The sequence below is a fragment of the Mustela lutreola genome, chromosome 14 (genome assembly GCF_030435805.1).
Source record: "Mustela lutreola isolate mMusLut2 chromosome 14, mMusLut2.pri, whole genome shotgun sequence".
NCBI lineage: Eukaryota > Metazoa > Chordata > Mammalia > Carnivora > Mustelidae > Mustela > Mustela lutreola.
In genome coordinates, this window is record NC_081303.1 from 14,465,446 (window position 1) to 14,537,534 (window position 72,089).

A 72,089-nucleotide genomic window follows, 5' to 3' on the forward strand; every position below is an offset into this window, starting at 1 on the left:
CATCCTGGCGTCACAGGAATGGCCAACATGCCAAAGGAGGCACAGGCTTGGAATGTTGAGGGGGACCTAAAGGAAAGCCAGAGTGGCCGAGGCATCACGAATGATGAGGAAAAGTCCAGGACAGGCGGTCAGAGAAGTAGGCAGGAGACGCATCATGGGAAGCCTCGATGGAAACATGTGGATGTTTGCAATGGCAATAAAAGCCAGCAGATGTCCTAGGGAGGAAAGTGACAAGATCTTGATTTATGGTTTTAAAGACCACCCCCAATGCCTACGTGGGGAACGGCAGACGGGTAAGAAGGGAAACTGAGGGGCTCCTCAGTGGGTTATTGCCGCAGTCCCCCCAAGAGACAGCTCCACCTGAGGGTGCGGACCATGCTCAGGCAGTGCAAGGAAAGGCTTTCTGCACAGCGGAACAGCATGAGCAGAAGCAGGAATGCACAGAAGACGTCTGCAAGTTCAGTGAGCTAGAGAGGTCCATCCATTTGAAAAAAGAAAAGAAAATGGTATCAAGACAGAAAAAATACAGACATGTGCCAAATACATTGGAGTCAACAAGAAATAAAAAATGAAAAGCATTTGTAAGAAAAAATAATAATAATAACATAAACAGAACGAACGGATATAGGAAAAGACTAGAAGGTCAGACATGCCCTGTACACCTGGGTTGGCAGATTCAACGGAGTCAAGACGTCAATTTCCCCCCAAATGGTTATAAATGTAATGTAATCCCAGTCAAATTCCAAACGGGGATCTTGGATGGGTAACTTGGCAAAAAGTTTCTCCAGTTCGTGTGGAAGAATGTTTGTATGAGAATCCTGAAGAAGCACACACCCACAGCTAACTGTGTTACCAGCCCTGGCTTGTGTTCGCGGGGATGTGAGGAGCCCGGACACTCCATTGCCTTCGTCCCTTCCAGCTAACGCCGTCAGCCAACGGGCAACTGTCTTCATAGACTTCGCCCTGCCGCAGTATTTTTCAAACTTCTTTGACGGTGACCCATGTAAAGAAATATGATTTAGATGAGGACGCACCTTTATTATTGGAACAAAAATTTCATAGATAATACATACCCTTACATATGGCTCCCATTTTTACTTTTTATTCAATGTTGTTTTATTCTGTACAACTATATTGGGCTCAAAAATAATACCTAGTCAGAACCCTCTTAACTGATTTCACGGTTCCCTAATGTATCAGAACCCACAGTTTTAAAAACACTGCCTTTGGGACATTGGCTCTGCTGCCCGGTCCCATAAGATGATCTCATTCCCAAGCCCATCTCCTTGGCCAAGCAGCCACGGCCCCTCTCACTGCAGACCTTGCTGGCTTTGCTTAAACACGAGATTCCGAAAGTGCTTCCTTTAGATTTCCTTCGAGCCTGAGAATTTCGAGAACAAGGGAATCTCCACCGACTGTGAAGCCAGGAAAGGGAAGTGAAATTTATGGTTTGTTCATTTGTTTGTTTGCTATCATCATGATTACGATGAAATAAAGCTTTCAGCCGTTTCTTGCAGGGGACCCCAGTTCCCATCTCTGCATGTTAGCTTTCCTCGTCCATTGGGTGGGCCAGTCCGCCCTTCCATTCCATCAGGCCAGTTTTTAAAAAATAAAAGGATTTAAGAACATATTCAAAGTCATGGCATGGAAGACAGGAACCTAATGCAAGATGTTTGTTTTCAAATGCGCAGAGCTAAAGTACCTTCTTTTAAAAAAAAAAAAAAAAAATCTAAGCTTCAGCTCTGTTCTCGCTCTATTAAAATTTAAAATCACATTGATTACCCATCTGGCATATCTCCTAATGATGCATCTCTTAGTGGACTAATACTCCCTTCAGAAGCAAAACAGTAAATATACAAAGGGAAACATGATTAATAATTTCTTTTTGTTCTGTTTTTCGGGACAAGTCCCTGCTCATTCATGCTCTCCACTGAAAATGTTTCATAACTCTACCCCGAAACAGATATGATAAACGGCCCCTGATCATCTGTTTAGCAGGAAGGGAGAGACACGGGAGCAAAATTCACTTTTCGGCAGAAAGGCACTGATAAAGCAGGCACCCTAGATCGGTTTTTATCTTTATTGCCGGGTGAGTGTGCGCGCGCACATTCTGAAAACTGTTTTACTGACGTTTACCTCTATTCTATCATATACAAATAAGTTCGATTGTACTTCCACAAAGCATTTTCTGGATAATTCGGTGAATATATTGGGTTGAATAAGCCAACCCTGCCTCCGCTTGAAACAACAATACTCTGCTTTTGAAGAAGCTACAGCATCTTACAAGGCTCATTCTTCCAGAATATGTGACAGCCTACTAGACAAATTATGGACATTCAGTCAAAATTGCCTCAAGTACCTTACATGTCGCCAGGCATTTATCTTCAGTGCTTCTCTCTCATTTTCTGTATCCCTCTGTCCCTTTTTAGCACCCTTGCTCCATCAACAACCTATAGGAACCTCAGCTTACTTGCTCCCAATAAAAGGGAAGTCGAGGGCACCTGGGTGGCTCAGTGGGTTAAAGCCTCTGCCTTCGGCTCAGGTCCTGATCTCAGCGTCCTGGGTCTGAGTCCCGCATCGGGCTCTCTGCTCAGCAGGAGCCTGCTTCCTCCTCTCTCTCTGCCTGCTTGTGATCTCTCTCTCTGTGTCAAATAAATAAATAAACCTTTTTCTTAAAAAAAAAAAAAAAAGAGAGAGAGAGAGAGAGAAGTCAATTGTTTCCCACTGTAAGTTCTTTAGTTAGGCAATTTCCATAACAAAAACTTTCAGCTGTAGGGTTTTCCCTGAGAAGTCCATAAAGAGAAAGAGTGAGCTACAGCTCGCACAGCCACACCTGGGCTCTTCCTGGACGCCGGAACCGCAGTATTCTTGGGAGGGGCAGGAGGACTAACGAAATATTTCTTTCCCCCAGAATCTCTTGCATCTTACAGAGACCACGTGACCTATTTCAGGCCAAAAATACCTAAGCAGAGGTGTACTGAGAAGTTTTCAGGAAAGCCTTTAGTTTCTTGAGTTTAAGAAACAGATACGTCTGGCACTGCCCTGCCCTCTTCTTCCTGCCCTGAGCAAAAATGTGATGGTTGGGGCCGAAGTCGCCTCCATGTCTTTAGAATGAGGCAAAACCAAACCAAACCAAAAACAACAGCAAAACAAAACAAAAAACACGAACAAAAAACCCACAAGAAAATCACAAAGACATTTGCTCTTGAGGTCCCTGAACCACTGAACCAACACGGGGAGCTCACTCCCTTCAGACTTATTTTTATGAGAAAAAAATGAAACCTGATTTGGTTCAGGCGCTGGTTAGTCGGACGTTTGGCGCAGGAAGTCCGCGCCTCCCTCTCGCTGTGCGCGGCCCTCCTTGTGCGCATGCTCTCCCTGTCAAATAAATAAATAAAATCTTTAAAAAAAAAAAAAAAAAAAAGAATTCATTTAAGAAAAATAAGTTGTTCTGTTTAAGAAGCTGTTTCAAACTAGTGGGTTAGCAATTTTTTCCATCCATTTTCCATTCCATATTTTGTGGCTTTATTACGGAAAGAGGCCCCAAGAAATGAATCATTGTTAAGGGAATTTTAGCAATATGGTGTCTATGAAAGGAAGGGCATTTGGATAAGGAAAAACTGGCCTGGATCCCCTCTGATTACATCACTTTCTCTCTCACCCCATTTAGCCTGTTGGCTGGTTCTGAGTACCAACCCCACATCATCGATTTTCTTTTTCCTGAATTAGATTGGTTGGTTGCTTTTTCTATCATGAGATTCAAATTAGGCCTACATGATCCCAAGGGTTCGCTGAATTCCAGGGATCAAAGTCCGTGTAGAAGGTTAAATATAGGGACCTCTGGAATGTTTTAAAATGAATAACGGGTGAAGTGGGGGGCCACGGATTTTCTCTCCCGTCTGTCTTCTCCAGCAGGCCTGGCCCTGAAGGCTGAACGGGTGGAGAACCTTGAGACCAACGTTTTGGTAAGCTTTCTCCTTTACTGGAAGGGCTTGAGGCATACATTGGCTAACTCTGGTGCCTTGAAATGGTTTGCAAAGCTTAAATCTTGGTGTTCAGATTCACCTTTAAGTTCACTCTGGGCTCCTAAAAGTTCACACAAAGAATTGTTCAAGAATGAAGCAATGCCTGTCCACCTCTTCTTTCTCTCTCCTATGCAACCTTCCCTCACCCTGGCAAGGTCAATATGACATTGCTCACCACACTTCTGTTCTCCTCATTCATTTAGCATCTTAGACTGTGGGCTTTGAACTGGAGAAACGTGGGTTTCACTCCAGCTTAGCCACTTAGGGCCTGTGTGACCTTGGGTCAGTCTCTTAATTTCTCTGTTTCAGTTTCTTCATGCCTAAAGAGGGTGTAACAATAGTATTCACCCAGGACCCTCTGGCTAGCCAGCTAGCCCAGCGAGAGCTGGGAGCCTGTGGGAGAGGTCTCTGCGATCGCACCTCTGGCCATCCCTCTACAAAGCCATGGCCACCAGTGCTAGCCACTTGGACCCATACTGGCCTGACCACCTGAGAGCAGACAACTTCAGGTTTGTGAGGAGCCATACATAATTTAAAAAACACAAAGGGGCTAGAACAGTTCTGGAACATAGTAGGTGCTAAATGAGTGTTAGCTCTTGTTGTAACCGGTTACCAAGTTTCATCCAACCCTTGGTAAATGGGGTTGACACTGGCCCACCCATTAGCTCTTGGCCAAGGGACAATCGATTGACTTGATCTTTGTGTTCGCCAGCTCCTGCGATTTCCTCCACTGGAAATGCTCCTCTCCTGGGCTCCACCTTCAGAACTTCTCAACCCCGTAGATCCTGCATAATTCAAGCTTCCCTTTTAAAGACTTCTCCAGCTTTGGGGGCTCCCCCTGCCTTCTCCTAATGCAAATAACTACAGCTACTAATATCAATCCCTCACGATTTAGTACCAAATCATGGGTCGTATTTTAATGTTCTTTATCACCTCAATTCCCTCTTCAAACTTTAGGTTGCCTCCATGCAAAGACTCACCCCTCCACTCTTTTAATACATTTTAGTGTCTTGCCCAGTGCTAGGCACACAGGAAGTGCTTCGTAGATATTTTCAGATTGCTCTGTTCATCTTCACTTTAAATCCATATTTTTATATGCGTGCATGGGATTTCTTTCAAAGCAGGTTACATCTGTAGTCCCGCGAAGTACCAGAAAAAGCATCCACATGATCTCATCTAAACTGAAATTGGACATAAATCTAGTATCAGGGGAAACTTGGATAGGGTTTCCTCCCTCTGTGATGCTAGAGGGACCCAGGGTTTATACTCCCCCAAAACAGTGGGGGGGGAAATGAGGCAACATCTTCTTGATCTTATTTCATCAATTGAAATTCCGCCTTCCCTTAGGCCTTACCCTGGCCAAATTCAAGAAACAGATGTTTGCGTAAAAAAAATTCTCCCTGGAGTCAGCGTGGCTGTTTATCCAATTTTCACCCTGCCATGCAGACTTAGGTTGTGTCCAGCAGAGTCCAAACAACCAGTTGGAATGTTCGAACTTCAGCCTGCGCGAGGGTTCAAGGGGAGGTGAGACGGCCCCACGTCAGGGATGCTGGAGACAAGGCTCACTGCGGAGAGAAGTGGGACAAGAGAGCTTCATTTCCCGCCATGACAAAAACTTCTGTTCCTCAATTTGGGATCCATAATCCTTTGAGCCCTGCCATTTCCTAAGAGAAGACACTCTTCGGGACATCCCTCTCTGCTTCTACTTCCCCCTCACTGCCCTCCCCACCACACACACACACGGAGTACTGGTGAAATTTTCCTGAACCTTCTGGGTCTGCAAAACTGTTCTATATTGATGAACCGAGTGTGTGCATCTTTCTTGTTTCTTCCCTGTTGAGTTTATATATTTTGATTGTCACATGAGCTGTGAGTAATTACATCAGTGCAGATGACGGCTCTGTCTTAGCAATCCACAAATCTGTTAAGTTTGTCTCTTTCAACTTCTTTCCCCAACATGACCTTAATAAGTTGTATGTAAAACATGAAGACGAGGAGAGATGCTTCTTAATGCAATTGACAACATCTCAGAGGTGAGAATTGAAAGCCCTGCTCTGATTGCAACATCTGCTCTGAACAAGGGCATCAAGGGACCTGCCATCAGATTTTTTTTGTCTTAAAGATGATCACCATGTATGTTCACAAATAAAAATGTGAAGCGTTCTGACAGCCAAGCAAACCGTGAAGAATTAAACTTCCCAAACAGGAAAACACACTGCAACATCCTTTCTGCTATTCATTTGAGAAAACTTCCTTCGGAGCCTCGCCGCTTCCTTTCCCTGACGGTCTGCCCAGCCCCTGTCAGGTTACCCCCACAGACATGTTTCTGTGAGAGGGCAAGATTCCATCTGGAGGGGGAACAGCCCGGTTTTGGACAAATCAATTTCTTAATGGTAAAATCAGACTTTTCCGGTAAAGATGTTTGAGGCAGTGTGTTCAGTAGCAGTAAAGGGAAGTTTATAAAATAACCAGTATGTCCCTAGGCAAAAGTTTTTGGTGACTCACCAATACCTTCCCAACAAGTCCCTTGGAATGTCAGTCCTTTGTTCTCTGACCTCAGTCTACCTTCTTACCACAGTCCCTGCTACACTGGAGTGAACGCCAGACAATCCGGACCAGCCTGTCTTCTCTGACCATTTCCATCCTGCGTTCTTCTCCCGCTGCTTGTTCTTTGCCCATCTTTACCCAGCAGATTATCTCATCTTGTCACTGGCCAAAGTCCTTCCCCCTTTCAGTGTCTAATGCAAGGACTCCTTTTTCGGGAGCGTCTCCTGATCACCCAGCTGTGTGCAGCTACTCCAACCCTTACGGTCCTGTAGACCCTGACTTTTAGCATTTATCACAATCTGCTTCATGGTATAGACATTGGTACACTTGCCTGGTACCCCCCACACCATTGCAGTCTCCAGGAGAGTTCTCAAATAAAAACATATCTCGAGTATAAAACAGAGTACCGCATTGTTCTGGACTGAATTGTGTCCCTGCCCCCACGAATTCATGTGTTAAAGCCCTAACTGCAATAGGGATTGCATTTGGAGACAGGGCTTTTCGGAGGTAATTAAGGTTAAATGAGATCATAAGGATAGAGTCTTCTCTCTCCACAGTCACGCACTGAAGAAAGGCTCTGTGAGGACACAGCAAAATAGGTGGTTCTCTCTAAACCGGGAAGAACGCCATCAAAAGAAACTGAACTCTACTGGACCTTGACCTTGGACTTCCAAAAAATAAGAAACTGTTGTTTAAGCCTTAAATGGCAGGGGCAGAGCTGAGTAAGGCACCTGCACATGATCAACCATCAGTAAACCCTGACTTTGGTACACTGACTTCATGAAGGGGGTATCAGGAAGATGCGCAAGGTGATATCTGAGGGGTTTAGTCCCCCCTCCCACCATATTTGTGCCCCTTTCACTAGGTAACTAGTGGTGTGAGACCCTCGGGGCAAGTGGGTACAAATGAAAGGACCTCTTAGATGTTTTTTATTTCATGTTGTCTCTCAGAACACTTACACGGTTCAAAACTTAAAATAAGGAGGTGTACATTACAAAGTCAGTGTGAGAACTGCTGTTTGATATTTCCAAGAGCCAAGCCTTGCTGGGGTGATTCAGGCAATTCCAATAATAGCCACTAGACACTTCCCCAGTCTTCAGACAGCAAAAAATGCACTTAATTGACAAATTTTCAAGGACTTATTTTAACCAGATTGATCAGTACAAATAATATATGTATTTGTCAATACATATTATTTGTCAATAATATATGTATTTGTCTCTGGTATCGTGTAGGCAAAATCACAAAGTGATCGACTCTTTTGTTCCTTTGTTGTCTCAAACAAACCAGCCCCAAACCCAGTTCCCTTCTGAGTGGTCAAGAACATGTTTTGTGCTATAAATTTACTGCCAGTTTCACTTACATGGTTTATTGGATTAGTCAGGGTTCTCCAGAGAAAGAGAACCAATAGGATAGAGATGATGATGATAGGTAGATAGATGATAGATAAATAGATAGATAAAGAGATTAAAAGATTATTTTAAGGAATTAGCTCACAGGATGTGGGGCCTGGTAAGTCTATAGAGCAGGCTAACAGGTGGGAAATTCAGGATAGACTTGGCATTGTAGTCTTGAGTCCAAAATCTGCAGTCCAAAATCTGTGCTCAAACACAGGCAGGGTTTCCACCCTGCAGTTCCAAGGCAGAATTTCTTTTTCTTTGGGAAATCTGTCTTTGCGCTGCAGGCTTTCAACTGATTAGATGAGGCCCACCCACATTGTTGAGGGTAATCTTCTTGACTCAGAGTCTGCTGATTTAAATGCTAATCATATCTAAAAAACATCTTCACAGCAACATTTATGCTGGCCCAGTCTGTTTAGTTTAACTGAACAATTGGACACTGTAACTCAGCCAATTTGACACACAAAATTAACTATGACAAATGGAGGCAAAATTCTGACTGATGGTCTTTAGCTAAGAGAGATTTTTAGCACAGAGTTATTGTTTCCCAATGGTCCTGAGAAATCCTTCATCTTGGCTAAGTTCCTTGAAACATCTAAGCCAAAAAATAAAAACCTACGCATCCCAAACAGAAATGGTAGAAGGTTCTAGAAGTTCCTTCAGTGCAAAGTAGTAGAACCTGGTCCCAAAGTGTTTTTACTTCCACGGAAAAATTTTCAAGGACCTTCCCAGTGACTCTGAGGAAAGTGCTGGCCAACCCAGTTTTCAAACAAAAACTCCTGATCAATCCCTTTTGAAGTAAAGTCTAACAATTTAGCCAACAATTCTTCGATACTATAACAAGAAGTTCATGGGAGAATACAGCTGGTGACAGAATAAAACTTAATGAATGGATGTACTGCTCAAGAAGAGAAAGGTCTCTCTACTCCTCTCCCCTGTTCTCCCCCTCTTTTTTTCCCCTCCCCCTTACTTTTAAATATTATTTTTATGGCTTCTTCGCAGGAGAAAAAGACTCTTTAAAACTCTAACCCAATGCCAGGCAGAAAACAGACTAGTCTCTTAAACTAATGGCTGTTGTTGAGGGCTCCTTTAGCAATATTCAGCTAGGAAAAAAAAAAAAAAGAAAGAAAGAAAAGAAAGAAATAGAACTTTGCAATAAACGACCTTCACAGAAGAAGACTATTCATGTTAATTAGTAGCTCTTTTCAAATATGATTCATGTATGCATTAGACCATGCCATGCTGAACAATGCATGCATTGTAGTAAACATCAAGATAAGTCTCAAGTATGGTTATCAAAATTTTAGAAAACTCTAGCTGGGGATTTTTTTTTTCATACGATTGTGACTTACTGCTCCTAGTGTACCGCACAATGGTATACTTCCTAATGGCTTTTAGCTTTTGCCACTGCCAACTTTTATATTTAAAATCCATACAATTATGGACAATTTATGAACATTATGAGGGCTTTTCTTTTTTGCACTGATTCTTACTGATTCGAGCCAGCTTTTATCCTTAGCAAATCAAATGCATTTGCTTACAACACTAGATTCATTCTCACATATTCCACTTTATTCTTATTATTAGTATTCCTTATTATGCATATTTAATTTAAGAATGCATTTTCTCCATTAAAAAATTAGAATATGCTGAAAGAAGTATTAGAAGGTGATTATTTGCTTTAGTTTGCTTTTATTAACTGTGTAAGCCCTGATACAGTCCTCTCAAAGTTATAAGCAAGAGGCAAAAATCGCTAAAAAGCAGAACAAAATTTAAACAAAAATCTGCTTAAATATCACAGACTTCATGTATGTAATGATGGTACAGAAGCTACCAAATTCATTAAGAGAATGACCAAAAATCTTTCATTATTATGTTAAGGGAGGCTGTAAATCTGCTAGAGTTTTTAGCAAATACACCACTAAAGATGGTTCTTTAGAAGAGAGTTCAGTGAGATGAACCTTGAAAAAAGCAAGAAGTACCAAGTCAGTCGTTCACCTTACCCACTCCACCACCCCACTCTCCCCAGTAACACAGGAAAATTCATGGGCCAAGCTTTAGTGTTTGTCCTTCAACAAAATAGCTGGGAGTTTAGGGTCTGAAAGAAAACAAGTAGCCAGTTCAAGTTGCTTTCTTAATTTTGTGAGCATCGGTCGAGGCAATCAGCCTAGAGATTTGGTTGCTTTTTCTCTGTGTTGCCTGACACCCACTTCTTCTCCAATGTGATTGGTTTCACTGGCTGTTTTAAAATTGCCAGGACAAACCAAAGAACCGAGATGGGAATCTCTAGGTGACCGACGGGAGCAGTCTAACCTCCTCTCTACCTCACCACCACACACACCAGTGCAACTCTGGTGACAGAGTACGGGTCCTCTGTCAACCACACTGACATCAGCATGGAAGGACAAAGGGCATGTTTCTCAGTTTCCTCCCTGTACCGGATTTAAGGGTTATCATTTCCTATTGGCTTGAGACCTTGAAATCTGTAAACATCAGTTGATTTTGTCTTACTATGAAACCCGAATAAATTAATACTACCAAATGTATTTTGGCACCTATTAAGCATTTATTGTCAGAAAGACGTCATACTAGCTAATTTTGCTAGACTAATTATAATACACCCATAAGAATTTCAGCCTACCTAATAGGGATAAAAATCCTTTTTCACCTGCTTACTAGCTCTGTGAATATGCGCATTTATTACTTAATCTTACTATGCCTCAGTTTTCTAATCTGAAAAATAGGGACAATAAGAAAACCTACCGCAAGGCGCTGTGAAGATTAAGTGTAATGCTTATAAAACCGCTCAGAACAGAGCTTTTCAGGTCCAGTTCTTTGTGGTGTATCCCAGATCCTATGCCTCTAGAGGCCCTTGGGATATTTTCTTAGTATTTTGGAATTTTCAACCTCATTCTTAACTTTAAAAAAAGGGTGGATGGATAGAGCACAGCCAGCTCGGCAGGACTCCCAGCTACACACTCAACTTAATATCCCCACTGCCCCTTTAGGAGCTCTAATGACTGGAGTGAAAATAAAATATTTTAATCAAGACCAACAAATGCCTTGAAAATTAAAAATATAAACAGACCTCAATTAATTAATTGGCTAATTATTCTCTCCTGAAACCAATATTTTTTAGTTCTTCCACAACCATGATCAAACACAAAACATCAAAAAATCATTAAGAGTGTTCTTTTTTGCTATCTTGGCAATTAAGGTTAATCAAGTGCACAATTAATCACAGAGAGATCAGATACTAATATTTGGAAAGTATCATTCAGCAATACTATGTATACATTCTCTACCTAGTTTTAGAAGAACAGAAGTAAGGGCAAGGTGGAAGGGGAAACTTGCTATACTCCCAGTAATGATGCAATGATGATTCAGCTACCTAAGGTCAAATTCTGAGGACCCAGATTAAAACATCAGAAGCTGATGCCATTTATAATCTGTTCATTGCCTTCTTCATAGGGTCCCAAAGATCCAAATGTTCTTTTCATTGGGTGTTATTTTTAACAATGTATTTTGTTAAATACATTGTTTAACAATGTATTTTGGGATTGATGGCTCACCTCCAAATGCTCTGTTGATGTGTCATTCTACAGTAGTGATAGGAGCCTGGGACCCTCGACGTCTTTACCCCTGGTGAGGGCTACATCAGACTGATCGTGGCATTATTATGTCATGTATTCTAACAGCCTGCCCCCGGAAGAAAGTCACACCTGCTACAGTACAATTATCTAAGACTGATGATACACACCGAAGTCATTAGAATAAAATTTATTTGGCACGGCTCTTCCCAGCCGCTGTTCCAACTTCACAATCTACTTGGTAGGCACAAAGGAGTCTCTTAGTAGAGAAGTACAGAGACCATGCCAGCAAAAAAACAAAGGCTCTTTAGTGGACATATGATATGCAAAATAACATAATCCTTTAATAAGGGATGTTGCTTGCTGGAAATGGATCTCCATGACGAGTATCATGGTCCCATCAGTGATGCTTGAGAAAGTCAGACAAAGATCTATCAGTAATCAGGACAGAAGCAGCTCCATTTTCTCCACAGTGAAAGTCTAGACATTTGCCAAATGTTTATGAGATTTGGGTGAGCAACTGAGAAGTGGGGATGGTAATCAGTGGTCAGCAACACGCTGTCCTTCAAGCATATCTTAGAAGAACACCTACTGAGAGGATGGAGAGGGTTCCTCGAGGTCTGGAATTTTCTGCTCATCCCTTGACCCTCTCCTGTTTCAACTGCATTCTTTAGTTATCTCTCCATGACTTGTATTATACACTCTACTCTCCTCAACTACCTGCCCATCCAGGATCCTCATGTGACTCCATGATGTAGAACATTTGAGGTCATCAGACATGGCTACTTCAGACTCTCATGTGTCCACCTCAAATTCCCCAGTGTTCCAGCTTACTCCAAGTCCCATGCCTCCATCTGGATTCGGGATTCCACGTCTCTGGAATTTCCTCACTACCAAAAATACTCTAGCATTTTGGAATCTACAGTCTCTTTCTCCTCAGTTCTACCCCCATCTATCTATCTATCTCTCTCTCTCTCTCTCTCTCTCTCACACACACACACACACACACAGAAACTGTTATAATTGTGTCTCTAAATCTATAATAATAATAAAATATCAAATGGAAGAAAAAACAAAAAGCAAAGGAGTAATCAAGATTGGATAGATTTCATCCAGCAAGGAACCCAGAAGGAAATTTTTAAAAATCAACTCTCTTTATACACAATTTATATATTAACTATATCAATTTAAAGTGTGCAATTCACTGAGTTTGACAACTGGATGTATCCATTGAACTGCCACCACAGTCAACATATAGAACATTTTCATAATCCCCCACAATTACCTTGTGTCCCTTAACCCTCCATCCTTCCCTCTTCTCCTGGCCATAGGCAGCTCCTGATGTTTCCTGCCACTTTAGATCAGTTTCATCCCCCAGCATATTATATAAATATAATCACACAGTAGGTGGTCCTTCACACTTGGCTTTTTTCACTCAGTAAAACTACTTTGATTCATCCATAGTGGTGTATATATCAGCAATTCACCTGTTTTTTTTTTTTAATTGCTGAGTAATAATCAATGGTAGAAATGTACCACTCTTTGTTTATTTATTCACCTGTTGATGGACAAGGATTATTTCCTGTTTGAGGTTATTTCAATACATGGTCATGAACATTGTGCACCATGTTTCATCTGGGCATATGTTTTTATTTCTTTGGGGTAAATACCTAGGTATAGAACAGTTGGTGGTATGGTGGGAACAAATTTAACTTTTAAAGAAATTGTTTTCCAAAGTAGTGGCACCATTTTCTATCTCCACAGCAATATGTGAGACTTTTGTTTCACATCCTTGTCAGCATTCAGTATGATTAACATTTATTTATTTTTTTAAAGATTTTATTTATTTATTATTTGAGAGAGAGAGAATGAGAGAGAAAGCATGTGGGGAGAGGGTCAGAGGGAGAAGCAGACTCCCCACAGAGCAGGAAGCCCCATGAGGGACTCAGTCCTGGGATTCCAGAATCATGACCTGAGCCCAAGGCAGTTGCTTAACCAACTGAGCCATTTAAATTGTAGCTATGTAGTGATGTCTCTTTGTGGTTTTAATTTGTACTTCCTTAATAACTAAATTATTTTGACCATCTTTTCATGTGCTTCTTAGCCATTTGCAGATCTTGTTTTGTAAAGCGTGTATTCAAATCTTTTGTCAAAGATTTTCAAAATCAGGTTTTCTTCTTCTTGAGTTATAAGAGTTCTTCATAGAATCTAGACACAATTTCTTTGTATCTTTGTTAAATTTCTCTTTATCTTTGTTAAATACATGTGTTGAAAATGTTTTTCTTTCAACTGGCCTGCCTTTTCATTTCTTAATAGTATCTTTCGAAAACAAAACTTTAAGTTTTGATAAAATCCAATTGTCACCTTTTTTTCTTGATGGTTTGAGCTTTTTATGTTCTAAAGAATCTTTGCCTGCTTCAACGTCCCAAAGATTTGAATTTATGTTTTATTCTAGAATTTTTATAGTTTCATCTTTCACATTTAGGCCTAGGGTCCAAAATCATTTAAAAAATAACATCTTATGATTATGAGAGCAAAAATTACTCTTTAAAAAAGCCACTGAGTGACTCACCATTAATTTTTTAATGTTTGTGCTTCTAATTCTCGTCGAGTTTAGTTTAGTTTAGTCTTGGAGAAGATGTGAAAGGAGAAAAAAGAGTTGCACATATTGCATAAGCCCTGTTTTTTCTTTTTTAATTAGAAGTTTATTTTGCATTATATTATTATATGCATTTTTTATTATTCGAGCCTATATTGAGAACACTTTTCAGAGCCTCCCATATTTTCAAAACCATAATTTGAAGTGGGTGCAGAGAATCCCATCTTATTAATATATAAAAATGTATTTAGACAGTTCCTTTCTTTGATATCTATATTGTTTCCAATTGTTTATTATAAATGTGGCTGTGGATGTACTCCCATGTAAGTCTTTGACCTCTGGTTATTTCCTTAGCATAAATTTTTATACCTGGATTTATTGGTCTAATGGATAAGAACATTTTTAAACCTTTTGATACATATTGCCAGAAAAAAGTAACAATTTACAGACCTTCCAGTAGTTTGAAAAAGTACAGATGCACCTTCTCAGATCTGTGACACTGCCTTTGGTTTAAATCTTAGCAAATATTCTCAGAGAAAACAATAAATCATGGTTGTTTTCATTTGTATTTCCTTGGTTTCAGTAAGCCCAAATATTTTTTTCATGTTTTTGGATCATTTGTGTTTCTTTTTTGTGGATTACTTGTTCAAGCTTTGGTCTATTTTTCTAATGAGACATGTTTTTATTTATTTGTGAAAACTCTTTACATATAAACCTACACCAGTACTTAATATATTAATCTGTTTTGGCCAAAGGCATTCCAAATATTTTTTGTTTGTTGTTATTTAGCTTTGTTTGTATTTCTAATCTGCAGAAGTTTAAAATTTGGAAAGCTATACCTATCAAATTCTTGCATTAAAAAGATTTTTAACACCTCAATAACATACACATTTATAGACAAACTAAAATTTTCTTTTTCATCTTTTATGTAGTTTTTACATTGTAATGTTCTCATAGATCTGTGATGTACTTTAGTACATAGTGCAAAGAAAGACTGGGTCTTAGCCCCAGTTCCTTGCAAAGCAGGAAAAGCTTATATGTTAAAAGTTTTGCAGGAGAGGAATGTCAGCAAGTCAAGAGTGGGAAGAAAGGAAAAATGAGGAAGGGTGGGCAGAAAGAAAATCAAACGTGGTGCAAAGCCTTGGTCATGGCTTCCCAGGGAAACACACAGAGCTGATGCCTGAGTCCAATGGAGCAGGGAGGATGAGGAGAGAGAGAGAGATTTACTATCTCCTTTCTTTAACGGTCAAGGTTTGCACTTCTGGGATGCTTTACGCCATAGACTCAGTTCCGACTTGGGTCCTGGAACTGCTGTATGTCCTGTGTGGCAGACAGGAGTGACAGAAGCTGGTGGAGCCTGGCAAATCCAGACAGGTGCTTACATGGGTGGAGTGGCGGATGTGAGTTCAATAGCTAACCATTTACTCTAGCTCCACATAATGGGCAATCAATCCATCAATCCTTTTTTCACCAATTTTAATGTCAACATTAACATAGTCTAAGTTCTTCATTACCCTAGGGTTCATTTTGGGCTCTATATTGGTCTATATGATGTACAAATGTACAGTTAAAATAATTTTTGGCTCCCTGGTGGTACAAATTTCCTTTCATTATTTTTTCCAGTTTTTTTCTTAGCTTTTATGAGAATAAGCTCACATGTGTAGGTAAAGTCATAATAATTGTTTAAGTAGTTTCACAAAACAGTTGGGGATTTGTATGTAAATCACATTAAATTAACACATCTGTTTGGGGACTAACAGTATTTTTATACTGCCATATTCTACCATTAATGAATACAACAGCAGTGTCACCTTATTTCAGGGTTGTTGTTTTTTTTAATGTCCCTCAGCAAAATTTTCCAATTGTTTTCCATGTAGCTTCTGCAGAACTTTTATTAAATTTAATCCTGGATATTTAAGATTGTGTACTCCAGTGAGCAGGAATTATTTATTATGTTTTTTAATTGGTAAAATTCTGGCATGTAGTAAACTTTTTATATATTAATTTTATAACTGACCATATTTCTAAACTCCTAACTAGTTCAAATAATTTTTCAATTCAGCCTCATGGGTTGTCTAGATAGATAATCAGATTGTCTGTAAATACTAATTTTTCTTTCTTCTCCAATAATTATATTTCTGTTTTCTGCTCTTTTTCACTGGCTGTAACTTCAGAATAGTGTAAAGTGAATAACTATGATGTCATCTTTTATCTTGCTGTTACCTTTAATAAGACTGCTCGAAAAAAAGAAAAAAAAAATGTTCCGCTATTTTGCTTTTATCATATTGGCTGTTTGTCTCAGAGACACATTTTAAATTATATCAAGATAGTACATTTCTATTACTAGATTATGAACAGCTTTTTAAATTGATGATTAATGTTTAATGTATATCTTTTTGCCGTGGTTAGGCTAACCAGAACACTGTCTGTTTCACTGCGACAAGGAAGCTAAAGCTTTTGATCCAATGCTCTTTTTAATTGGGCACTGGCCTTCCACTTAGGACTCAGCTGCTTCTCCAGGGAAGGACCCTCTGCTCTGTCCTTCTGCTACATAGCATACAAAAACTCTCAGCATTGGGTCAAACTGGCCATCTACCATCTGACTCTGCTCTTATGGCTGAGTTGCTAAGCACTCAAAACTGTTTAAATTTGTGTCACCCCAAAGTTATAGCCTGCAAACCTAACTAGCTACCAGCATAGCAGTGTAATCGATCTACTCTTAGGCTTGGAGTGTTTTTATTTGTTTGTCTGTTAGTTAGGATGGAAGGCATCATAACAATGATTTTTATCCACAGTCAAGGCTAGTTGTTTCCCTCGTCTTTGATCTTTGGGCATTTGTGACCCCAGTCTCAGCATAGCCCATGTTACTTGGCTTGGCTTGTATTTTTCATTTTGATAGAAAAACTTTGTGGATTTTCACACTTCATTAAGGTATAGTTTCTGTTTCACATGTTATTTGGACAATTTCATGTGCTTTGGAAATTTCTATCCTTTGCCTGACAGTCAGAAACGAGTCTTACTTCAGGGGAGTGAGGAGATGCGGGGACTCCATGGGACCCCCCAATTCATGATTACGTTTATACCCGAGCAGATCCTCTCCAGATTCCCAAAATTTCTATTCTTCCTCTTTTCCAATTTTCTTTATTTCTTTCCAACCATCACCCCTCCTTCTTTCAACAAGAGAACTTAACTCTTACTTTACTGAGAAAGTATGGGTTAACAGGTAGGAGTCCCCATCCTTTAATCTATAACAAATTCTGGTGCCCTCCCTACCCTCTCTCCGATTTATTCCCTTTCCTCACATTTCATGGGTCCCTCGATCTGCCCTTCAGCATGAGATCTACCCCTTTACCCTTCTTCATCCAGTTCCATCATCTCTTCCCAGACAGTGTTTACCTCTGCTGCACTTGCCACCTGTCCCCTTTGTTGATTTGTACACTTTAAACTCCTTCAGGTCTTCATTTTGGTTTTGAATCTCTGGTTTCTTATTATTCTCTCTCTCTCCTTCTTAGTCAGAAATGTAGAAATCCACCAGTTTCTTCTCTGGCTCCTGCCCCTTTCTTAAATGTTGATATCCTCTCTCTACCCAGGATTTTATTTTTAGTGCTCTTTGTATTTTGTAATACATTGAATGAGATTTCCCCTAGATAACTTTTTCACTCCCTGAACTTCTCCTGGTCTAGACACTACTGACACCAATGTTGTCATTTCTGTTTCAAACCCCCCTCCTAAATTACATACTGCCTGCTGAACCATCTCAACTTGGTATCCCATAAGCACCTCCAAACAATCTGTACACAATTCCACTGATCAAATCCCCCTCCTCAGGTCTGCTCTCTTATTGTTGTAAGTAGCAAAATTGTCCACCCAAGTCAACCAAGCCAAACGGGGAGTCACCTGAACCCCATCCGTTGTCTGCATATCCAGCCAGTGTCCCACACTGTCCTTCTCCAGTGTCACTCTTCTTTCTTCTGTGCCCCCTGCTGCAGTGTGATCCTTATCATTTCCTCTTTGGTACCCCTACTATGGGCTCTCTGCTCTAAATGTTGGTTTGTTCTGTTTTGTTTTGTTTTGGTGAACCAAGCTTTTTCTGATCTCTAGCTTTCCCACATGCTCCCCACCATTCCCTCTTCCTAAAACACCTGTCACTCTGATCTTAACCTTGTAAAACCCTCCTGAACACAATCAGCAACTGAGATCTTCCTTAACAACAAAAACAAAAAGTAGTTCTACTTATATCACTTGTGATTTAAAACCTCTAACAGACCTCCATTATCCTTGAGATAAAGTTCAAATTCCTTAGCATGACATACAGATACTCTTCTCTAGAATTTTCTCTTACCATACTTCGGTCTACCTCTTCTGTTCTCATCACAGCAAATTCCTCCCATCTCTCATCTCTGCCATTCATAATGCTGCTTCAGGCCACCATGATCCATGTCTCTGCTCAACTTTTTTTTTCTACCTGCAATGCATCTAACCGCTCCTCCCCTATCCCTATCAAGCAAACCGACATCTATTTATGTTTTTAAAATTATCTTCAAAACCACCTACTCTTTGAATCTTTTCCGTGCCACCACCCATCATTTAGAACTGATCACCTTTCTTTTTTGCATTCTTGCATAGCCCTCTTACACTGCCTTCAATGAACATATTTGGTTTCAAATCTATTTGTCTCTCTGTAGTAATAAACTTGTTACAGTTTTCCCCTTATTTTTAAATCCAAAAACCAATATGACCATCCAGAACTCATTTTTAAGCATCGTGCAACCATTGGCAACATAAAAATTAAAAATCATACTCTCTGCTCCAAGGAGCACACATAGAGAAATGCATACATACAGCGCAAACACATAAAATATAGCAAGTGTCCTATAAGTGATATTTGCCATCTGTTTATCTCATGGGCACAGAGAAAGAATGTTTAATTCAGTGAGATTAAACAACACACTCTTCAGCAACCAATGAGTCAATGAAAAATATCAAAAGAGAAATCAAAATATATTTTGAGTCGAACAAAGATGGAAAAGCAATATACTAAAACTTAAAGGATGCACAAAAAACAGTTCTAAGAGGATAATGTATAGCTATAAATGCATACATTAAGAAAAAAGATCTCAAAAAAGACCTTAACATTACAGGGAACTAGAAAAAGAAGAAAAAACTAAGACCAAAGTAAGCAGAAGGAAGAAAATTATAAAGATAGAGTAGAAACAAATGAAATAGAGAATAGGAAATAGAATGGATTTTAAAAAAAAAACTAATAGTTCTTTGAAAAGATAAAGTTGACAAATTTTTAGTTAACCAAGAAAAAGAGGGTGAATTCAAATAAAATTGTAACCGACAGAGGAGACATGATAACTGATACCACAGAAATACAAAAGATCATAGGACACTATTATGAACAATTTAAGCCACAAACTGGATGACCTATAAGAAATAGATAAATTATTAGAAATACACAACCTGGTAGGACTGAATCATAAAGAAACAGAAAATCTTTACACCCAATAATAAGTGAAAAGACTGAATCAGTTATTGAAAACCTTCAAGGAAAGACTAGGACCAGATTATTTCTCTAGTGAATCCTCCCAAACATTTAAAGAAGAATTAACACCAATCCTTCTCAAACTATCCCAAAAAACTGGAGACGAAGGAACTCTCCCAAATTCATGCCATAATTCTACAATATTACCTTGATACCACAGCCAGATAAGGACAATACAGGGGAAAAAACTACAGGCCAATACCCCGGTGACTATAGATGCAAGGATTCTCAACAAAATACTAGGAAACAGATTTCAACAGCATACTGAAAGGATCACACACCACGATCAAATGGGATTCATCCCTGGAATGCAAGTATGGTTCAACGAATGCAAATCAATAAATGTGATATATATTACATTAATAGAATAAGAGATAACATTAACATAATCATCTCAAGAGATGGGGTGGAGAGTTTTTAAAAATTCCACATTCTTTCATGATAAAAACTCTTAAATTGGGTATGGAAGTAACATACCTCAACATAATCAAGGTCATATACAACAAGCTCACCGCTAACCACCTATGCAATGGTGAAAGGTTGAGAGTTGATCCTTTAAGATCAGGCAGAGAACAAGGGTGCCCACTCCTACTCAACACAGCACTGGAAGTCCCAGCCAGAGGACTTACCTGGCTTTGGTATCAAGGTAACGTCAGAGCAATCAGGCAAGAAAAAGAAATAAAAAGCACCCAACAAAAGGGAAGAAGTAAAATTGTCTCCCTTTAAATGACATGATCTTACATATAAAAAACTCTAAAAACTTGTTTTCTGTGTTAAGGCAGAAATTTATTAAAATCTATTTATATAGTGTTTTCCAAACAACAAAAAAAGTACAGTCCTCATCAGAAGTGCTTTGAGAGAAGACAGATTTTCTGCCCTTCCTTAAAAAAAAATACTTCTTTTTATACTCCTGAAAATGATGAATTTATTAAACCACCTCTTAGAAGTACAATCTCATTTAGATCTCCAAACCTCTGCAGAGAGTGAAGAGATTTTAACAAAGAGCCTCCTCCAGAATGTAATGCCGCATCACAGAGGTGTAATGTACCTCCTGTCAGAGGAGTGCGGGTGATCTGATGGCCGAGCCAGAAGAACCTGATGGCTCAGGCAGGTAGCCCCACACTGTGGAGCATGGCCAGCTAGGATTGCATGGCCTCCAAAGCTTCTTCCTACTCCTTATCTTCTAAGGCAGCTACTCCTCCTGGAGATTTGGTCTCTAGAAGTATACGAGGCTCATTGTGAGGTGCTTTGCCAAAGGCTCCTGCTGTAATTTCAAAGAAAACTTTATCAATTCCACTTCTGCTCCTTCTTCCATTTCTTCCAGAACATTTATGATTTCAAAAGTATCCTCTACCACCTCTTCCATGATCTCAGTCTTTGAAATCTCTTTGGACAATTCCTATATGGTGCCCTGGGTTGATGGGGTCTTTCCAAGACTCTGAGTGGCCTTCATCACTTCTGTGTTCTTTTGCAGGGAAGGAACCAGCCATTTTCAGACCACCAGCTGGTTCTTTGTCCCCATGAGCACAGAGTTCATGTGAGCTTTGGATGCATAAAGAGTGCTCATGACCTTCCTTGACCTATCATCTCATTAGCTGGAACCATGTAGACATCCTTCTGGCCCTTCTTGGCAGCATCTTTCACAGACTGTTTCTCTCTTTCTTTTTTTCTCTGGATATCTCTCATTTGCTTATCTGCAGCTCTCATTTCCTTTTCTAAACAACAAGATCAACACACAAGAATCAACCGCATTTATATACACTAACTAGGAACTATTTGAAAATGAAATAAAGACACCTCCCCACCCCAGCATTTAGAATAGCCTCCCCCCTCACAAAAAAAAAAAAACCTAAGGGACTAAATTTAACCAAGGAAGTATACTTTCAAACTATAAAAACTGATGAAAGAAACTAAAGAAAACACATATAAATGAAAAGATATTCTGTGTTCATGGATTAGAAGAACTAACATTGTTAAAAATATCCATATTAGTTAAAGTGATCTACAGATTCAGTACAACCCCTATTAAGATTCGAATGGTATTCTTTATGGAAATAGAAAAAAAAAATCCTAAAATTCATGTGGAAACATGAAAGACCCTAAATAACTAAGGCAATCTTGAGAAAGAAGAGCTAAACTGAATGTATCACACTTTCTGATTTCAAATTACATCAAAAAGCTAGAGAATCAAAAAAAAATAGGCATGGGAATAGATACACAGGTTACTAGAACAGAATTGAGAACCCAGAAATAAAACCTTGCATATATGATCAACTAGTATTTGACAAAGGAGCTAATATTACTCAATGGAGAAAAGACAATCTCTTCAATAAATGGTGCTGGGAAACCTAGATATTTGCATGCAAAAAAATTGAACTAGATCCTTAACTTACACTGCTCACAAAAGTAACTCAAAATGGATTAAGACCTAAATGTAAGACCTGAAACTATAAAAGTTCTAGAAGAAAATGAGGTGGCAGGGAGAGATAAGCTCCTTGACACGGGCTATAGCAATGGTTTTCTTGGATTTCACGCCAAAAGCACATGAAACAAAAGCAAAAATAAGCAAGTGGTACTTTATTAATCCAAAAAGCTTTGGTACAGGGAAAGAAATAAAATATGAAAAGGCAATCTGTTGAATGGAAGAAAATATTTGCAAACCATGTACCTGATAAGAGGTTAATGTCCAAAATATATAAGGAAGTCAAACGCAATAACAAACTCCCAAAAACAAACAAAACCCAATAAGCCAATTGAAAATGGGATCTGGCTAAGATATTTTCCCAAGGAAGATCTACAAATGGCCAACAGGTCCATGGAAAGGTCTACCACATTCATCACATCACTAATCATCAGAGAAATACAAATCAAAACCACAAGAAGCCATCACCTCACATAGGTTAGAATGGCTATTATCAAAAAGAAAACAAGTAACAAGTGCTAACCAGGATATAAAGGAAAAAGAATATATGTACACTGTTGATGGAAATATAAATGGGAATGACCATTCTGGAAAAAGTACAGAGGTTCCTCAAAACAAACAAACAAACAAACAAACCATAAAAATAAACTACCATATGATTTATTAATTCTATTTTGAGTATATAGAGAAGGAAATAAAATCACAATCTTGAAGAGCTCTCTGTGCCCCTAGCTTCATTTTAGCTTTATTTACAATAGCCAAGACATGAAAACAACAATGTATCTATCAACAGATGAATGAAAAGAAAATATGAGCTCTCTGTATGTGTATCTCTATATATGCCATTCATATAGTGGAATATTATTCAGCCAAAGAAGGAAATCCTACCATTTGCAACAACATGGATGAACCTTGAGGGTGTCATGCTAAATGAAATAAATCAGGGAAAAGGAAATACTGTATGATCTCACTTATATGCAGAGTCTAAAAAACTGAACTCATAGAAACAATAGATTGGTGGTTGCTAAGGATGGCGGTTTGTAGGGGGTTGGGATGTGTGAAGGTGGTCAGAGGATACAAACCTTCAGCTTTGAGATGAACAATATCTGGGATCTAATGTACAACCTGGTGACAATAGTTAACAATCTTATACTATATACTTGAAAGTGGCTAAAAGAGCTGATCTTAAAAATTTCTCACCACATACACACACACATACACCCTCCCACACATACACAAAGAAGTGACTATGTAAGGTGATGGCTGTGTTAAGTAACTTTACTGTTGTAATCACATTACAATATCTACAGGTATCAAATTATCATGCAGTACACCTTAAATGAACACAATATTACATGTTAGTTACATCTCAATAAAGATGGGGAAAATTTTAAGCAAATATTAATAAGGGGGAGGGGAAGAAAACAAATGCAATAAGGCAAGAAAACAGGAAATATATTCCCTATATGTATGTACTTTTTCCAGGATAAGGGGACAGGAGCCAGAGAGCCTCCCGTTTCCCTCTTCCACCTCGAACACAAATAAAATATTATAATTCATCCCCTCTAGCAGAGCAGAGAAAATTGCTGCCTCCGGCAGGAACTGCAGTCCCCACTAATCTCTGAAACTGTACATTTTTGTAACTATTCGTAACAAATCATTGAATTAATTTCCTTTTTATTTCCTTATGAGAAAACTAAATTACTAATATTATCAAAATGTTCTCCCTCGCTGGAAAATTCCCCTGGTTCTAGTGTTTGGTTTATATGGTTCCATTTGGAGTTGGTTTTAGGACACATGAATTTTTTTTAAAAGGAAATATTCAGTACTAAAGTTGATCTAAGCATTCTCCTCTCCATAGGATTTTTTTTTTTTTTTAGGTTTCTCCTCTCTTCTTCTATTCACTCACTTCTATAATACTGCTACTTTCCATACAGCACTTTCCATTTTCAAAATGTATCCAGACTTTCCAAAATAAACGTTGGCCTCCCAAATACAAACCTAGGGGCTCAGGTGGACTATTGGGGGATACTCCCAAGGTTTTACAAAGAGTAGCTCACAACCTTCTCTGAGCACAGCCTATAGGAGATTGGGTTTACAGATATATGGAGCATTTTTTTCCTCCCTTCTTAGATGGCTTGGGCTGCCATACCAAAATACCGCAGACCACTCATAAACATAGGAGTTTATTTTCTTATGGTTCTGGAGAGTGGGGAACCCAAGATCAAAGCACCAGCTAATCCTGTTCCTAGGGAGGGCTCTCTCCCGCAGCAGACGGCAGCCTTCTAGCTGTGGTCTCACCTGACGGACTGGGGCAGGCGCTCACTGGTATCTCTTATTAGGTCATTAATCCTATCAGAGCAAGATGCAGCCCTAAGGACCCTATTTAACCTTAATTACTTCCTTTTACTTTAAGTACAGTCACACTGGGGATTAGGGCTTCCCATGAATTTTAGGAGGACAGAGGCAGTCCAGAGCACCCCTGAAAAAATCGTACTACAAAGTCAGAATGGACAAACGCACACAGAAGCTATCCATTTCCTTAAGTCAATTACCCAGAGGCAGCAATCAACTGTGAAAACGACGCTGCAGGTTGCGTGGCGGCCACTCGCCACTCAGAAGGTGGATACTACTTTCTCTTGTGTTTCAAAGCACTTTAAGAGAGTTCTAACTCTGCAGCCCCGAGAGCTGTCACTGCCCGGGCATTTTCACATAGATGAGATGTGCTCCTTCTGCCTACGTCCCACTCCACGGGAGCCGCTGAACACTCCTTCGGGAGACAAGCCTCTGTCCTTGGGTGCCTCCCATTTGCTCTCCCTTCTGCAGGGACCCGTGCACGCCAGGCTTCTTTCTCTCCGGCAGACCTCTCTCCTTTCCTCTCACTTGCAACCCTTCAGGATGTTGGAGACTCTCCACTCCCTCTGCAAAGTGCTACCCTAGCACCCCACCCTCACCCCCACCACCGCCCCTCGGCCTCTCAGCTCTGTGTCTGTACATATGCCACCAGCTTCTGCTGCCCTGTGGCCGCCTCGGCTCGCTCCCAGAGGTCTGCCCTGCAGGGGCAGCTGGGAGAGGCTGGGGGTTCAGGAGGGGTTCTCCATCGTGGCGTGATCTCCCACATCCGCTGCTCCCACGAGGGGCAGTGGCCGGTGTGGATCCAGGCCGTGCCCCTGAGGCCTGCAAAACCCCCATCTTCCCCAGGCCTCCTGTCTGCCAGGCCAGAGGACGGGCAGAGAGCTGAGCACATCAGAACCCCTGAGATGGGACTGGGTGAGGAGAGAGGCTGGCTGTGGTTCGCTCCTGCTCCCAGGCCAAAGGGAATGTCTACCGGAGCTTTCCCCTCAGTGCCTGGGGTGGAGCTGCACACAGGAGAAGACAGACCTCATTCCTTCTTTACTGTGATTTGCAGCCCCCTCACCCCCCACCATGGAGGACACAGAACTAGACCCAGGGCTAGGTTGCTGTTAGCCATTTCTCACTTCTCTGAGGAGAGCACACTATAAAGAAGCAGGAAGCATAAAGAAAGAAAATAGGAGAACTTATAATGACGTGCACAGGTTTGATTTATACCATCTGTAAGTCTCCTGTCTTTCCTGCTTTCTTCCTTTCTCTCTCTCTTCCTTCCTTCCTTTTCCCCCAACCGCCTCTGGCCCTCCCTCCTTCCTCCCATGGCCTCGGCTGTAAGAGTTGTCTTGCATAGTTTTTACTAAGTTTTCACTAAACCTATACCCATAACAAAAAAATCTGTCAGGCCAAAAATTAAAATGCAGTCAGTTAAAGAAACACCTTAAGCAGATATTCCCCTAATTCAACACTTTGTTTCTTTTGTAAGCCGCCTGTTACTTTTGGGGGCCCCTGGGTCCCTGGGTCCAAGAAGCATCTGCCTTCGGCTCAGGTCATGACCTCAGGGTCCTGGGATCGAGTCCCAAGTCAGGCTTCTCACTCAGTGAGGAGTCTGCTTGTCCTACTGCCCCTCCCCCTGCCCATACTCTCTCTCTCTCTCTCTCTCAAATAAATAACTAAAATCATAAAAAAAAAAAAAAGAAGAAGAAGAAAAAGAAAGTGTTACATGTTACTTCTAAATCAAGTCTGTAGGGCCACTGACATATGGTTTAATGGGCTCAGAGTCCATCAGCCTGGGTTGAATCCCAGCCCTGCCCCTTCTGACTATGCTCTTGACCAAGTTACTTAAGTTTTCAAAGGCTACATTTCTCCACCTCTGAACATGGTGATCATAATGCCAACTATCTCACTAGACTGCTGTGAGGCTAATCTTAATTGACACATGTAATGTACGTATGAAAAGGCCTGGCATCTAGTAAGTCTTTCACAAATACTGTGTAATATTATTATTATTATATTAGTCTTAAGTTTCTCTTGAGTGCCCACATTATCTGCCTAGAATTTCCCCAGGCAGGTGAGATGTGTGTGTGTTGACTGGCCTGACTTACTGAGTTGTTTGGACCCAGGGGGTGTTTCAGAGTGGCGCCAACAAGGCCTTGTAGGGCACCTGGGGGCACCTGAACCGTGAGGCGTGTGGCGCCAGAGCTTCTGAGACACCACGGTCACGACCAGCAGCTGTCATCGGGGGCATCCGGGACCTCTTCCCGTTGCACTTAAGACACCTCATGGAAACCTGGTGGACAACACTGCAAGGTAATAATCTTCCCTCGTGAAGCAACCTTGTAATGCGCTTATAGAAAAATAACGGGCTCTAGTACACCCACATCTTCACATCATTTTCAAGGGCAGCCTTGATTCCTTCCATCTTTTCATGTTTCAGCCAGGAGAGAGAGAACTTCACTCAGCTTCCTCAAAGCACAGCCCCTTCTGTGTGGGGCTTCGGCAGAGTGACGGAGCCGTAGATGCCTGTGGAATGGAACCACAAGGCTCACAGGCAAAATGAAGTAACACGTATTTAAGCAAACCAGGGAGCCGTTTCTCTGTCCTGACACTCCTCCAGGTCGATGGCTCCCATGCTTGCCTTCTCAGGTGGTCCCCCTGTGCCCACCTCACACGCAGCCGGAAGTGCAGCCCAGGCAGCAGGCCCCACCCTGGTTCTGCTCCAGAACATTCCCACCGGCACTACAGCTACCTCCTCACTCACCCGCGGCACATCCGAGCAACGGCTCACCCATGCACAGAGTCCCCAGAATCGACAAAAATAAACAGTAGCTTCTTATGGCAAGAATATTGGGCCATTTGCAACAGCACGGATGGAGCTAGAGGGTATTATGCTGAGCAAAATAAGTCAGTCAGAGAAAGACAAACACCGTATGATTTCACTCATAGGTGGAATTTAAGATACAAAACAAGTGAGCAAAGGGGAGAAAAGAGAGAGGGGGAGAGAAATCAAGAAACAGACTCTTAACTACAAAAAAAAGGAACAACCTGTTGGTTACGGGAGGGGAGGTGGGTGGGGGATGGGTTGCATAGGTGACAGGGATTAAGCAGTGACATATGGAATTGTCGAATCACTCCATTGTACACTTGAAACTAATAGAACACCATATGCTAACTAATTTATTAAAATAAAAACTTACGGGATGCCTGGGTGGCTCAGTGGGTTAAGTTTCTGCCTTTGGTTCAGGTCATGATCTCGGGTCCTGGGTTCGAGCCCCACATCAGGCTCCCTGCTCAGTGGGGAGTCTGCCTCTCCCTCTGCCTCTCCCCCTCCCTCACAACTCGTGTTCTCACCTGCACTCTTTGTCTCTCAAATAAATATATAAAGTCTTTAAAAAAAAAAAGGTAAAAAATTTCAGGACACTTGACCAAGAAGTCATGCTGAAATGTGCTTTGACAGATAGGCTTTAGGAGAACTTACCCTTCCTTTCCTCTGAAGCAATCGTTCCTCACGCCAGCTGAGCTCTGCCCATTCACAGAGCACATCAGCAGCTCCCTCTTCACAACGATGTGCAGTAAGCAAGCTGCTTATATCAATAATAACGATAATAATAATAATAATAAAAACTTCCATGGGGAGTTTACTTGGTGCCAGCTCCGAAGCCCAGTGTCTCGTATGCAGGAGTTCAGCCGTCATTAACAACTCTGATGAGCTCTGTGGAAAGATGAGGAAACCAACACTTGAGTCCCCAACTTGTGCCCATTTTACAGATGAGAACTCCAGTTACTCGCCCCAGGAGGTGGGATTCCCAGGTCTAGCACCAAGTTCTCCAAGGCCCTTTCTAAGGCACCATCCCACTTTTCAGCATCTCCAAGTTACCCATGGGGTCTGAGGCCCTTTGGGCACCACTTTGGGGGCTCACCGTCCCAACCCAGAAGAGGTCAGGCACAGTGGTCTGTCAGCCATGCCTACAGGCCACACTTTGTGCACAGACACAAAGATGTCTCATAACCAAAGGCAAAGGCCATGATCCCAGTTGGAAATGACTAACGGGGATCCTCTGCCTTTGAGGCCAGAGCTTGAATCTACAACTAGTTAGCACCAGTGCCACGGGCGTGCTGTCTACATAATGCGAACCATGGCATTTGGCAAAGGCTCTTAAATTTGGCACACTCCACACTCCTCCTGGACCCATGAGATAACATAACCAAATGTTTTCTGATGCTGTAAGAAATGAGTGTTTTGCAGGTAGGAGGAAAGGCAAACATGGTCTGTATGAGGGACTTGCTCCATCCAATCCCAAGGGCAAAATGGCTCACTCCTTCCCAACCCTTCGAAAGGTTAAATGGGAGCAAGGGCCCAGATAAACGGTCACAATACAAACAAAGTCATGTAAATAAATGCATCTCTGATCTATGCAGGCTGGTGATGCCAAATATACCATCTGCAGCATTTCTCATGATGAGTCAGTTTTTTTCCCCTGAAATGTCCCAAGCAATGAGAAGATGACCATGTTTACGCAGACCAAGGCAAGCATCATTTGATACTCTTGGAATTTTTTTTTTTTTTTTTTTTTTTTTTTTAAGATTTCAGATCCACAGAGAATCAGTAGCATTTGTGTCTTTCTAGGTTAGCTTGGAGTTGGAAGAAAGAAAGAAATCGCTCTAAAAAGGAATCGGGCACACAGCCAGGGCCTAAGAGGGGACTTGCAAGTGACTGATTTTCAGTGGGTTCTAGTTGCATCTACCATCTAAGACTACTCTCCTTCCCTTTCCCTCATTCACTTAGCGAAAGCCTTACCAGAATCTAATTACGGAGGGAGCTGTGTCAGGAACTACAGATGCAAAGATAGATAAAATACTGTGCTCACCTTAGATACTCCTTATGCTGTGAGAATTTGCTTGGCACGATTTATGGATAACTTCGTAAGAAATAAAAATTAGGAGTCTGTAAGCAGAATCCCATGTGGATGGAGCTTCTTAAAAATTCAAATGACCAGCATGTATCTCTTCGATTGGTAATCCATCTATAGCACGGCTCCCGCATTCTGTGTTATTTAAAAAAACAAAACAAAAATGAAACTTGTAGGTCAAGGGGTCAGCCAACATCTTTTTGTAAAGAGTCCCGTAGTAGATATGTTCAGTTTTGTTGCAACTCTCCACCCCTGCGGTTTTAGCGTGAAAGTAGGCACAGACAGCCGGAGAATCAGAGGGCGTGGCTGTGTTCCCACAGAACTTGTCTGCGGCAAAAACATGCTGTGTTTAGCATGTGTGCTGTAGTTTTCCACAACCTGTTCTAGATGATTCTTACAGGCAACTAAGCTTCAGACCTACTTGCCTAGAAAATATGCGACTTCAGAGGGTGTGGGACCGACCCCACCACAGATAGAAAAAGAAGGAATACTGCTCTTCCCACCCACATCAGAGTGCAGAAAACTTCCTTCAATGCTATCTCTCATTGTGTTGCAAACCATACAATGTTTATGTTGAATCTGATCAAATATTTTGCAGAGATCCATATCCAAGCACCCTTCTTGTTGGAGGTAGGGAGTTTTACTACAGTCTACACTGTACACTCTATACTCTACAGTCTGGTGTACACAGTCTACACCAAGAAATCTAAGTTTTGGGACACCTGAGTGGCTCAGTGAGTTAAAGCCTCTGCCTTTGGCTCAGGTCATGGCTGGGGGTCCTGGGATCAAGCCCCAGATGGGGCTCTCTGCTCAGCAGGTAGCCTGCTTCCTCCTCTCTCTCTGCCTGCCTCTCTGCCTACTTGTAATCCCTATCCGTCAAATAACTAAATAAATTTTTTTAAAAATCTAAAAAAAAAATCTAAGTTTTCCTGAGATCAGGGGAATAAAAAGGGAGAATTCTATGATTATTAGATGTATCACTCCTTCTTAGGATCTGGTGTAGAAAAGAAATAAAGAGCTCCCGAAAGACAGTTTTTAAATTTTAAGGTAGGGCTAAGCTCTTAATTTGTGATTATTATATTTGGTAGACTTAAGGAAAACAAATCAACTTTTAACTATAAACTATTTGATATTCTTTTAGTTCTAAGATTTTGAAATACACTTCAGCTTACTGAGGGCAAACTCACTTGAACAAACACTTAAGAAATAACAACTTTGGAGCTAGTATTCCAACTCTTGCATAATACCCAGTTTTGTGGGAGAAACAATAACAAAAAGTACTCATAGCCTAAGTGATAAATGCTATAGTCAGGGAAACCCGGTGACTAATTCTCTTTGCAGGGGATTGGGGGTGGGTGTGGGGGGAGAATAGGGTGAAGAAGGCAGGGGCAGAGGACAGCCTCCGGGGAGTCCAGGAAAAGCCATTGGGAGGAGGCAGTATTTGAGCAGGGCATTGAAGGGTAAGTAGGAGCTCTCCAGGCAAAGTGCAAAGGAGGGAGTATAATTTGAGCAAGCGCACTGAGTCAGGAAAAGCACTAAGGTTTAAGGAGTCGAGGCTACTCCGACCTGAGGGCAAGATGTCCAGGGAATCAAGGTGGAAGTTAAAGAAAAGCTAACAGCCTGAGGGGAGGTCTGGGGTCAGATACCCCAGCGGTCATGCTAAAGCTTTGAGCTTTCTTTTAATAGGCTAAGAGAAGTCGTTTGCATTTTAAAGCAAGGAATTGACCTAATCTTGTCTGAATTTTAGAAAAATTATCCTGAGCCGAGAGCAGAGCCCCCCTTGAGCCTGTTAAAATGTTCAAAATCTGACCACAAAATGAGGGGTAGTAAAATCTCCCCCCGCCCACCATGCTCTGAGCCCCATCCCGAAGCTAACAGATTCCCCAAATGCCAGGATCCTGGGAAAGTGTCTTCAGGGAGCAGGCCCTCCTTGCTCCATTCCCTCTAGGAGGGGGCAGGGTACCCCCTGGGGCTTTGTCACCTTCCCCCACACACCGACAGTTACAGGTGGAGGAAAAAAAGTGCTATAGAGCAAGCAAAACAAACGAACCAACAAACAAAAGTCCTTTCAACAGGCTGAGAAAGAGACTTGACTCACTGGCCCAGACAGAGCTGGGGCTCTCCTGCTCTCTCCATTCAAACCAGCTCGAGATCACCTGCACAAAGGTGCTTGGTCTGTGGGTAAAATGCATTGGCCGCCAAGGCTTCCATCAGGCTTCCCTGTTTTTTGAGCTTCCTGTTTGTAACATCCTCAGTAATGGAATATGCCCCTTAGGTGTATCTATGATGAAGACACTTGCTGTCCAGTCCTGTCTTAATCACATGCTTTTGTTCTCCTGACTCTCCATCCCTACCTCGAACGCCTTTCCCCACCGTCCCGAGTGCTCCTTCCGGGGCAGTAACTCTGTGCTCCTTCCGGGGCAGTGACTCTGGCCTTCCCGAGTGCTCCTTCCGGGGCAGTGACTCTGGCCTTGCCTGCAGCCTTGCCGCCTTCTTTGCACGACCTCCACTCCCCATCTCAGAGCAGTTATGGGACTTCAAGGAGACCGAAGGAGGAAAAGCAGTGCCCCCTCTGTTGGAAAGGTGGCCAGGTGGGCAAAACTCTCTGGAGTGGAAGCTAGTTCATCTGCAGCAGGCCAGCAGGCACTTAATTAGGACTTCTAAAGAGATTCTTTCAATAAGCATTTATTAACCATTTGCTGTGCCTGCTATAAAAACCCAATATGGCCCAGCAGTGATAAGAATTTGCTCTGCGGTGTCTCCCGCTTCATCATAGAAGCTTCGAGATTTTTCTAAAACCCTGCAAGGGGAAGAATAAAATCCTTCCAGGTCACCTTTAGCACCAGAAAGGGGACCCTTCTCTCTGCCTCTGGTCAGCGGTGTCAGACAGGGTCTCCGCAGAGGAAAAGCGGCTGGCCTTGGGCCGGAGAGCAAGCCGCTGGTCTAAGGAGAGAGAGAAAACCTGCAGAAACACGTGCTCACTTGACTTGATTTATGGTCATAAAGCAACCAATCACCCGATGAGGATAAAACAGCAGTTGGTGCTTTTTGGGGTCCCCCCCCATTCTGCTTTGACAGTCATCTTTCCTCTCTGTTTCTAAAATTGATTTCATTCCCATTTAGCTAGAAGCCAAACAGAGCCCTTAGTCCGCTGTGTCCCAGTTCACTCTTCATCATGTCATTTTATTTTAAATTTAGAACCCAAATCCTTGTTTACATGTAAATAACTCGGTATTATTTATGCTTATTTAAAAACAAATAAAAAGAGACCACTAATTATCAATATTGTTTGGTGTATACCATTTCCAGCAAAAGATCCTATTACGAGGGCTGGTTTTTCATTATTTAAAGAGAGTTTTTAGCTCATTTTCTCTTGAGGGCTGGGTTTGGATAATTGAGCTTTAAAGAAAGACTGAAAACTCTTTGGATATAAAGAAAGGGGAAAAAACTGCAATGTTAAGTACAAAGTTGTCGTCTGCTCTTGCCCTTCTCTTCAATAATGGAAATCCAGTTTAGTGCACCATGCAAAAGAGCATCCTTATATTTTGAAATTGCAAGTGTCCAATTATGCACAAGGGTCAAGGCAGAATTGATGTGAAGGAGCTCAATTTTAAAATCCCTTTAAAAATCAGGACAAAGGATGCCATATTATTAAACTAAATGTTTAAAAACGAAAAGTATTATGTGTGCCCCGTGGGGGGAGATCAGATTTTTATTAATGCAAGTTTTAAATGCTGATTAATCCTCCTGAGAGTCAGTTTCCCAAAGCATTGGACTGTATTCAAGTCTTTTTCAAAATAGCACATCACTTCCATTATTCTGAATATTAATTGAACAACATTATAACTAAGGATACAAAGCAAGATTTAAAAACGATTACGGCTGTCAGTGCTTACATCTAAATAAGTCTTTGGAAATTCAGGCTTAGAAGGAAAAAAAAATGTTGGAAATCGGTGGTAGAACAGCAAAGATCTCTCTTAACCTTTTTTTTAAAAAAATGATGTGATGCTTAGGAACTCAAGAAAGCTCCAGCGATGACTTGGTCTTAATGTATTTATCTGGGTAATTCTCAATCAGAAATCAGAGTTACTTCTGACTCGTGATTTGGGACGATGTCCCAAAATTTTCGTGAGGGGAGAAGTAGGGGAGCCAAAGAATATTGTAGTCAATAGAATTTTTCCATTTCCTTGCTTTGTATTTCTAGTTCAGTCTCCTGTCCAAACTCAAAAAATCAAAGAATTAGCCAAATTTAATCAAATCAAATATTACTACGGTTTCAAAACAACTCATTAAGCTCCAAGTCAAGCACTACAAGTGAGTAATGACTTATTTTCACAATAACCAATTGTCGAAATTCAACCTCTTCTATCTTCCGACTCCAGTTTGGGGGTACATAAGATCCCCATTACCCCACCAGAAGTGACAGAAAATACTGGCTTCTCTTATGACCTGGGGGAATTTTAGTTTTGTTTTGTTTCCTTAAATGGTTGCTATGTATTTGAGCCATAGCTCTTTGTTCAAAAGAATGCAAAAGCCACTCTTACATCTAATTCTAGTAAGATAAATGGCATTATGAAGGGAATATTAAAAATTTAGAGCCCTCTTTGCTAAGTTTATTCGTCAGCCAAACATGCTGAATATTGCATAACACACACACACACACACACAAAAGCATGCCATCCTGACGATGAAAAAGATATGAAGAAATAATGATGCCATGATAACAGTTCTGATGGAGTTTGCAGATCTCCGTCGCTGTTTGGCACGTCATTTAATTGCAATGCGCCAAACCCGCAGAATCATGCAATATGTTAGCGTAAAGGGTCCACAGTTTAAGGGGAAAATCTAGAAGTGTTAACTATACACTGTCTAATTATACAACCTTACTGTCCCAGAATGTGATTTCAGAAACCATTTCTGACATATGGGAAAAGGGTAGAACAGCTGGTCATTAAGGTTTTCTCAAGACTATTTAGCAACACACTTGAATGTAATTAAAGTGAAACACTAAATACTGCACTTGTGGTACAATGTATTTTTAATTTTTATGGCATGTGGTAAAAGTAAATAGATGCGAGCATTCAAGTTTCTCCATTCGGCATCCAACTTGTCAAAGATATAGTGTCTGGCGGAGCGTGTGCGGCGTCCTGGTGTAAGTCACAGACAGCCACATGGGGTATTTAAGGCTGTCTTAAAGGGAATGAATTTGGCGATACTCCGAGGACGATAGTCCTCTACTGGGAATTCCCAGACAAAGCATGAGATGAATTTGTTCATTTATTCATTCATTCATCAAACTTGACCTGAAATTGTTTTTTGAGGAGAAAGACATTATCTTGGCCCTCGAGTTGCTCACATCTCATTGTGCTTAAAACACAGTGATTGAAGGTGTGTGGTGGGAGCACCATGAAGGGGTGTCTGGCCCCCCACTGGGTGTGTCAAGCAAAACCCTTGGAAGAGGCATCATCTTAACTAGAAAAAAAAAAAGTTTATGCAAAGGTTAAGAGAGGAAAAGGAATGATGTGCTACGAATAGAATCTTTACAATTATTGAATGTCCGTAATGTTCTGGTCTGGGGCTAAGCTCCTGACATACATTATTTCACTTAGAGATGAGGAAAATCACAGGACAGTTCATGGCAAAGCAGCTAGTGGGCGACTGACCCAGGATTCAAACCCCAGTGTGGCTGACTGCAAAGTCAAACTTTTTCATATTTCATGCTCAAATTGACATGTATGTAGCATGTTCATTTCACCTGCAAAAAGCTACATGTATAAACTCAGTCCTTATAAAAATCCTTTGATTAAGAGAATGAAAAAACAAGGCATAGACTGTGAGAAAGTATCTATAAATCACATATGTGATACATAACTTGTATCCAGAATATATAAAGAACTCTCAGAACTCAACAGCAACACAGTAAATCACTCAAAAAAGTAAGCAAAAGATTTAAACAGACACTTCACCAAAGAAGAATTATGGCAAATAAGCACACGAAAAAAAAGTGCTCAACATCATTACCCATTAGGGAAAGGCAAATTAAAAGCACAATGAAATCTCAAGGTATCTCTATGCAAATGGCTAAAATAATAAAAATAACGACTAACCCAAGTGCTACCAAAAATGTGGAGTAACTAGAACTCTCTCACAGATTGCTGGTGGGAGTACAAGATTGTACAGACATTCTGGAAAAATTTGGCAGTTTCTTATAAAGTGAAACATACGCTTCCCATGTGACTCAATAAATCGACACCTAGGTATTCACCCTAGAGAAATGAAAACCTGCGTGAATATTTAGAGCACCATTAGTCATAATCTTAGAAAATTGAAAACAACCCAAATGTCCTCCAACCAATGAAGTGATAAGCTATCTTACATCCATACAATGGAATACTACTCAGCCACAAAAAGGAATAACTTTAGAAGACACACACATCATGGGTGAATCTCAAAGCCATTATTATGTTGAGGAAAGAAGCCAGTTGTAAAAGGTGGCACACAACATGACATTCTGAAAAGGAAAACCTATACGGGATGGTTGCCATGGGTTGGGGTGGGGGATGGTTTCACTTCAAAGGGGCAGTAGGAGGGAATTTTTCGGATGAGGACACTGTTCTGTATCCTAATGGTGGTGGTACGTACACAGACACACACATTGTTAGAACTCAAAGAACTGCACACCAAAAAAATAAAGTGTACTGCGTATAAATTTAAGAATAAAAATAAAAACCCCATGAGGTACGTGTTCTAGTTCGGGTTCTCCAAAAAAAGAAAACCCTGAGAGAAGCACCTGCGGGCTAGGAATTTATTTGCAAAGTCAATCCAGGAATCACAAGTGAAGAAATGGGGACAGTGAGACAGAGAAAGGAGAAAAGTAAAAACCAAAAAAGTGCATTAATGAGAGGGTTTACACTGTGGACAACTTCAGGTCAGTCCTGCTGAGCATCTTCTGAGAAACCATATGGAATATGTCTCAGAATCACTCCGACGGCAGATACCTTTCATTTGGTTGCGATTAAGGTTGCCCCTAGGAGCATAAACTCTTAGGCTTCTAGGTTTTGTAAGTGCCTTTGAAAGCCCTCAGGCAAAGCAGAGGAAAGACCTAGATCCCTGAGGTGAGAAGGTGTCGACTGTCTATCATGGTTGGTGGTGAAGGCAGGTGGGCTGAGAGATATGGAAAGGCAATCAGCAGCATTTGCTAAGGAGGGATTACTAATGGATGCTCTGCACATTCGGTTTTGCAATAAAGCAGGGGAAATTTGCCAAACAATTCAAGTATATATATGCAATGTTGATAATAAGAACTCTTGTCCTTAAGGAAAACACTTCCAGTCAGACAGGTACCACATTGGATGAGCCAGACTTCTTCATATTCTACCATATAATTCTTCCAACAGCCCAACAGGACATAAACGTTAATATCCCCATTTTACAAGCAAGAAAACTGAGGCTCAAAGCAATTAATTAGCTTTCCCAAAGACGCAGGTGCGTGCACGCACACACAGGCACACAGCTAAGGAGTCATAAGGTCAACTTAGAGGCCTTGGTTAGTGCCTCCTCTGATTAACATTGCTACAAAACATTACAGAAGATACAGTAATTCTGAGAAAACGGTGCATAGCAGGAGGGAATCACGAATTGTGATTACAAAGCCAGGTCTAAGTCACTCCAGGACTGAGCCTGACTCGTGGGAATATTCAGGCCTTCTCTTTCCAGCTATCTAGGAGCATGTGATCATTCATTAGAATCTCCATTTGACAGTGATTGAGGGGGGAAAAAAAGAAAAAAGAAAAAGAAGACATGAAACTCACACCAATCTGTATTAACTCCATACACAAATTCTAGAGATTTTTGAAACTCTGGCTAATAAATGGAAAATTGGCTATAAATAATAATAGGTCTGTTGCTGCTTTCGTTTTATTGACATAAATGACCAAGCTGATGCTCTAGCTGTAGGCATGGATCCTGTAGCTTCAGAGACCCTAACATCAGTGGGGAACTATTCCTTTCATTTCCTATTCCTTTCCTATTCCTTACTGCTTCTTAAAGGGCAGTCCTCCCAACCCTGAAGGTGACTTTGCTGCAAAAGGATATGAACTTGGAGTTGTTCTTCAGTGCAGTAAGTCTAAGATTAGAGAGTGATCTACCTTCTCTTACTCTCTCCCCATCACTGTCGTCTTCATAGTCGCTGGACACAGAAGCTTGGACAAACCTCAGAGATACTGCAGAGTGATTCCACACCATGTCAATAATGTGAATAACACAGTAAAGCAAGTCAAATGACTTTTTTGCTTTCCCAGGGTGTATAAAGTTATGTTTACACTATCCTGTCGTCTAGTAAGTGTACAGTAGTATCATATCTTAAAAAATGTGTACCGTGATTAAAATATACTGTATTGTTAAAAAAATAAATAAATAAAAGGTAACCATCATCCGAGCTTTCAGCAAGTCATAATCTTTTTGTAGGTGAATGGTCTTGCCTTGAGGGAAACGGCTACTGACGGATCACGGTGGTGGCTGCTGAAGGCTGGGGTGGTTGAGGCCATTTCTTAAAGTAAGACAGCACTGAAGTTTGCTGCATCCATTGACTCCTCCTCTCATGAATGATTTCTCTGCAGCATGAAGTGCTGTTTGATAACGTTTTACTCACAGTAGAACTTCTTTCAAAATTGGACTTAGTCCTCTCCAACCAACACTGCTAATGATTCCATTATCAACTAACTTTTTATGGTAGTCTAAATCCTCTGTTGTTGTTTCAACAACCCTCACAAAATCTTTACCAGGAGTAGTTCCAACTCCACAAACTGCTTTCTTTGCTCATTCGTCAGAAGCAGCTCCTCATCCGTTCAAGTTTGACCATGAGATGGTACCAGTTCAGCCCCATCTTCCGGCTCCACTTCCGGTCCTAGTTCTCTTGCTATTTCTACCACTTCTGCAGTCACTTCCTTCACTGAAGTCTGGAAGCTTTCATTTGTAAAACAAAGACAAAAACAAAATACCCCAAAGAAACCTGACAGTATCTGTGAGGTGTGATGAAGTGAATCTCAATAAAATGAGGTAAGCCCGTGCAGACTTTTGGCCAAAAAACAAAGGAAAGCTAACTGACCCACGTGGGCACTGAACCCTTGACCTCATTAGCATTGTTTTCTTACCAGCTCTGCTAACAGACAGCCCAATTATGAACACCGAATCAAAGACGGAAATCACCTCTCACCTGGAGCCAAGAAAAGCCCACAACTGCTGGTTGTTAAGAAGAGACTGCTTCTCCAGTCAAATAAACACAGTAGGAACATCCCCAAGCAATTTTTAAGAATCTTCCTCCCTTGCGTGGCTGTGTCTAGCAAGAATTGCTCTCAGGGTCGTTTCCAGGCTGGAAGGTGATAAAGGCATTGGGAATGTCATCTTGGGACAGATCTGGCAGAGAGAGCTGGAGTGTGCTTCTCACAGAGAATCTCATGTCAGATCCAACTCGAATCTTCTGCACTTGTGATCTGCCATCCCTAAACTCCTCTTTGAAACCCTTCCACACTGTTAGTCCTGACACTTGAAGCTTTGCCTACAAACAGAACACTTCTTTTGAGTGTCTGCTGAGGGGCCTATGGCAGAGATATTTCCACAATGGATTTTACAATTGAAATGACTCTTGTGATTCTCTGGTAGTATAGAGGTTCTTCAAAGTGGTTCTTAAACTGTGAAGTACAACTTCCCTGTTCTGAAGGGTAGCAAATTTGTGTAAGAATGAGTCTCTCTGTGCATGAGTCTGTGTGTATATACTTTTTAAAGATTTTTTAAAATTAGTTGAATTGTATCTAATTAATTGTATTCCTTTTTTTTTTTTTCTTTCCAAAAGCTAAAGTGATTTCAGTAAGTTCTCAGGATACAATGAATGTGTTGGTCAGTCAACGCATGGTGCTAATAAAACCAAAGAAGATGGCTCAGTTCCCAGATCAGTCATGGGCTCATCTCTAGCCATGGGCCACCACCCAAGGGAGGGACACCTAGCTCACATATGATGTGATTTACACAATGAGAATAAGTAGAAATAGAACATGAACAGTTCATTGTAGAAACATCTTCTCCTCTGGAGAATAAGAGCCAATGTTGATGGCTGGGTTTAGTTTATATTGTCCTTATACACTAAGCGGAATGAATGAGAAGATTCATGCCCAGAAGCAGAGCTGGCCTGACCAAAGGTGAATCATGGTCCCAGACTGCAAACTGTGCCTATATTTCAGAGTATATTTTACTTTATAGAGGATTTTTAACCCTGTGGATTTTATGCAGCTAACCTGTCCTTCCCCTCTATTCTACTCTTCCCAGTATGAGGCAACAAGGAAGTGTCCCCCAGCCTTCCACCAGACACATACATACAACTCACAGTCATAGGAATGTCCAGTTTATGAGTTGATTTGGATTCAATTCGACAGGCATTGCTAGTGTTCCAATAGTCCATTCTCCCCTACTTTCAGGTATAGAAAGATTACAGAGTCCTGCCCTTTGAAGTATGCCCATGTGAGTCATTCAGGCCAATGAAATGTAATCAGAAGAATCCAGAATATTTGATTGCTTTATATTGAATTCTCTAGACTTTACAGTGGCAGACTCAAATGAGAGGTTAGCTCCAGGAATGATGGCTCCTCATCAGCCTGGGATCTTGAGCCATGTAGACATAGAGCAGAGCTGCTTCTAACCCTAGGCCACCACCTCTTGAGGACAGGTGAAATCAACCTTTGTTATTTTAACCATGGAGTTTAGGGTTGTTTCTTTCCATGGTCTATCCTAACTGCCTTACCAGAAAAGAAAGTATTTCAGCATCTCAGCATCCCAGCTTCTCAGACAGTGGGGATCAGGTATCTGAAGTCCTGGCAAGAGTCCTGGGTACCCGAGTCTTCACTAAGGCACTAAGGACTACACTAAGGACTATGCTACACTAAGGACTATGTAACTGGGTTCATGCCTCTGTTTCCTCTCAGGGTTGGGACTGGACCCTAGCACTCTCCAGATCTCCATAACATCAGCATTAATGTAGTTTCAGGAATCTTCTGCCTCTACCTTATTGTATTGGAGTGTTAGAAGATACTTCAGTGTATCCTCAGCCCTCAAGGTATATGTCGGGTGGTGCTACTAGCCTGGATGGTTTTGGCTAAGGGATAAGGAGAGACTAGCTCTATCATCTAGCATTCACCAAGAGTCCTAGCTGCGTGCCTACCAAAAATGTAGGAAGATTTGGATCCCTTCCTAAAGAGCTCTTAATTTTCGGGTAAAAAGTTAATGGTATGAAGCTTGGGGCAAGCATTACACAGTAAAGGTGTGTTAGGGTCAACTTGCATTGATGTGCCTTGAGATAAAACCTAGGATTGCAGATAGGAGAGACGTTACTTGCCAGAAAAAGTCAAGAAGTCTTCTTAGTGAAGGTAGGGTTTCATGGAGAATGGTAAGAACCTGGATAAAGCTAAAGAAAGGGTAAGTCTGACAAGGGAAATACAATGAGCAAAGGCCTTTAAGTAAGTGGAGACAGTCATGTTAGACGGCAGGAGGCCAGCTGATGAGAGACTAAGGGTGTTGATCAATTAATAATTTGAGGCAGGTGGGTCATCTAAAATGAGGCAAAACTTGGCAAACAGAGTGGCTGAAACTTGCTGATGTAGAAATTAGAAAGAAGACACAGCATAATTCACTCAGCTTTGAGTGGGCAAAGAGAAGGAAAGGACTGTGCAGCAGGTTCAGACTGAGGGACAAGCAGCCTGTCACTTGTTCTATACAACCTGTTAGATCTTATATCAAACAATGTTGTGCATCTAGAAGACGACTCAAAATGTAGAACCCTAAGTTTCTGAAGCAAGGGTATGCCATCTATACCAAAAAACTAAACACCATTCAAAAAAGAGTTCTTTGCATACTATTGGGCCCTGGGAGAGATGGAGCATTGACCAGAAGACATCATGAGGCCATACAGCCAGAGCTACTCATCATGAAGGTTTTAACAGACTCACCAAATGAAAAAAGTTCCATCAGCCACAAAAGCCACCAATTGTAAGATGGAAGTAGGACACCCAGAATCAGATATGAGCAGAGTCAGATGGTATGAACCGCTAAAGCAGGTGGCCTAGAAACCCATGTGATCCACTACTGTGGCATTTGTATTCAACTCACATCTAAGACTACATGGCAGGCACCTTAGGACCACCTGATGGAGGTGAGAAAAAGCCAAACTTGGTTTATCGATGGCTCCATATGTACATGCAAACTGAAAATGTACCTTTAATGAATTATACAGCTCCATTAACCAGTGGTCTTCAGCAATGAGGAGAAATCCTTCCAAAAAGAAAAAGCTTTATGTGGTATATAACATCATAAAGTACATATGAAAAGAAAAATCATCTAAAGTTAGAACATACCCAGACCCATGAGTAGTGGTGAATGGCTTGGCTAGATAAGGACCTAGAATGAAGAAGCTGAGAAGATTAGAGACAAGAAAACAGAGAAATATGCATCTATAGTAGTGGGAATAAAATATGAAAATCTTTTTATAGTATGTTAATACCCATCAGAGAGTAACCACCATGGAATAAATAGCCAATTAAATAATCAACTAATGTAACAACTAGGCCAGTCAATGTCAGCCATCCACCATCATTTGTCACCCTGATCCTGGTGTGATGGGTTCACGGATGGGACAGCCACTGTGACAGGAATAGAAGGTACGCATAGACCTTAAAGTATGGGCTCCCACTCACCAAAGCCAACTTATCTATCTCTACCAAACATCCAACTCAACTTTCACAAAAACCAGTGTTGAACCCCTTACATGGCATTATCCTTCATGAACACCAACCATCCATTTGATGGTAAAATGGATCCCTTACACCTTGGATGGGGTGGCAACTCTCCTTACTGAAATCAACATACATATTGCTTGCAAGGATTTGGCCAGCTTGACTACAGACGTTTAATCTACTGACATACACTTAACGTGTTACTTACTATGTCACTTACTACCTACTTAATATTTCACTCTGTCACCTCTGACTAAAGGACCCATTATACAGAAAAGGAGGTGTGGCAGGTGTACAACCAAAGGATCCAGTGGTCCCATGAACTATCACAACACACAGAATCTGTAGACCTGAAAAGCAATGACATGTTTTTTTTGAGGGCACAGCAGAAGTTCTCCCTTGATGATGATACCTGCAAGAATGGGACACCATCCTTCAGGAGGAGATAGATATCCTAAATCACTGTATATGGTGCTGGGCCCTGATAGGGAGAGTTCATGGAAACGGGCACCAAGAAATGGAAGTAGGAATAGCCCTGCTCACCATCTCTCCTGGGGGCCCATTTGAGAAATCTGAGTTTTCCATCCCCAGATCTTTAGGCTCTATGGGTCTAGAGGTCCTTGTTCCCAGAGTGGGGATGTTTTTATTAAGGACACAATAAAAATACCCTTAAGGCTTAAGGCTACAACTGCCACTTGGTCATTTCAGGATCCTTGTGCCTAGAGACAAGCAGGCAAGAAAAGGAGTCACTATACTGGTAGGGATAATTGACCTTGATCATGAGGGGGAGGTAGGACTCTTATAATAGGGGCAGAAAAAAAAAATATGCCTGGAGAACTTTTTTGGTACTCTGCTGCCTAATTTTAACAGCAAGTAGATAAGGCCAGCAAGTCATGGTCTGATGAAGACATGGTGACTAAGGACTCACACCCCTCAGGAATGAGAATCTCGGTCATTCTGTCAGGTAAGCCACCCAGACTTAGGTGCCAATGAGGGCAGAGATGTAGATATTAAGGGAAAACAGGAAATCAGTAGTAGAGGACAAAGATGATGAGTGCCAGTTATGGCCTGAAGACTAGCTATAATAGTGAAAACTAGTTTGTCCCATTCCTTTTAATTTTGTAAATTTTCTCAAAGAGTTGGGATGCCTGGGTGGCTCAGTCAGTTAAGCATCTGCCTTCGGCTCAGTTCATGATCTTGGAGTATTGGGATTGAGTCCAGCTCTGGGCTCTTTGCTCAGCAGGGAGCCTGCTTCTCCCTCTGCCTGCTGCTCTCCCTGTTCGTGCATTCTCTATCTCTAACAAATAAATAAATAAGATCTTTAAATACATACATACATACATACATACATAAATTTTTTCAAAGAGGTTATCCAAAGTCCTAGAGAAACTATTCCCAGACTGGGCAAATTTACTAGACAAATGAAGGGTATCTGAGTGGCTCAGGGGTGGTTCTAGTGTTTGCCATGGTTTTCCATGCAGCCACACACACACAGTGCCACTAGCCCCCCACTCACACATATACACACGTGGTCCTTCTCTCTCTCTCTTAAAGAGCCAAGACATTTATTCCGCTGGGAATTGTGAGGTGGTTCCTGAGAGTTCACAACTGAGTTCCTCTCTGGGAATTTCCCTCAGCCAAAGGGAGCTGAGCAGCCGCCATCTACTGCCAAGAGCTGCCATGCTGACCAGCTTCCGCTGAACTCCCTTCGCTCACTCAGGATCCGGAAGTACAAAATTCCCGGTACACCTGCCTCAATGTGGGACAACTCTGAAAAGCCATCCCAGCCCTAGAGCTCCCTGTGAAGTTGGCCAAGCCCCTGCTATAACTGTATCACCAGTCCACTTGTCCCTCTACCTGATCTTGCTTCCTTTAATCCCTTGCAGGATGTTGTTTCTCAGACTTCTTCCCAGTAAGACACAAACACACAACTCTGACTGAGAGTCTGTGCCCTAGAGAACCCCATCTGAAAGAATCAGGGAGCAAGCATCAGAGATCCAAGCAAACACAAAACACCTGGACCACGAGAGGATGGGAAGTAGGCCTGGTTGTGGGCAGCTTCATATTGGGCCATTCTTCCTCAGAAGCAGATTAGCCCCCAACACCCCCTGCTTGGGGCCAGAGATGGCCTTGAGCTGTGGGTGGGCCTCACCTATTCATATGATAATCACATAGATTATCCAATGATTCCCAGTCCTGTCCAATGATATCCGGTAATATCCAACAGTGACGGCATAGAATGACTCAGGCAAGTCCCAAAAAATCCATACCCAAATCAATGTCCCTAAAGGAGAAGTTTCCAGTGATTAGTTTCTTGGGAACTTTGGAGGCAGCCAAAAAGTTGGAGCTTTGGGACAAGCTTGCAGTTGGACATTCGGAGGTATGAGTACAGCAGAGCCACTCTCCTTTTGCAGAGCATCCCAACAGAGAAGAACAGCACTTCTCAAAGTTGTGTCACAACACAGCCAGGTGCCACGGATGGGTTACAGGTATGCTCTTAGCCAGCAGGGTGGCTGGGCAGGGTCTGGGGAAACCAAAGTTCCCTCCCCCAACCCCCGTCCCTGTTCTGATGAAGGCTATCTCTTCCAGACCTCTGCAGAATGGCTCCCTAGAGCAGCAAGAAGCCAAGTCTGATAATTCATGAAATTATCAGATTTCTTGAAATCTAGTAATTTGAAAAAAAAATCAGAAATCTGATCATTCGAAAAACTCAGGAAGCATCTGAATGGAAAAATGGCATGTGAAGCCAGGTGAGCCCTACAAAGATCTTGTTTTGATGTCTGTCAACTTCCTCTTCCCTTCTAGCGGCCATCTTAGAAAGGATCTAAATTTTATTTAGATTTCCCTAAAAAATTCTTCATAGGGCTATACGGCTTCTCTATCCCCTAGCCTGAATGACCAATTAAATTGGCCATCAAATCTTTTTTTTTTTTTTTAAGATTTTATTTATTTATTTGACAGACAGAGATCACAAGTAGGCAGAGAGGCAGACAGAGAGAGAGAGAGAGGAGGAAGCAGGCCGAGCAGAGAGCCCGATGCGGGACTCGATCCCAGGACCCCGAGATCATGACCTGAGCCGAAGGCAGCGGCTTAACCTACTGAGCCCCCCAGGCGCCCGGTCATCAAATCTTATTATAAAGAAAAATTCACCTGGAAGTTGTCCGCTGGGTAAGCAATTGCCCTTGAACGAGAAGTGCCAGCTCATTTAGAGCTGGTCCTCACTTGGGCAGGCATTCTCCCTTCCTGGGGTGAAGGGCTGTGTAGACATTGCCCAAGAAGCAAGAAAACATTTTTCTTCTCGCTTACATGGCTTGTCCTTACAGGTATAACCAACAGACTTTTGAATCTTCCCAGGCCTCCTCTCCCTACCTCCCTACCTTGATAGCATCATATGCTTTCATCTCAGAAAGAAATGCTGGTTTCTTCTTTTCCTTTATTCACTGCAGGGCAGTGTCAGATGGTGTGTCTATCCGGGTAGCGAGAGTCAAGGAGACTGTAGGGGAGAGGCATTGTCTGGCAGGATGCCATGCTCGCCAGGCCTGCTGTCTCCACGGGCCCTCCATCATGGCCTTGGGCAGGGCACTTGACCTGGGTCTCAGAGGAGGTCAGCTCATTAGTGTAAAGCGGCTGGTGGTTTAGGGTGAGCTACTCTGACACCCAGAGAGAAAAGAAGAGCTGCTGTTACCAAGAGGGGTGACCGGCTCACCTTAAGACAGTGAGCTTCTCCACACTGTGTGAGAGAGGTTTCCTCTGATGTGTGAGTCAGAAGCAAACTCAGCCTCCACAGCAAAGTCACACTGGCTCCTCCAGGCTCACCCGCGTTGGCTGATAGCAGAGCAGTACCGCTCAAGATTTCCACCTCGGAAGCAGTACCAGCTGCTTGTCTTCCCACTGCTGGGAGCAGGGAGCAAGATGCTGGAATCTCGTTGTTTATTATGTCCTGAGATGTTTTGTTTCATTTCGTTATTAATGATAACTTTGCAGAGTTCTTCCCAGCTACTGAACTCATACAGATCTGGGGAAGTTCTCTTTGCTTCGACCCTTCCCCCTTGACAACAGCAAACAGATGTTCCTGAAGCTGGAAACGTTGGTTTTCTCAGGCCACTAACTCCAATGACACTACATTTCCTCCTTATCATCACTACTTAGTCTGTAATTATTCCAGTCTACTGACTCGTACAGGGGTGGGGGGATCTTGTGGCTCAACTGCAGAAATCACTGATTGGGGGCCCTTCATTATCATTAGTAAACTCAGGACATGGGTGTCCCTAGAGATCCAGCTCCTCAAAGTTGACGAACATGAATGTCTACAATCCAGGGACAGACAGGGAAGCTATTGGCTAGGACCTTGCCATGAAGATCAGCAGTTTTATGCAAATCTACCGTGATCACTGCTTCTGTTTATTCTCTTGTTGTAAATGGCTAAAGATAAGCTAATCTGGCTGTGGTAGGAGAATCGCATCTAAAACAACGAAGGAACGAAAATCAAATTAGGCAAAAACCACCTATTCCCAAAGCTTCAGATCATCACATCCCAAGCTCCCCTGATGGTCGACACCACATGGAATTCAAGGGAACCCACCTGCAAGACAGCTGCGAAAGCGTCCCTTCCTCAAGCACTTTCCCTGAAGCTCACATCCCAGAGCCGGTGAACATCAGCATCCGTGTGGGCAGCATGGGGCCAAGGGGGGACCCTGAGAGCAGACCCTCTGCCTCAACTAGAAATCACTGGCCTGCACGTCTACCTTAATTTACAGAATGGACTGAGCTATGTCCGGGTACATGTGCCCAAGAAGAAGCTTTGAAATGAAGAGCTCTGCTGTTCAACAGCCCTGTTCATCATCCTCTAGTTCAAGATGCTCAAATTGCTTCAAAGTCTCTGATGTACAGAGAGCGAAAAAATCAAGAGCTGCACACCACCACCAATGCCACAGAATTATTTATCCTGTGGAAGACTGTATGCATTCTTCTGCTGCTGCTTCTTAAGCAAACTCGTTGATTAGAAATCCAAGTTGTGGATATTAGGAAACTGTGGTAGAGAGGCCGAGGTCTGGAATGTTTCTTGGCTTTGAGTTGGTAATCCGTAGTAGGAAGAAGATGGCCTACCGTGCCCCTGCAGGGCTCCGTGGAAGTCATTTACATACGCTCTTCAGAAGTGCCCCTCTCTCACGGGCCCTTGGGGATGTCACAGATGGCAAACAGGGAAGGCTTGCTGAACCCCAACATCTGGCCAAATGGTTCCACATAAGGAAGAAAAGTGAAATCTCTTTTATTAGAGTAGGTTACACACCACTCCTGGCCCCCCATCCCCCCGTGCTTCAGAAACAATTATCTTAAAGCTCTAAATGGATTTTGAAAACATTCAAAACCCAAGAATAGCGGTCTCAGTACGAAGAACTTATTAACACAGAGATTTACATATTTGAAGCCCGTCAGTAAGAGACTTGGGGGAGGACAAAGGAAATTCAATGAAGAGAAAAGGGAGTGAGGGGCGCACTAGTTCAAGTCTGAGGTTTAGTATATTTTCCATCCTGTGGATTTTGACGCACTGGGTCTGTAAGATAAGAACTGGTTAAAAATTAAGAGAGAAGAGAGCCTTAAATAAATGGTAAAGCTAATAGAGACCCAGGGACAGAGCCTTCTCTCAAATGCACAGCTTGCCGCTCCACATATAGTATCTTGAAAAATCTTTACTGCCTTCAAAGATACAGCCCTTGGCACTGAGTACCATGTCTCCAAGTTTAGAATGTGGACCTCCATATTTATGTTCCCCAGATGGTGGAATTTATAAATGCACCACGGGGTGCTATTGAAATTAATAATTTAATTCATTTCCGTGATTGTGCCGTGATTGCTAGTCATTATGACAATAGCCGTTCGCAGAGTCTCTCGGTTCTGGGATGGAGCCGAAGGGTAATCTCAGCGAGAGTAATTCCTCTGTCATCCCATTTTAAATGCAGTCAATCCCTTCTGAACGGGGAATGGCCAAAAGTTTCTGGAATGAAAATGAAGGCAGCATCAACCTAGTTAGGCGAAGATGGCTTCAATTTATGGGATTTCCAAAGTCTGAAATCAGTCCTCTAAGGACCACTAACATGATCTGTGATTGTTTAGCTTGGAGAAGGAACAGAGAAGAAGATACCCGATCACTATCTCCAAAGACACAAATTTCACTCTCCATGCCTGTGGACAATCTATATCCAAATAATTGAGAATTAACAGCACTTTTACTTTATATTCCCACTGGTCTGCTTATCGAGGGAATACACTGGCAGCTGGACTAAATGACTTCTGAAGTCCCTTCCAGAGATTCTCAGAGATTCCCTGAATCAGTGGCGAGCCCGGGAGAATAGCGGAGCGGTGACTCTGGGTTTCCTCAGGGGAAGCACTTTTGCTTCTCTCAGCCTAATGATCTGGAAGCCTAAGTGTGCAAGAGGGGAAAACACTGGGCACTGGCTCATCTAAGTGCGGCCAAGGCGAGTGAGCCCATTGGAATTTTTCACCCAAGAGACCATAACTGCCTTGGATTTATAAAGTGCTTTTTTTTGAGAAGGCTGAACCCTTTTCTGTATTTCCCTCATCATCCTCAAAGTTTTTCTTGATCTCGGAAGTCAGTCCTGACCTGCAGATCTTCAATCACAAAGACGCGAATACACCAATAATAAAATAATCCAAAATGGCGGCGATAGATTCGGGTCCATTGACTCCTGCTGGCCTTTGCTCCAACCAGTAGACTTTGTCTTTGGACCGCTCCATTTCTGCTCAGCCCGTAGAGGCTGAATGAACAAAGACCGAAGCTGAAGGGTTTCCCGCAGGATTATCACCGGCAGTGACCCTGCACAGGGCCCAAGCTTAGACTCTGTCACTACATTAGGAGGAAAGGGGCAGTCGGGAAACAGAGGCGGAACATGAACGTAGACACTCCGAGCCCCCAGGAGGGAGGGCGGGAACTCAGCATCATCCTACACACCAGGCCACCTTCTCTGGCCTCACGATTCACTCTCCTGCAGGGTGCAGGTCAAGGAGCTCTAAGGGGGGAAGCCAGGGTATGGAAACACAACTACCTTTGTGCTCCCACCTGGTTTCAAGGACAGCTTCCAGAGGGCTATAGGTTTGGGAAAGTGGCAACAAAAATGTGCCCCCATGGTGGTTGGTTGTGTTTCAGGGGCTACGCAGTCCAGGGCCCTGGCAAATGGAAGATACGGTGAATGCAAGCAGGACGCCCTTAGCAGTCGTTCCCAGTGATGACCATGAACTATGTGCGCACTATGTGCCTAAGACTCCCTCTTCATCCCCCAAGTGCCTTACCTCCCGCTTTCCTGGCAGTTTGCACCTTTCCAGTCATGGTTTCACAGTCAGCCTCTCTGGTCATTCTGCAAGCTCTGAGAAAACGTGCCCCACTTCCCTCCACGGTGGCCCCCACGGCCCCGGCACAGGGATTCACACCACCCCCCCGCCCTGAGAGCCTCAAGGACAGTGATGGAAGCATGTGCATCTGGTTAGCGGAAACAGTGGGTGACCCTAGAGGGGGACCGGCAGGGGAGGGGGTAGAATTTGCTCCGTTTTCTTTTTGGTCCTGACGAGAAGAGGCAAGAAGAGCTGAACCTCCTCGTTCTATCGCTGCCGTCCCAGCCCCTCGCCTGTGTGGCAAAAGCGAACAAAGTTGGGGTGGCATTTTTCTCAGTCTCCGTTGCGACTCTGAGGCCTTGGAGGGGCGGGTGGGAGATCCTTCCTCCTCCTCATTCCTCTTTTTAGTTTGTTATCGTTGCTGCTGTCAGCGACATTTCACAGGTCATTACTTATTCTTGAAAATGCCCTCCAGTGACCTGGCAAAAATATGTAGAAGAGAAGCCCTTGGACTAAAAGTCAAGTGAATTAGCACTTTCCCCAAACTCCCTGTGTGAACTTGGGCCATCTTTCACTGCCCTTGGTCTCAGCCTCGTCTTTCCAGACGGCGTCATGGAAGGAGAGTGGATCTGAGGGCGAAACAAACGTGCTCCAACACCAGCTCTCCTTGTGTGAGTTCTGTGACCTTGGAGAACTTCACTCAGCCTCAAGTTCTTCGTTTCTAACATGAGCAGAGCGTGTCCTAATACGGAGAACTGGTAAGAGCTTTAAACGAGGTCATACATGTGAGACACTTAGCTCAATCCCTGGTAGGAGCGAGGCATCCAAATATGGTATGTGCCACACTTTTTCTATATGAAATAGAAATGTTTGTGTCCTCCCAAATTTCATAGATTGAAACCTCATGCCCACTGTGATGGCGTTAGAAGGTGGGGGCTCTTGGAGGGGATTAGGTCAGGAGAGTAGAACTCTCATAACTGGAATTAGTGCTCCTATCAAGGAGACTCCAGAAAGTTCCCTAACCTAGTCCACTGTGTGAAGACAAAGCAGGAAGTCATCCGTCTCCAGTCCAGAAGAGGGCTCTCACCAGAACCTTCACCATGGCGGCACCATACCCCAGTCTTGGACTTCTAGCTTCCAGAACTGTGAGCAATACATTTCTGCTGTTTAGAAGCTATCCATTCTTTGGTGTTTTCTTATAGCAACCCAAACAGATTAAGATAAAGTGATTTCATTGTCTCCTCCCTATAAAGTTGTTTTAAGGATCAAATGAAATTCTAGATGATAAAAACCCCTGAAAACTATAAAATAGTGTGCATTTGTAGTCACATGGGATTAAGAAAAACTGAACATAAATAACAAGATACTGTTGTATTATGCTCTAATATTCAAAGAAAGTTAACTACTGTTTTCAAAGTATTTTTTAAAATATTTTACTTATTTATTTATTTGAGAGAGAGTGAGCACCTGAGCAAGAAAGAAAGCAGGAGCGGTGGGAGGGCCAGAGGAAGAGGGAGAAACAGACTTTCCACTGAATAGGAAGCCCAACGAGGGGCTCGATCCCAGGACCCTGAGATCATGACCTGAGCTGAAGGCAGATACTTAACCGACTGAGCTACCCAGGCGCCCTGCAAAGTATTTTTAAAACAATTCTTAAGGAAACCAGCATGGGTTGTTTTATTATAAGAAGACCTTTGAAAGGTAGGAGAAGGAAATGCGAAGTGTGATAAGATCTGAAATGATGAGGGGCACCTGGGTGGCTCAGTAGGTTAAGCAGCTGACTCTTGGTTTTAGCTCAGGTCATGAACTCAGGGTCTGGGGATTGAGCCCCACATCAGACCCTGCACTCAGTGGGGAGTTTGCTTGAGGATTCTCTCTCTCTCTCCCTCTGCCCTTCCCCGTGCTCTCTCTCTCTCAAATAACTAAGTAAACCTTTTATTAAAAAGAAATGGAATGATGATATTAGCAGCTCTGAATTATAACTGTATCCTGGCACATCAGCCAAGTGAGTTCAAATCCAAACTAAAAGTGTCAGAACAAAAAGATTGGTCCAATTACCATTTCAGTCTATCTTTAGTGATTCATGCCCACTGGAGGCTTTGTGAAGGTGGATAATGGCTAAATGTCATCCCTGTGGCCTCCCACAGAGTGTGCCTGGCATATGAGAACATCTTGGACATCCACTGTCTCAGTAGGACAACCCTTTCTGTTGCATGGAACACTTTGCCACTCATGTTTCCAGTGCTCTGGAGTCATATACATTTGGGAAAATCTTTACCCCACTCTCAGACATTCACAGAGTGTATTTGTTTGTAAAGTGTCTTTGTTTGTAAAGTAAAGCTTCTGCGAAGTCCTGCAGACTTAAGTACATCTGTTCAACCCAGAATTTTCCAAACTAATTAGACCGTAAGAGTTTTCCCCTTTGTTCAATCTACAGTCACAATTAATATCTCTTAGAATAATATTCTATGTGAACACAGATCTAAGAAGAGATTTGTCCGACCACCAAGGGCCCTACTTGACTGGGAACACAGTCTATATGCCACAGAGCAAGGCTGGTGGGAAACAAGGACTTCAGGGCCTTTGCGAAATAATTGTATAGGCCTTCCCACAGCGTGATGGAACCAGGATGCCGCTCTGATGAGCAGGTACTGTAAGTGTCCTCTCAATACAGTGAACATTCACCACCATGTGGTCATGTCAAGGAGTCTTGGGCAAGCGGGTGGGGGGTGCAAATAACCCCACACAGTACCAGAGCACATTCCAGTCCTAGGTGTAGACATGAGGCTTGCCCATAGTAGAGGAAGAGAACAGAGACATTGCCCTCTCCAGAATAATATAGCAAATGTACCAAAAATCAATTCAAACTGTGTATTCTCTTTTCCCTGCCCCAAACCATTTCAGATAAAAACAGCAGCTAAACTTGCCATTGAGAGAAATCTGACATCTTCAGTGTGGTTATACAGCTTTCTAAATTCTCTCTCTGAACACGGTTCTAGTTTAAAGAACAAAAGCTTAAATTGAGCAGTAAAAATCATACAGGCTAACAGGGCACACATTTCACATCCTTTTCCCAGCACCCTGCGCGCGCACACACACACACACACACACACATACTTATTCTTCTATTTATTTTCCTCCACTATTCAGATTCATTGGCATCATCCTTCCCTCCCAGTGATGATCTACTCCATTGTCTTCTTGCCACACAATTCAATTCAAGACAATTGTTTCTTATCCACTGTGTGCCAGGCACGGAGCTTAGAGTCACCCGTTCTCAGAGTCATCTTGGAGCAGAGTCATCTTGGATTCTGCCTCTCAGGCACAGTATCGAATTGATCACAAAATCCCATCAATTCTACCTCTGAGATACCACCCAAATACAACCAGATGCCCTTCCTCACCACCTTCCCACAGTTCCGGTCTTCATCATTTTTCACCTTGATATGGCAAGCAGCCTGGTGTGTCTTCCTGCTAGAGCATCAGTCCACTTCCACACTAGGGCAGTCAAAGATTCGGTCATGAACTTACAAGGCCGAGTCCTTCAATGGCTCTGCATTATCTGCAGAAAATAGCCTCAACTTTAGACGGCAGCCCTTTACAATTCCAAGTTTCAGGACTCCTGCCTTCTCCCTTGGCCCCCAACAGTAATTGGATCTTGTTCATAATTGTACTCTTAGCATACAATACTGCATCTGGCACAAAGCAGGTGCTCAGTAAATCCATATGAATTTATATGTGGCATGGATGTTTGATGGATAGATGAGAGAGTAAATATATTGGTTTTCTCTTGCTGCTATAACAAATTACCACCAACTTAGTGGTTGAAAACAACACAAAGTCATTCTGTTATATTCTGGAAGTCAGAAGTCCAAAAATGGGTCAGCAGGGCTGTGTTCCTTCTGGAGGCTCTAGGGAAGAATCTGTACCCTTGACTCTTAGGCACTTCCAAAGGTTACCTTCATGTGTTGGCTTGTGACCCCTTCCTCCATCTTCATAGTACATCACTCCAAGCTCTGCTCCCAACATCGCATATCCTTTTCTGTATATCTTGGACTTTGACATCCCTATATCCCTCTTACAAGGACCTTTGTGATTATATCATTGGCCCACCTGGACAATCCATGATCATCTCCCCCATCTCCAGGTCCTTAACTCAATCACACTTGCAAAGTCCCTATCGTCAGGCCAGATATTCCCATATTTGGGAGACTAGGACATGGTTGTCTTCTGGGTGGGGATTGGGGGTGGGTAGCATTATTTGGACTTTCATGGTGGCTCAATGGGCTTTTTCTTTCAAATGATGACTATCATAGCAATATAAGCTTCTAGTGGAAGTTACAAAAAGCTGAGTCTAAACTCTGTCCAGAAAAGCAAGGAAAAGCTTCACAGAGAGAATGACTCTTGAGCTGAGCTTGAAGAATATACCGGAGTTCTAAAGGGACAGAGAAAGGCAGCCCTTCTAAGGGGCAGGGACAGCGTAACCAAAAGCACAGAGGCATGGGGATGGGAGCAGTGGGTTGACACAAGGGAAGCAAAGGCTCGAGGGGAGGGGCTACGAGAGCGAGAGCGGACTGAAGGCAGGAGCTTACCTGCCAAGGGAATGAGTTTGGGCTTTCCTTCCACGTAGGGAATCATGATGGAAGCAAGCAGCGATGAAACATGATCACATCACATTCTAGGACAGCACTATCGAAGTAAACTTTCTGCACTGATGGAACAGCTCTCTATCTGTACTGTGCAGGAGGTAACCGTTAGCCACTCAGGCTCATCATTCAGTATTTAAAATGCGGCTAGCATGGCCGAGGAGCTGAATTTTATTTGATTTTTTAAAGGGTTTGTTTGTTTTTAGATTGCAAGAGAGAATGTGCGGCGGGGGAGGAAGAGGGAGAGGGAGAGAGAGTCTTAAGCAGACAAACCACTGAGCACGGAGCCCAACTCGGGGCTCGATCTCAGAACCCTGACACGGCATCCTGAGCCAAAACCAAGAGTTGGACACTTAACTGCACGCCTCAGGGGCTCCAGGAACTGAATTTTAAATTTTACTTAATTTTAATTAAATAGTTATATGTGCCTCGAAGCTACTTTTTGGATAATACCGTTTTACAAGGATCGTCTGGAGAAGAGGTGGCAGGTGACTTGGAAGCGGGTGCGGCTGAGGGCAGGGAGGCCAGAAGGCATTGGCCCAGATGAAAAGCGGACCCAGCCTGAACTAAAACCTAGGTGCTAGTGATAGCAGCTGGCGGGACAGCAGAGAAAACCATCCAAGGTAATCCAAGGAGGGTCCGACGGATGGAACTTAGGTATAGCCAAGTCAAGGATGAGTCTCAGCTTCTCACTGGGATGGTGGGCGGTAGTCTTCAGCAAAGAGAAGGAGCAGCGCTTACAAGTTAAGATTTGTTCACAGGATGAAGTTTGAGCCAACTCTTAAGTGGTGACACTCTAAAATAAATGCGTCTGAAGCCCAAAAAAGGTGGACCTGGGGTACAGGTGAAGGTCTAGAAAGTGTAGGCTTGGAGGTGAGCGTTGAATCCCTGGGTGTGGAGGGTTTGTCCAGGGTGAGTGAGTAGCACAGAAAAATGGGGGGCAGAAGACAGAACTGCAAGGAGCCCTAACATTTAAAGGACCGACCGAGGCTAGGGAGAGTGAATGAAGGTGCTACAATGAAAGAACCAGGAGAGGGCCCAGCTGTGGACTCTGAAGGAGGGAAGAGACTCAGGAAGGAAATAATCAGTTTTTCTGAGAGGCCGAATGTCGTAATGACTGCTGCACTGCCCGGGCCCTGGAGATGGGCACCTGAGCAAAAGCTGTTTCAGCAGAGTCGGGGTTGGGGGCAAGGGAAGCTCCGGGATTCGTGGGTGCTTGTGAGGAAGACAGCAGGGACCCCAAGTATTAAGTCTTGGCTCAAAGAGTTTGACTGAGAAGGAAAATGAAGTAGACCAGGGATTCACAAGAAGCACAAGGGCAAAAGATAGGTGAGGTGAGATGTGTACCCATTTACATGCAGAAAAAAAAAAAATAGAGACTAAAGCTTGGGGGGGGGCCTCAAAATCAGGAGAGAGAGGAAAAGGGGGTGGATAAAGCTGCCAGATGGCCAAAGCAGCAATCTATACTTCAGTTTTCCATATGATAAAAGCAAACAAAAGCACCGACATATAGATACCATTTTTAAAATCCCATTTAAAAAAAAAAAGAAGAATAAATGAAACAAGATGGGATTGGGAGAGAGACAAACCATAAGTGACTCTTTATCTCACAAAACAAACTGAGGGTTGCTGGGGGGAGGGGGGTGGGGTTATGGACATTGGGGAGGGTATGTGCTTTGGTGAGTGCTGTGAAGTGTGTAAACCTGGCGATTCACAGACCTGTACTTCTGGGGATAAAAATATATGTTTATAAAAAATAAGAATTATTAAAAAATAATAATAATTGTGTGTGCATGAACAGTACAGTCTAATGTGAAAATGTAAGTTAAAACCTAGATTCTTATCAACATGCTTTCCCTGTCAGGCCATTTCTGGTCCACAAATTTAATTAAAGTGCGTCTGGTATTTCTGTCAGGACCTCGGACACCCCAGGGAATGACAGATAGAGCGAGGTCTCTGCATCTCAGAGATGAGCCCCTGGCTGTTGGCTGAGCAGGGGCCAGAGTGACCTTCTTTCCAGAGGTGTCACAGGAGACCTTGTGGGAGCAAAGTTTCAAGAGTTACAGGCCAGACCGCGCTGCTCCCCAGGTCTCCGATGCTCTCCTACCACCGCCTCCCTCCCACACACGTGCAAACCCTACTTCACATCAGGACAGCTGTCTTAGTCTGTGCTGGCGACACGATACCACAGACAGGGTGGCTTGTAAGCGACAGAAATTTGTCTCTCACAGTTCTCGAGGCTGGAGTCCAAGACCAAGGCGGTGGAAGATTCGGTGTCTGGTGAGGGCCCACTTACTGGTTCACCGATGTCTGTCTTCTCACTGTACCTTCCCATGGCAGAAGGGAGGGGGCCGCTCTCTGGGATCTGGGAGAAGGGCACTAATCCCACTCAGGAAGGCTCTGCCCTCCGGACTGATCACTTCCCAAATGCTTGGCTCTGAATGCCATCACACTGGGCATTAGACTTCAACATAGGAATTTTGGAGGGACACAAATATTTCGTCTTATAGCAATGAGAGAGCTTCTCTGGGCTCTGGGCTCACTTCCCACCCTCAGCCTGAGAGCCATGGGGAAGCTCAGGGCGGTCTCCCAGAAGCGGCCTCAGGCAGTCAGGGGGATCTGAAAGAAAGAAGAGAAGGACATGGGAGGAAGCAAGAGAAAGTCAGGGAGAAAGAAGATGGAAACACACAGATCCTTACAAGAGGGAGAGGGAGTCTAACTCTGGCCATACTTGGGGGCACCTGCACACGTTTTTACCCATCGTGGATTTTGGCCTTGGAAGTAACAGGGCCGGGTTAATGTCACACGGGGAGAGTGACTATGGGCCGGTACTTTGCCAGCTCTCTGAGGAAGAGGAGGACGAAGAGAGGAAGGAGGCGCAGCAACAAGAAGAGAGGGGGAGGAAAGACAGAGAAGGTGGAGGGCAGGCTGCGGAAAAGGCCAACGCAACTATGTTTTGCTATATTCTCCAAATTCTTCACATATGCCCTTATCATCAGCCCACATTCCCAGTCAAATGCGGAGGTTGAAAATCTGTTCCATGTTAATGTGACTCTGGTGGAAGATTTTCTTCTCTTTATTGGCACTCCTAATGGTGGCAGCCTGGCCCTGTTTATTCATTAATGCCTGGAAGTCAATACTGAAGGAAAAGACAGAAGACGAGCACATGGCAAAGCCAACGTTTATTCCTGAGTCTCCAAGGAAGGGAGAACTTTCGAGACAGCCCAGATCTCTTTCTATCACAAGCTAAGCAATAAAAAACAAACAAACAAAGAAACTTCCAACTGGACAAGGAATGACAGATTACCCACCATGTTCCGGCAATGCGAATGTGGCTCCGAGAGACTAAAGGAATTACCCAAAGAAATAAACTAGAGCCCAGGTCCCCTGACTCCACACCTAGTTTCCTTTCCACCTCCTCTGTGGTTTTCAAGTTCTGGTCCCTGGAGGGGTCATGGAGGAAAGGGTTGAGTGGGAGGAAGCCTGGTGGAATGGACGTACCCCATTCAATCACATTCAATCACAGTAATTCCTGTTTATCCGACACACGCGCATGCATGCACACGGGCCTAGCATTTCCCTTGAGGAAAATTTCTCTTGCTAAAACTAACTTTAAAAAGCAAAAACAGGGGCATCTGGGTGGCTCAGTGGCTTAAAGCCTCTACCTTTGGCTCGGGTCATGATCCCAGAGTCTTGGGATTGATTCCGGCATCGGGCTCTCTGCTTGGCAGGGAGGCTCCTTCCTCCTCTCTCTCTCTCTCTCTCTCTCTCTCTCTGCCTGCTTCTCTGCTTACTTGTGACCTCTATCTGTCAAATAAATAAATAAAATTAAAAAACAAAAAAACTACTGCCTCACACCCCATTTATATTTATGGTTTAGGTACAAGAAGCCAGGCCCTGTTCTAAAGACTCATTGTCAAACATAGAAGTCTTTTTTCAGTGCGAACATGATATGAAACTAAGGAGGCACCTAACTGAATGGGGGGAGATGGGTGGGAAAAAAGTCCAGGAGAATTCTTTCACTGGCAAGTATAGGACAGGGGTTTTCAAACTATTTTGTACATTGAAATCGCCTGGGGAGCCTGTTAAAGCACAGATTGTTGGGCTCCATGCCTGAAATTCTAATTCAGAAAGTGTGGGATGGAGCCCAAGAATTTTCATCCTCTAAGTTCCTACATGTTGCTGATGTTGCCGGTTCAGGGACCACACTTTGAGAATCACTGGTGGAGAAAACGGACTGTCGAACAGGAGTAGCTACTCCATGAGGTCATCATGATGCTTCCAACTCATCTTTTGGAGAAAGCAAGAAGAACTTCTTTCTGAGGCACTATTATTCGATCAGTGAAAATAATATCTGGAACTTTCTAAGACATAGGAAATGTTTCTGTTGCGTATTGAATTTAAAAAGAATATGACTTCAATGAGAAAAATAGGAAAAAAGAGCCCTGAAATGAGCTAATTATTTTCCCTGCTGCATGAAACAGACGTTATTTCATCTCCAGACTTCATGTAGATATGGTAGTCGGTGGTCGATGTGAGAACAAATGCTTATATCTATACGTATCAGAGCTACTCATCCATTTAAAAACCATTCATAAACATTGGGGTTTAGGGTGGAAATAAATCCCTATTTATATGCATATGAGTGTCATGTGAGCTCATTCCTTCCACAAATATTTATAAATGCCTACCAGATGCCAGGCACCGTGCCAGGCACTAGGGAAAAGACACGTTCGTTGCGCTCAGTCCAGTGAAAGAAACAGGAAGTGAGATAAGAGCTAATGGAAGCATATGGAAAATTCTATGGGGGGAAACCATTCGGTTCGACTGAGAGTCAGCTCCATTTCGGCCAAATTAGGTTTGGGTTTGTGGAATATCCAGGGAGAGATATCAAGAAGAAAGCTAGAAATATGTATCTTAAACTCGTGAGGAAAACCTGGGTTAGAGGTGAAGATTGAGAATCTCTAATTCTGGGTATAAATGATTTCTCCATGAAAACGAGTGAAGTGTGAGAAAAGGAGTATCAACTAGAGGAGGAAGAGGCAGTAGAGAAGACTAGGAGGGTGACCTTGGGCTACCAGAAACGCAGATGGGATAATGCATAAAATTAAGGACACGTTAATATTTCTGTTTTAAACAATAATGACATCTTTGCTTGAAATAAGATTTCTTTAGTAATATCATCAATGTGTCCCTGCAGGAAAGAGGTGATATGCTGAGTTACTCATTACATGTCTTCTACTTCCTGGTTAGAATCCACTCTTGCTCAGTATTTTCATATAAATCTTGGTGTCTGATTTAAGTAAACAAAGATGATCCTCACAAATATAGCTCAAAACCCTAGTTAATGTTTCTAATAGTTTTCTCCTTAAGGCCATTAGCTTTTAATCACTGACCCATATACATACACAGTATTGGTTATGTGCAAAAACAAATCAATTTTTATCATTAGTGAGCTAGCAAACGTACATCATATCACCTACATGCACACACACTCACACACACACACACGCACACATCTTTCTCCCCCTTCCTTAAACCTCATGTCTCCTTCCTAGCTGTCTTTTTTTTTTTTTTTTTAATTTATTTGAGTGAGAGAGGGAATACAAGTAGGGGGAGTGGGAGAGGAAGAAGCAGGCCTCCTGCTGAGCGGGCAGCCGGGATGCAAGGCTTGATCCCGGGACCCTGGAATCCTGACCTGAGCTGAAGGCAGATGCTTAACAACTGAGCCACCCAGGTGCCCCCTTCCTAGCTGTCTTTAAGGTACAACAACAACACTATGAATGTCACATTTCTAGTTACAGTTTCATGAGCTTTTAAAAGTTTAAGTAAAAATCATTACTCAACCCATGGCTTAATAATCAGTTCAATATACATTTAATCGGTATTTTTGTTCACGCTGACACAAGAGCCAGTTAGGTTATTCTCCCTAAAGCCACCAAACTTATTGCACAATAAGGAAGCCTTTTTTGATCAGAGAACATTGGCTCTCTAGTTATTTACATATGTGTACTTTATATACACACACACACATATATATATATATGACTTTGTTTAAAATGTGCAGACAACATTGTTTTGGATTATTTTAGTACACAAATATTATATAAAAATACAATTTCTGGTGATCATTCTGGTCATTGTACAAGCTATACATATGTGAAGTCATATATAAGAATTTAAGTTTTGTAGGGTTGAGGAAGTGAAAGGTTTGACTTTGTAAAGAAACAGCACCCCTTGAGGGTGATGGAGTCTGCAGTATTTTGATTGTGACAATGCTTCCACAATTCTGCACTTGTTAAAACTATAGAACCCAATATCCCAAAGAATTTTACTATACGTGAATGTAAGAATAAAGAAAAAATTTTTAAATGCTGGTCTCTAATAGTTACTACTTCAAAGGGTGTTATTTAAAATAAATTCGACTGGTCACTTTTTGGTTAAACCATTTACACACACACACACACACACACACACACACACACTTCTCTGGGTAGAACTTTCAGACAAAGTTATTTATTTGCTTGTAATCTTACTCCAGGAGAGTTTGGTTGACCTTCCCGAGGTACAATGGAAGGTGGCTGTTCAACCCTTTTTGCCCGCGGTGCCTCACATTTCTCCTTGTCCGTTAGGAGAACCCTCCAGAGACAGATGTATTACAGCACTTTGAGAACAATATTCACACCCACGGCTGGAGAGTGAAAAGAGATAGCTGAAGGTCCAGCTCCGTGAAACAATTTAGTGGCTCAATGTGTTACTTAGGAAGGAACTCCGAGCAGGTAGTTGGAAAGAAGCAATTGAACATGGTGACAAACCCCTCCCAGAGTACATGGGTGTGAAGACTTGTGCTCAGGTCTCCGTCCGACTTCTGTGCGCAAGCGGACTCCCATTCGCACCTCTCACGCGCTCTGCTACCCCACGGCCTTCCCTCGCGGGTGATGGATGCTAGCCTTCACAGAACAGCGTGCTGATGCATTTTTTCCTGCCATTGTATGTAACATGTTTTCTAATTCTTTTGCTCTATTCAGCATTTGACCCCAACGAGAGGGGATTATGGTATTAACTCTCTACCCAGCACACATTCTTTACAGACTCTCACTAAATACTGTAAGCCTGCTGCAGAGAGGAATAAAAGTGAAAGCATACCGTCTGGTCTTAAGCTGAGCACACAGAGGGTCGTGATCCAATTGGAAGGGAAGCAGAATTTTTAAAAAGAAAGAGGTTTGACCAAATTTTAATCCTTGTCATTTTCATTTCTCTTACCCTGTGGATTTGGGTGATTTTATTTACACTGTCAGCTTGAGCCTAGGGATTGGAAATCAGGCTTTTATGGAGATTATTAAAAGTACATAGAGTACACTAAAGGTTGGGCTCACTGATATGTGCTGCTAAAAATATGAATGCGAATGCCCTGGTATTAGATGCCATTGGCGTACATTTCATCCTCCTTAGAAGGTTATTCTTGGGAGCTGGACCTGGTGCAATGGTAATGAGAGGCAGGCTGTTAGGATATTTCTAATAGGTAGCAAATGACCAGGGATGGAGGTGAATTAGCATTAGTCAGATGAGAAGGTAGCTCTTTATACCGTTAATGCCAACGCAAAGTAAAAGAGAGCGCACTGTGAAGTAGGGAGAGGACGAGGGCAGGGTTAAAGCTTCAAGGATTTATCAGAGGCTTGGATGGGCCGCGAGGTCACCCAACATCCCTAGGCTGGGCTTTGTTAGGCATGAACTTCTCCGAGACATCGTTAGTGACTTTGGGTTAGGGAACCCCATATAGGCCTAGGTTATTAAGATAAAGCTCGGGACCTCAGCCAGGATCTTTAAGAACTCAGTGGATAAACATGAAATGGTTTATCCAGTCTCAGAATACTAGAAGCGTCCAATGCTGTGGTCTTGGGTCAAAATGGCGAGCAGGCCTGCTGTGGCGGCATCAAGCCGGTAGCTGGAGGGTGTCTGGAAATGTTACTGCTGCGCTGCGGGGGTCCATGAACTGAGGTTATGTGAGATGATACAGTGTGAAACGGGCCACACGAAGGCTTCCTGAGAACCTTTATAACACCAGGATGTTTTATGTTGAGAGAGCACCTGACCTGACCATGAGGGGACAAAATACGAGGAGGATAAATTTTACCTTGAACCGTATCTGGAAGAAGTCATTCAGGAAAGAAAAAAGAAGAATGGGCAAAGAAAGAATCACGGAATAGAAATCTGTGGTTGCAGCTGCCTTCCAATATGTCTAAGAAGTTGGGTAAACCTGAAATGTACAACTTAGAACTATTTGAGCTGCCAATGTGTTACTTTAAAAGATATTTTTTTTCCAATTTTATTTATTTATTTGAGAGAGAGAGAGCATGAGCAAGGAGGAGAGGCAGAGAGAGAAGCAGCCTCTCCACTGAGCAGGGAGCCCAACGTGGGGCTCGATCTCAGGACCCTGGGATCATGACCTGAGCCAAAGGCAGATGCTTAACTGACTGAGCCACCTGGGGACCTCTCTATTACTTTAAATAAATGTCTATTGTAATTATGTAAAAAAATACTAGAGGCATTCATTTGTCAATGAGGCAGGTTTAGGATCTGAAAGGACATGGAAGTACTATTTTCTCAAGTAGCCGCAAATTTGGGACGCATGTCCTTGCAAGGTTATAGATTATAATAATCTCTCCAGGCTTAAGAGGGTATTTAGAGAACTGCATGCTTCACAGCTGGGTGACAGGCCACCAGGAGAAAATGGGCTATCTGAGGCACTTGTCAATCAAGAGGCCGATGGCATCCCCATGCCTGCCCTGTAGCCTCCTTAAGTGCCACCGATAGATGGAGAGTCCCTGACATGCTGAAGCAGTAGAGTGTGTTCCACAAGCAGAAATGGGGCGTCAGGCTGATGGCAGGAAGTCACTGACCTAGCATTTATCTCACTCGGAGCTCTCAGGGTAAGGACAGAGGTTCGGAACTCTTTGCCACGTCCTACATGTCTATGTATAAATGAAAATGCACTGTCCTGCCACAGAGACGGGATTCCCGTGGTTCATGGTCCTCCGATGCCTTCACTGTTGGAACCCTTAGTTTGGAACCACTGAGCCCCACTCGCAAACACGGTACATCCTGACTGGGCCCAGATCTGCTGATTTGTTTCCCTTTTGAGAGCCTTCCCCATTCACCCCCTAAACCAGCCACCCTCTGACTAAAATGTTTATTTCCTTCTTAAACTTTGATCGCTATTCCTGCTTTCACGGCGCTGTCTTCATGCGCGCTGAGTAAACATCTCCACCTGGTCTGGACCGCCACACGGCCCTCTCTACATCACGTGTCCCCATCCTCTGAGAGAGGCTCTCCCTCCAGGTGTACCACTAACAGGTAGGATCTGTCTGAGGATACCAGTCACCTGCCACCAGAAAGAAGTAAAATGGGCCCTTTAATGGGATGACGCTAGAAACTGCTACAGACGAGGGCCTATGCCACTGCAACCCTCCTTTATTAACTGTCTTTGTAAAATATAAACATATATATGGTCTTTGCGTATTTTTTTCAGATCAGGTTTCACATATTTCATTTACTAGATTTGCATAACAAATTCTCAAGTCAGAAAGGATAAATATGAGATTTCTCTTGGGTACAGCAGTACGAGTAAGAAAAAGACAAGTCAGGTGAACTTGGCCCACATTACAGAGCAAGGAAATAATAGAGCATTCTATGGGCAACTCTTCTGGTCAGTATGTAATCTGCTACCTACACTCCCTTGAGCTGAGATCCTCTGGAGAACAGGATCAAATCCATGTGGTCACTCTGTATGGAAATCAATAAATAATTTTGATGGTAGGATGATACATTTGAGGGAAAGGATGAGAATAATAAATACGTTTTCCATCTCCAAGTATAGAAATCAGGGTCATTTTCCTAACTTGCGGATCGGCATGTCTTCACACTAATTGTTACTTCTACTTAGAATGCCCGCCACCTGCTCTATTTGCCCAGGAAATCCCTCTTCATTCCTTAGAACCTGATACACATGTGACTCTCTCTGTGACATCTGTACCTCTCGCTGCCCCCACCCCCAGAATGAACTACGTCGTACGTTAATGGTGTGACGCTCAGGATCTAATTCTTGATGTCCTCTGTTTATCTATCTGTTTCTCCACCAGAGTATAGACAAGACCAGGAGCAGTGTTTCATTGCTTTTTGCCTTCCAGTCTCTGTCATGGAGCTTGAGAAGTTGTAGATACTCAAAAAAGTATTTTTTGAACAATTTGGTGACGATGATGACGGGGAAGGAGGATGATGTCACCCCTTTCAAGAGCAATAAGGAGCTCTTCCAGCTCTAGTGTATAAGTTAAGGTAATCCATGCAGGCTGCTATAAAATACAATTTCCCAATATGAATACTGGAACCCTGTACAAGGCTATTACTTACTTACAAACATCTGATGTAGGTTGGGCTCTTTCCACTGTGTGGCTTTCCAATCCCTGAGTCCTTTGCTTTCAACTATTCAGATGAAAGAAAAAGAATGCATACCAGGTTTTAATACAGGTGGCCTCAAAGTAACAGTCATGTGCCCAGATTCCACTGGGCAAAGCTCAGGGTCACATGGCCCATCTACCTTCAAGGCAGCCTGGGAGATGTCACCTTCCTCGTGTCCAAGAAAAACCCAAAATGGTGAACACTGAAAGATTTTTGCCATACTCTGCCCTCCTGGACGTCCAATATCCATTATACTCTTCCGGTCACTTCACAAGTCAAGGTCCTATCCAGTCACGACCTTCAGATCAATGTCCAGAACACTTGGGTGATGGCCCGTCTTCACTATCAGTCTGATACAGTACTTCTAGGTATGGTAGCCCACATATTAAAAAGACAAATTATCTCCTCCTCAACTTCTCCACCATCACAGCCCATTTTTAAATGGTAGGCAAAGAACAACAAATAATCCATCTGAAAAGGGTAATAATGCACAACAATCAGCATTATGGTCCACAACCATGCTAAAACCCTTCTGGGTCAGCACCGTCCAGTCCACACCCCAGACATGGTGGATGTGTATGGAGTGCGCTCCAGAAAGACTCCCTCCTTTGTTCTTCTCCTTGGCCACATGTGAAGTGAGTTAGGGGAAACACCCTTCATTCGGAACAGTGTCATTCTAAAAGCTTGACTTCTGCTCAGTCTGGAATGGGTTCGGAACTCAAGAATTATTTTAAGCCTTGAACAAGGAAGGACTTTTTAGGTCTAGGCCCCTGGATTCTTTGGTAACACAATCTGGAAAACTTAGAAGGCATAGATCAGGTCCATGTGCCAGCAATCACACCCAGTTATTTGCTAACGTTACCAAATCTAGGTTTTTTCCTTTGCCTCTTCTCCTTCATGCCTTTTCTTTTCTCAATACAATTATCTAAAGGCATTAAGGCTCTCAAAAATAATAGATGGGGAGACCACTCACTTGATTTGTCTCAAGTAATTCCAATCAATTGAGAACTTTTACTAGATTTGTCACTTAAAGCCCTTCTTGGTACCATGTCTTACTGTGTGAGTCTAAAATAAATGTATTTCTTCCAATCGTACAGCCCAGATTTCTGGATTCTGGATTCTATTTCTGCTTGCAAACTTGTAATGATTTCCTGAGTCATCTCTTGTAATACAGATCTTTCTTGTCATACTATAAACACTGCTGAAATTCTGTTTTTCACCATTTCCCCTAAAGGTATAAACTGTGCACGTGGCTATCTTCTAATTAATAGGAGGCACTAGTTATACTAAATGATTTGTCACTGCACAACCTGAATTTCTATCTTCCATTTTCTGATTAAGCTGCTTTTCTGCCTGATGCTGAACTTCTAAACCAATGATACAAATTTAAAATAGTGTAACAGTCAAGGAATATGAATTTGGTTATGTCAACACCCCACTTCTGGTACCACTTTCTGTACTAGAGCCATAAATACCTGTTACTATAACAACAATCTATAACAACAATCTCAGTGGTCTCACATTTAAGTTCATTCCTCCCTCCTGCCACTGTCTGTGCAACCCTGGTAGCTCTCCTTGGAAGCTCTAAGTGGTGACTCAGGAACATACCCTCTTTCCACTCCGTGATGCTGGAATCTTAAACCACCAGCGGCAATTAAACACTGTGGAAGGGAAGCGAAGCTGTAATACTGTTTAAGATGTTTTTAAGGGGCAGGACTAGAAGTGGCTTATATTCTTCTGTCTTAACTTTTTGGGCCAGAACCCTGTCACATGACCCCAACCTAGCAAGGAGGAGTTAGAATGTTCCCATGTGCTCAGGAATAGGAAATAGGATTGATGTGCTTACAGCTCTCCTTTCTGAATTAAAATGTGTCATTATTTACAATGTTTCATGGACTCCTTATCGATGACTGACCAAACTGAGAAGAATTTTCTTTTCTCTTCACCAACAAGATGTCCATTATTAGACAATACAGACATCTTATTTTTACATTAAAAATGCAGGTTCAAAACACTTAAAATTGCTTATGAACAATTTAAGGCAAGTATAATTTTTCTTCCCACTTAACAAACAATATAAAGTTAGAACAGTGCAGAGGTGTCACGAGACCCGCTGTGAATCATCCAGCAGGCTGCTAGAACTTTGGCTTTGAAAAATGACCTTCTCCGGCCAAATCTGTGTAACACAAGCAATTACTGTGTAAACTGGCCATAACGATAATTAGTCATTACCATGCAGGTCCCCACAGTGGAGATGGCTTAGCGTTAAGTGAGCTGGTTATCCACACACGCTACAGGCTCACCAATCACCCACTTCCCCTCTACTGAAAAGCACACCTCAACCCAAAGGGACAGAGGACCTGATCTGCCAACAAGTGGTCATCAGGGCAGCAGCAGAGTGGAAAGAGCAAGGGTTTGAGTGAAAGAGACCTAGGGTCTTCCATTGGTTGTATGTCCTGAGCAAGTCATTTGAATGTCTCTGAAACTCAGTTCCCTCATTCCTCATCTGTGAAATGGAGGATAATATATCTAACCTGTATAACAGTGTGAATATCTGAGACACACACACATACATACACACACACACACACACACAGTATGGCTGATACTCAGATCACACGAATTGGTCAATGTTCATGCTGTACCAGGTACTGACAATTTTAATATCAGCCCTGAGTGTCCTAAAGAAGTCTACACTTACCTCTTTATTTATTTTTACCTACAACAGGCCTATAACTTTTCTAGGCATTATGGAAGATACAAAGAAATTTAATTTAAGACAGACCCTGACCTCAATCCATTTTTGAGGTCAACGACATGGGGGTAGCTACAGGTGTGATAGCAACTCCGAGAGGGAATTCACGTGAGAATTGGCTGAGCGAGTCATGCCAGGCTCCGTGAGGAAGGCGACTCCATGAGTGTGGAGGACGCCGGAGGAAAAGGAGATGTTTCTGCGTAAAGCTTGGTAAGAGAACACTGTGGAGACCTGTCAAGAGAAACTAAAGAGAAGGGAACTTTATCACCAGAAAGCACATTCATTCTGAGTAAAATGATACTTAATCTTTAAATGAAAAAGGGCAAAATCCCAGTCCCAAAGGGATCGTTGTGTTTCCAGAAGGCAGTGATATATAGACACAGTTGTAACAGAGTTTATAACAAAGTTATAACAGAGTTTTGAAAATTTAAAAATGTCTATCTTTTGTGTGATTTTGATAAGCTACGGTGTATTTGGTGTTTTTCAACGCAATAATCCTTGTCTATTTCCTTCCTCAAATGTTCTTCTTCCACTCCACACATGATGCCACAACAGACAAGCGGCTAGTACCTAGGACCGTGGGTCAGCACATAGCAGGTGCCCAGTGACTATTGGTTAAATGTCAATTTGTTTGATAAAGTTCTGAAACAAGTTTTGCTCAGCACAACTGCAGCTTTTTGTAGTCTTCAAATCAGATGAGGTGGGTAGAAGTTCTCCTCCTTAAAAAGAGATTAAGAAGACTGCCTGGGTGGCTCAGTTGGTTAAGCAGCTGCCTTCGGCTCAGGTCATGATCCCAGCGTCCTGGGATCGAATACCACATCAGGCTCCTTGCTCGGCAGGGAGCCTGCTTCTCCCTCTGCCTCTGCCTGCCATTCTGTCTGCCTGTGCTCTCTCTCTCTCTCTCTGATAAATACATAAATATTTAAAAAAAAAAAAAAAGAAGAAGAAGAAGACTGCAGATCAATTCTCACAATGAAATGGATATGAATCCTTATGGAAGGAAATTAGTAGATGCTTCGAATGATGATATCTAGTGATCAGAAAGGGAAACAGCCTAGAAGAAGCCCATCTTTGGAAGTTTTAACAGTCATTGCCTAAGCGCCCACTTATCCAGGCCCAGCATATACTGGGGATAAGCTTACAGCTTTGATGGGTCCTTCAGCGAAGCACCTTTCTTCCCTTAATGCTTCCCGTAAGTTCCCCTAAGTAGCTGAATGGCTTAAAACAACCAGGGTGGGGAATCTCCAACTCATATCTAACAGGTAATCATTTTTTTAAGTTGAAGTAATATAACTTCCCTCTTCCTCTAAATCATGATTCCTTATGGTTTTCCTCCACCAGATCTATGGTTCTTAGTTTTTAAGTGATAGACAAAATGCCAGGAAGAAAAAGGAAGTCATTGTCCAAAATTTAATAAAATGATCATTTTAAAAGCTAAGCTTTGAGAAAAAGGGACTTCTAAATTTCAGAACTTCCCTTCATGTATGTAAGCAACGTCATACTTTGAGTAGCATTATAGAATTTTACAGGAGCAAAGAATTTAAAATATGACATAAGGGACATTCTTATCTGCTTGGGGAGAAAATTCAAAGTTGTTCTGGACCAGGGAGGAGGAAGAATTGGAAAATGCAAAACAAAAACAAAAAACAAAAAGCAAAAACAAAACAAACAAAAAAACAAACAACCAACCAAGGAAACTAGCCAGGTATGTATATCCCTGACTTTTCGTGCCATCTGCACTAGGAGCTCCCCAGAGGAATGGGGTTTGTTCTTTGCCCTCCTGTGAACACACCAGGAAAATTTCAATCCTGCTATCCTCTCCCCCTAATGCCTGCATGTGTATTGAAACCTCAGCAATATGGTAGGTTAACCTGGCTGAGGGAGTTCTTGAGGTGCCACGAAGTACACCTTCTGGCTTCCCAAGGCTTGTCCTCAGTATACATGGAATTCAGAAGTTCCCAAAGGCTCTATGAAATGATACAGTGGTACTGAGAGGCCAGAAGACAAGCAGGGATCTGGAGTTGAAACGAGACGGCCACAGAGTGTAAGGATACCACCACTAGATGCAAATGACCAGGACCACGGGCAGGATTAAACACAAACCCCAAAAGACCAGATGGAAGAACTACTCCTTCGTGGCCACCAGCCCAAGGTATCCGGGGAACAGACCAGACTTATCCTGCAACAAAGACCAGCAAGGACTTAGAGGCCAACTCAGGCACCCCTCCCCACCCACCAGGACAGCTTCCTCCCAAGCACAAATGCTGTCCATAGCTGGTAGGTGGGAGAGAAGAAAAGCCCCGAAAGACTGACATTGACCCCAAAGAGGCTATTGTCAACGTGAGAAAGGGTTGCCTTTAGTTGTCAAGTTGAAGTCCCATCTTGTGCACCTCCACTTCTCTGTAAAAAAGGGATCAGAGCAAAATGAGAATTTACATCAGGAAGTTACATGCTCTATGCTTTTAACTCAACTGAGTGTAGTGCATGTGATTTTTAACCCTGACTCTATTAATGATGCAAAGTTGCTGGTCAAAATGCCCAGAAGCCCTACCCATGCTTTAAGTGATACAATGCAGGTGACTAGAAATACACATCATGTCATCTAAATTGTATAGTTTTGAAAGGCTTCTCATCTATTATTAAATTATAAAATTTGGGGAGTTTACATCATAAGTCCAATTGGAAGGAAAAAACTCAGTCATTACATTTCCACCTAAAAGTGTTATTTCTTTGCCGTCGGTGGAGAGAACAGAGGCACTCCGGTGTGCCCTTTATTGCACTTTGCAAATATTTCATCCTTTACAGATTCAGAGTTTGTGGCAATTCTATAAAGAGCAAGTCCATCAGTGCCATTCTTCCGATGGCATTCGCTCATTTCATGTCACATTTTGGTTTCATAATTTCAAACTTTTTCATAATTTTCATAATTGTTATCTTTGTTATGGCAATCTGTGATCAGTGATCTTTGACGTCACTATTGTCATTGTTTTGGTTGCCATGATCCCGGCCCATTTAAGACAGAAAATCGACCAGACAAACCATACGTGTGTTCCAACTGCACCACCAGCCAGCCCTTCTCCATCTCTCCTCCTCAGGCCTCCTTGTTTCCAGCGCCACCACAGCATTGACATTAGGCCCGTTAATAACCCTGTGATGGCCTCTAAGTATCCAAGTGAAAGGAAGATTCACAGGTCTCTCGCTTTAAATCCAAGGGTAGAAATGACGAAGCTTAGAGAGGAAGGCGTGTTGAAAGCTGAGATGGGCTGAACGTGAGGCCTCTTGCCCTGAACGGTTAGCCAGCTTGTGAATGCAAAGGAGAAGTTCTTGAAGGAAATTAAAAGTGCTGCTCCAGTGAACACACAAATGATAAGAAAGCAAAACGGCCTTATTGCTGATATGGAGAAAGTGTTAGTGGTCTGGATAGGAGATCAAACCAGCCACAACATTCCTGGAAGCCAAAGCCCTGATCCAGAGCAAGACCCCAGCTCTCTTCAGTTCTATGCAGGCTGAGAGAGGGGAGGAAGCTGCAGGAGAAAAGTCTGAAGCCAGCAGAGGTTGGTTTATGAGGTTGAAGGCAAGCAGCCGTCTCCAGAGCATACAAGTGCCAGGTGAGGCAGCAGGTGCTGAGGGAGAAGATGCAGCAAGTCACCCAGAAGGTCTAGCTCAGAGGATTCCTGATGGGGGTTACGCTAAACAACAGATTTCCAACGTGGACAGAACAGCCTTCTCTTGGAAGAAGATGCTATCTAGAATGTTCATAGCTAGAAAGAAAAATCAATGCCTGGCTTCAAAGCTTCAAAGCATAGGCTGACTCTGGTTAGAAACTAAGGCAGCTGGTGACTTCCTCTTTAAGCCAATGCTTGCTCACTGTTCTGAAAATCCAAGGCCCTTACGAATGATGCTAAATCTACTCTGCTTGTGCTCTAGAAATGGAACAACAAAGCCTGGATGACAGCACATCTGTTTACAAATCGTTTACTGAATATTTTAAGCCCACTGTTGAGACCTAGTGCCGGGCAGAAAGATTCCTTTCAAAAGATTACTGCTCGCAATGGCCACAGTCGCCAAACTGTGGAAAGAGCCAAGATGCCCTTTAACAGATGAATGGATAAGGAAGATGTGGTCCATATACACAACGGAATATTACACCTCCATCTGAAAGGATGAATACCCAACTTTTTTATCAACATGGATGGAACTGGAGGAGATTATGTTGAGTGACATGAGTTAAGCAGAGAGAGTCAATTATCATATGGTTTCACTTATGGAGCATAAGGAATGACATGGAGGACATTGAGAGAAGGAGAGGAAAAGTTGGGGGAAATTGGAGGGGGAGACAAACCATGAGAGACTGTGGACTCTGAGAAACAAACTGAGAGTTTTGGAGGGGAGGGGAATGGAGGGTTGGGTGAGCCTGGTGGTGGGTACTAAGGAGGGCACATATTGTATGGAGCACTGGGTGTGGTGCACAAACAATGAATCTTGGAACACTGAAAAAAATACAATAAAATTAAATAAAAAAAAAAAGATCACTGCTCATTGCCAGTGCACCTGGTCCCCCAAGAGCTCTGCTGGAGATGGACAATGAGATGAATGTTGTTGTCATGCCTGTTCACACAACATCCATTCTGCAGAGGTTAGAGGACATGCAGGGAGCTGAAGTTGGAACAAGATGACCACTGATCAAATAATTCGACTTCCAGGTATTATCATTTAAGAAATA

At 42.6% G+C, this 72,089-nt stretch overlaps 1 pseudogene; it reads right to left on the reverse strand.

Moving 5' to 3' along the window:
• Window positions 1-20,482: 20,482 nt before the first annotated feature.
• Window positions 20,483-31,904, reverse strand: LOC131815222 (charged multivesicular body protein 3-like; annotated as a pseudogene).
• Between the last annotated feature and the right edge of the window lie 40,185 nt (window positions 31,905-72,089).